The sequence below is a fragment of the Cibotium barometz genome, chromosome 2 (genome assembly GCF_041138505.1).
Source record: "Cibotium barometz isolate CiBa-2024 chromosome 2, ASM4113850v1, whole genome shotgun sequence".
Taxonomy (NCBI): Eukaryota; Viridiplantae; Streptophyta; class Polypodiopsida; order Cyatheales; family Cibotiaceae; genus Cibotium; species Cibotium barometz.
In genome coordinates this window covers 70604392-70676480 of record NC_141047.1, presented here as the reverse complement: position 1 = coordinate 70676480, position 72089 = coordinate 70604392, and the positions used below count along the sequence as shown (strand labels likewise).

At 43.8% G+C, this 72089-nt stretch overlaps 1 protein-coding gene across 1 annotated transcript; it reads right to left on the bottom strand.

Moving 5' to 3' along the window:
• Nucleotides 1-29864: 29864 nt before the first annotated feature.
• Nucleotides 29865-69518, bottom strand: LOC147641420 (proton pump-interactor 1-like). The gene is made up of 7 exons (XM_086821225.1): nucleotides 68645-69518; nucleotides 67291-67476; nucleotides 66991-67170; nucleotides 66711-66905; nucleotides 31295-31393; nucleotides 30503-31099; nucleotides 29865-30375 (listed from the first exon to the last, which is right to left on the bottom strand). The coding sequence occupies exons 1-7, from the start codon at nucleotides 69344-69346 to the stop codon at nucleotides 30064-30066; spliced, it is 2271 nt and encodes a 756-aa protein (XP_086677351.1). The 5' UTR covers nucleotides 69347-69518; the 3' UTR covers nucleotides 29865-30063.
• Nucleotides 69519-72089: the final 2571 nt, after the last annotated feature.

Genomic DNA, 72089 nt, shown 5'->3' with positions numbered 1-72089 from the left:
ATCTCACCAACCATGCCAGTGGTGTAGATACGGAAGCTATCACCTAGGCAGGTCATCAATGTCTGCCTCCCGTAGCACTAGTTGAGCTCAATATCTCAACACTCCCCTCAAACTCAACTCCGCACACTACACTCCAAGTAAGCTCCTAAACCTGTGGAGCTTCTCTATGCTGCCCAATGCTTTCATGAAGATGTCAGCCACCCGATATTGTGCTGACATATACCAGATCTACATCTCTTACTCTAGAACTTTCTCCCTCACATAGTGATAATGCACCTCAATGTGCTTTGTTCTAGCATGATATATTGGGTTATTGACCAACTGTATGCTGCTCATGTTGTCACAATATATGACAAATGCCCTATCCATGAGCTCTCCCATGTCACCAAGTAGCTTTTAAAACCAAGGTACCTCACAAGCTGCCATAGCAACACCCCTGTACTCTACCTCTATACTCGACAAGGAAATTGTTGGCTGCTTCTTACTGCTCCAACTCACAGCGGCACTCCCAAATGATAACATAAAACCACGGGTAGATCTGTTGTCTACAATACTACTAGCCCAATCAACATTTGTGTACCCATGTAATTGTATCTCTGTGCCATCCTCATAGAAAGGCCATAATCAACTGTGGACTTTATGTACCTAAGGATCCGTCTAGCCGCATTCAAGTGTGGCTTCCTAGGGGCTTGTATGAATTGACTCACAAGTCCAACATCACAGCTCAAATCTGGCCTTGTAATGGTCATATAGATCAAACTACCCACTATGCGCCTGTATGTAGTGGGGCCCTCCAAATGCTCCAGTGGAAAGCTTTGTATTTTGCTCCAATGGCACTGAAATAGGCTTACAACCTATCATACCATACTTGGACAACATGTCCAAGCCATATTGCCTCTGCAATAGCAAAATGTCATGAGGTGATCTCACCCAAATCCTTCATCTCAAACTTCTACTTCAAAAGCATCCTGACATCATGTATGTCTGCATCACTATCACTAGTGATAATCAAGTCATCCACATAGATGACTAATAGCATAATCCCTCTGTCTGTCTTTTTCACATATAGTGAAAAATCTACATTGGATATCTGAAATCCAATGGTAACAAGATACTCTCCGATCCTGTTTGACCATGCTCTCGATGCCTACTTCAAGCCATACAAGGCTTTGCGTAACCTACACACAAAATCCGGATGTGCATCACCCTCATAACCTGGTGGCTACATCATGTACACTTCTTCTTGCAAATCACGATGCAAGAAAGCATTCTTTACATCCATTTGATGTAAAGACCAACCCTTTGCCCCTGCAGCCATAGCAATGACAACTCTCATGGTTTCCATTCTTATTGTAACCGGGCTGAATGTCTCCTCATAGTCTATGCCATAGGTCTGCGCATAGCCCTTGGCAACCAATCTTGCCTTACCTGCTCACTGAACCATCAGCATTGTCCTTGACTTTATACACCCACTTACATCCAATTGCCTTCTTTTCCTTAGGCAAAGGCACTAACTCCCATGTTGCATTTGCATCCAATGCTACCATCTCCTTATCCATGGCATCTTCCCATTTCTTATTTCCAATTCCTTGCTCAAAAGCAAGTGGGATCAACCTCCTATATTTCTTTTACCCTGTAATCATAATGATGGGCTATATATCCATCATATCATCTCAACTTGTCAACAGGGTATCTAACCCTCGTAGACCTGCGTACACCGCGATCACTTCTTCCAGGTGTCCTCAAAACAACCCTGGTTCTCCTTACACTAGGAGTAACCATAGACATAATGCCAAGCTCCTCATCAAGGCTCTGCTCAGAGCCACTAGAGTCACCATCCACACATATGAGTGACCTGCTGATAGATCAGGCACAAAAGGTTGATCTACTTTTTCTTCCCTTCTGTGATACATGTGTACCTGCATCATTCCTCAACCTACCTGACCATGGGCTAACATTGGATCCACTGCTCAAGGACTCCCCAACTCCACTTAGCACCTGTGATTGCTGCTCTACATGTGGTGCAACATCAACACTTCTTACATCTGCATCTTTGTATAAGGGTGCAGAAAAGTGTCATTCACAGTGTCGTGAAAGTTGTCATCACAAGTGTCGTCAGAGTTGTCATTAGATTTGTTGTCAGAGTTATCATCAGATTTGTCGTCAGAGTTGTCATCAGATTTGTCGTCAAAGTTGTCAGGAGAAGTGTCGTCAATGATGTCATTTTAGTTGTCAGAAGTGTCATAAGGTTCAGATTTGAAGAGTTATTTAGGGTCATAGGAACGGTCACATAAAGACTATAAAATGCAAGCAGTTGTAATCGTGTGATATGGGAAGTTGAATAATCAGTTTCAGTTTTCAGTTTCTCTCTCTCTCTCTCTCAATCTCTGTGTGTATTTTGAGAGTCGTGTGTGTGCATTTTCCCTGTTGGGGGCTGTGGCCCTCAACAATCTTCTATTACCTTCACTCTACTGATGCATACCAGCTACTCATCTCATCGAAGACAACATCTCTGCTTACTCGCATCTCACAAGTGGTAGGGTTATAGCATCTATAACCTTTTTGCTCCATAGCATAACCAATTAAGATGCATTTCTTTGCCTTTGGATCCAACTTTGTTCTCACTTCATCAGGAACATGTACATATGCAATACACCCAAACACTTTCAAGTGAGACACATCCGGTCTTATGCCTGTAAACTTCTATTCAGGAGTCATACCATGAACAACTGTAGTGAGTGTCCTGTTCATAATGTATACAACATTTGCTCTACTGCTTCTGCACAAAAGTAATGTGGTATATTCTTTTCAGTCCCATCAAGGAATGTGCCACTTTTGCAATGTGCCTATTTTTCCTTTCTGCAGCACCATTCTGTAGAGCAGAGTGTACCTGCACGTAAACTACCTCCTGATTTCTTGCTTTCTTAGAAAATCGCTGTGTGGACAAAAACAGAGACTGATGATGTGTACATACTGTGCAGAGTACTAAGAGTTTCAGGAAATATGTAATCGGTTTGGATCACTTTTGAGTTTTGGTTGAGATTAAATCTACTTAGAGGCATAACCATCAGGCCTTGCATCCTCATGATGTGGTGATCTTGTTGCTTTTATTGGCGAGCCTTCGGGTGTGTGTGTGTGTGTCAGTGCCTGCATGAGTGCTGACCATTTGCATTTGGGCATGCCCTTTGTAAATATATGGCATGGATGTAGGTGGCGTGTGACCTAAGTCCAATGAGGAGGCAAAAAGGGTGGTGCTAATGGCATGTGAGCAAAGGATGCAAGGCTTAAGTGGTATGGGGATGTGGTTTAAGGGGCTGCGCAATATGAACAGCCTTAAACAATAAAAAACTAATAAGAAAATGGAAGCTTCAAGCTTCCAGAAAGTGAGGGTGGCGGCTGCCAACGGAATCTTGGCATATTGACCTTCACCGCATGCGCAAAAGGATGGAAGTGGCCACATGGCAAGAGAAGGTGAGCTTGCTGTATAGGGAGTAGGGAATCCTTAAGAAGAGCCAAAAGAGAGTCGCCAAGGGAGAGCGCATCAACATTAGAGGAGAGGACGGTGGCGTCAACTATAGCGAAGCCGGAAAAAGAAGACGGTGTCGTCAACTACAGAGAACCTGAGAAGGAAAGCTAGTGGACACTCGTGTGTCATAACATCTAGCCCAATCTGAATCACTGAAAGCATGCAGTTGTGACTCACTTGACTGTTGCTTTTGGAGAGCTCTTGGTCGCTACTGCAAGTTGGGAGATCCGTAGGAGAAGAGACCAGGAGAGCTGGGGTGGACTGGAAGTGATGGGTGTGGGAGTTTCTGAGAGCAGTTGATGAAGACTATGAGGATCGCGACTGCATGGTTCTGGAGGGAAGCGGGGATTATACGTGAACAAGAAGAGGCCATGGCGGATGCGGATGCGGATGCGGGTGCTCGGTGAATAGGAAGGCTACGGAAGGTGAGCTTGGCTCGTTCGATAGAAGTTTGTGGTGTGGGTTTAGTTGGCAGAGCCAACGACTTTAAGGTGAGGTATATGGGGATTGTTACGGCGGGGAGCTACAGCCTGGGTGCTTCAGAAATCAAGCTGCAGACCACTAAGAGAGAAAGCAAAGGCCTCTTGGCCATTGATGAGTGTAACGTGACAGTACTCTATTGTTGAGTTTTAGTTTGTTGTTGGTGTACTATGGTGTTGCTTGGGTGGGGATTGGGGCTGTTGAGATTCATTGCCTTGCAAAGCCGAGTGCTAGTGGCAGTTGTGTGGTAGTGTGCAAGCAACTTTCAGGTGAACAGGGTATTGTTTTCAAAGCTTGAAGGAGGCCGACCCTGTGTAGGCCTCTCTTGGGAAGAAAACCTGGCATTAGTGGGGGATTTAGGGGCATCGATTGTGGCGGCCCATTTTGAAAATTTGAAGACTGAGGTTTGAAGAGGATTGAGGGCTGATTTGTAGCTCACTTTTGGGCTGTTTTGGAGCTGAATTGTATACATGAATATAATCTCCTGTGTGGAAAGCATACTAGATGGGTGTTCTGGGAAGATTTGTATAAAGGGTCTAAGTTGGAACTGAGCTCTTGTATGCATGCTTGTAATAGTTGGAACTGAGCTCTTGTATGCATGCTTGTAATAGTTGCTGTCCTAAAAATACAGTCTTGTAAACCTGAAGAAAAGTTTTGAGGATAGTCCACCTCAGACATGTATCTTGTCCTAGAGTTTGGTCCGGATATTGAGGAGCCGTACTTTGAAGATGGTTCTATGTTTGAAGTTGTTTATTCTGAGAGTGATGCAGGGTATTGGTCAGTCATAGTTCATATCGATGAAGGGGAGTGGACTGATTGTGAATGGGTGCTAGATGAAGATGGTTCTGAGGATATAATGGATGTCCAACTTTGTAAAGACGAAAACTTGTATTGAAATAAAGTTTTGTTCATACTCTTGGGTCTGGTGTTCTGGGTGTGTTTGTATCAGTGTGTGGAAGTGTCACTCTATAAAGGCATATATAGCTATACCGCTTCCGTGTCATCACTTTTTGGTGCCTCCACAGAGGAAGAAATTTCCTTCAGTTTGTGAAAGAAGTGTTGGAATTAGGGTTGCAGGAATGCACACACAACTTCAAGAAGATGAGGAAGCTTGGGCACAACACTGTAGTGTATTATGAGTGCCAAAAATGAAAGATAACCAGCCCTAGAAGATAATGGGCGTATATACAATGCACGGGGGAAAAAACCTCCTAGTGAGGGAAAAAGTGCCCCGGCGGTCCTAAGTGTGTTCACACACATCACTACTATAATATGGTAACAAATCCCCCCTGGAGTGATGCGGTGAACAAGAGCTAGCACTCATGTATAGGGAAGTGTCTAGCTATGTGGACGAATCCACAAAAGGGAGTAAGCCCAAAGCTTTGCGAAAAGCTTCGAACTTCTCACGAGGCAGAGCCTTTGTGAAAAGGTCTGCAAGGTTATCCTGTGTTGGCACATAAGCCAAACTGATCTCTCCTGCAGAGAGTCTCTCCCTGACATAATGGTAGTGCACCTCAATGTGCTTCGTACGAGCATGGAACACTGGGTTCCGCGCAACTGCCAATGCGCTCTGACTGTCAGTGAAGAGGGTGGTGGCAGATGGCTGCCCAACACCCAAATCAGCCATAAGGCGTCTGAGCCACACACACTCAACCGTAGCTGTGAAAGCTGCCCTGTACTCAGCTTCACAACTAAAAGTGGCCACAGTAGGCTGCTTCTTGCTCAACCATGATATGCATGAGCTTCCAAGCATGAAGCAAAAACCACTCGTGGACACGCGTGTGTCATATCAACCAGCCCAGTCAGAATCTGAAAAAGCATGTAAATCTGGCGACAATGATCCCCCCTTGGGATAAAACAACCCAAGATGCCGAGTACCACTCAAATAGCGAAAGATACGCTTCACTGCCTGCCAATGCTTAATGCCTGGGCTATGCATAAATCTGCTCACCTGTGAGACTGCAAACTGAATGTCTGGCCTCGTAATGCATACATAAATGAGGCAACCAATAGCTGTCTGATAGAGTGTGACATCAAAGTGATCTCCAGCATCATGAAGACTCAACTTCAAACCTGTCTCCATTGGAGTAGCAATAGGCTTGCAGTCTTCAAGGCCAAATCTCCGCAACAATGTTTCAATATACTTTGTCTGACACAAAGCAATACCTCCATCACACTGCTTAAATTGTATCCCCAAATAATGATGCAAATGCCCCAAATCTGACATCTCAAAAGAGGCATTCAAATCAGCCTTAAAATCAGCAATATGACTCTCATTTGGTCCTGTGAGCAGCATGTCATCGACATAGAGAGCAATGATTAGATGTACACCATCCACACGTTTAACATACAAAGTGCTTTCTGTTGGACTATTCTGAAACCCATGTGCAGTCAAATATGCATGTATTTTTTCATACCAAGCTCGTGGAGCTTGCTTTAAACCATATAAAGCCTTTTTTAACCTGCACACTTTGTTTTCCTGCTTTCTTTGAACAAAACCACGAGGCTGCGATACATACACCTCCTCATGCAAATCTCCATTTAAGAACGCAATCTTTATGTCCAGCTGATGTACATTCCAACCATTATGAGCTGCTAATGCACAGATGCTACGAACAGTGGTCATACGACATGTGGGAGCAAAAGTCTCATCAAAATCAATGCCCTTCTCTTGAGCATAACCTTTTGCAACAAGCCTAGCCTTATGGCGATCCACTGTGCCATCAGGCTTACGCTTCAATTTGTATACCCACTTAGTGCCAATGGCCTTCTTGCCAGGGGGCAAGTCACATAAAGACCATGTACCATTCTTCATAATAGCATCGTATTCTGCTTGCATAGCAGCCATCCAATTTTCTGAACTTTGTGCCTCATCAAATGAAACAGGCTCACTTTCATCGCACATACTAGAAACAGCCAATGCATAACAATCTGACGCATAAGAGGCACCATGAGAGCCAGAACGAGTGCGACTAGACAAAGGGGCATCCAACTTGCTGTCACGCAAAGTCTGCACCAGCCATCTAGGCATATTCCTAGAGCCCTCAATCTCTTGTCTCTCATCCTCAAGTGCATCATGCACATCTGCATCAGATATAGGCTGATCTGTGCCATCATTTAAAACCTGCATAGGCTGAAAAACTGCCTCATGAGGTATTGCACTTGACTGTGCACCACTGAAAAGAGGCAACAATGTATCATAGACATCACGTGAGCTGATATCTGTCTCCTTAGTACATGAAACCAAGGGCTGAACTGCATCTTCCACAAATACAACATCACGGCTAACCAAAATGCGCTTTGTCTGTGGATGATACAAACGATAGCCTTTGCTCTCAGCACTATATCCAACAAAAATACATTTGACAGCTTTGTCATCCAATTTTCTGCGATGTTGCACAGGCACTAATGCATATGCCAGGCAACCAAAAACACGTAAATGGCCAACAGATGGCTTGCGGCCATGCCAAGCCTCATATGGAGTGACAACCTGTAATGCTTTGGTGGGACACCTGTTTAGTACATAAGTGGCACACATGACAGCCTCAAGCCAAAAACCATGTGGTAGACTTTGACTCTTAACCATACATCTTGCCATTTCCATGAGAGACCTGTTTTTTCTCTCAGCCACACCATTTTGCTGTGGTGTATACGGCACTGTACATTGGTGTTTTATCCCACGCTCAGCCAGAAATGCATTAAATTCTGAAGACATATACTCCCCCCCTCGATCTGAACGGAGGGTGCCCATCTTACTTTCTGACACATTTTCAGCCATAACCAAAAACTGTTTGAAGCACAAAAACACTTCGGACTTTGCCTTCAAAGGATATACCCATGCATGCCTGGTAAAATCATCAATGAAAGTCACGAAGTAAAGGTAGTTTCCAAATGATGGAGTTTGCATGGGACCACAAACATCACTGTGAACAAGCTGCAATCTGCGTTCAGCTCTCACTGATCCATCTTTGGGAAAGGAAGCACGCTGCATTTTACCCAATATGCAGCCCTCACAAACATGCTTGACAGGTGCCTCAAGCTTAGGCAAAGAAGACACCATTTCAGATTTCTGCAGGCGCAGCAAACTTGCAAAATTCAGATGACCAAAACGTGCATGCCACAGTTTTGCATTTGAAATAGCCTGCGTATCCATAATAGCACATGCTGAATCCTCTACACATTTGCCATCCATATTGAGCTTATACAGCCCTCGACATAGTGAACCAGATGCTACAATGATGTCACCACAAGAGAGATCATGAACAGTACATCTGTCATCCACAAATTTACAACCAAACCTGTTTTGGCAAATGCGGAGACTGACAGCAGATTCTTTTTGATCCCTGGCACATACAATGCATCAAAAAGTGTAAAGGTGTTGCCATTTGCAACATTCAGCACAATCTGTCCAACTCCTTTAATGGGATAAGAGGAGTTATTGGCACAAGTGACAGTATTCCCTGTGGGAGCAGACTCAAGGAAAGTGAATAAACTGCGCTGCGAGGTGATATGCTTAGTGGCACCACTGTCAAAGTACCATACATCTGAATCTACTGCAGACATACATGTGTCATGCAAAGATGGGTCATAACTGCACTGCGCATTGAATGCCCATTCTGTATCTAGCACAACATTAGCAGATTCATTGTTAGAAGGAGAGGCATCTGCAACAGCCATACCAGCCTCTTTCTTCTTAGCCTCTTTCGCAGCCAGCTTAGGACACGCTTTGATGACATGATCATTTCCCTTACAGTACTTGCAAAATGTCTTCTGTTTGTCACCCTTCTTCTCATCTTTGTCTTCCTTCTTTGGTTGCGCAGCATTTGCAGATTTCTGCTTACTAGAAGAAAAGCCAGCTTTACCTTTTTCGCTTCTCTGACTAGCAACGAAAGCTTGATCTGCGACACGCATAATATTCCTGTTTTGCCTTGACTGGTCTTCTTGCAGCAAAACAGAAACTAACTCCTCAAATGATAAGGCATTGGGATTGCCTTTCATCATCAAGCGAAGAGTGGAAGCAAAACCCTGATAAGAATCTGGTAGACCATTCAAAACAGTCTGCACAAGTGAACTGTCTGACAGGATTTCATCTGCAGAAATGAGCTGCTCTTTGAAATCCTTGATCTTTGTCAAAAAGCTATCCATAGAATCACCTTCGTTCATATGCTCACTCTCCAACTGTTTTCGGAGATAAGCAACACGAGCCTCATTTCTTGCCTGATACAATGTGGCAAGTACATCCCAAGCATCCTTAGAAGTCCTGCAGGAGCGAATATGTGGGATAATGGTACGTTTGACAGACAGCGCAATCAAGGCATGAGCCTGCGCATCTCTACCATCCCAACGAATCTGCTCTGCTGAAAGTGGTGGTTCTCGAACAGCTGCAACAGCACTTGTGCCTGCACCATCATCAACAGTACCTGTTTCTGATGTGTTTGCAGCATTCCCAGCCACAATAGGACGTGCATCAATACCCTGCACAATGTTCCATAACCCCTTTGCTACCAATACATGTCGCATCATATATGCCCACAATGGATAGTTGGTGCCATCCAACTTATCCTCAGCAGCCAACATGCGGAATACATCATTGTTGTCAGCCATGGCCAATGACTGTACTACTAGATGTAAATGCTGTCTGTAAGAGGTAAACCTGTATAAAATCGACCTGTGCTATGTAGCACAGCCCAAAATAGACGAATGGGCACCTGTCCTGCAGATTTTAATCTTGACAGAAAATCTGCACAGTAGGACGATTTTGCCTGCGCAGTACTTGGAATGCAAAAACGGAGGGCGAAATGACTTCAGATCAAAATTCTGAAACGAACAAGCCCTACGGGCTCTCCCACGGCATATACTAACCTGCGGACGCTCGTGAAACCTCGTTGCAATCGGAGGAGATGAAGCGGCAGGTGCCGGTGATGCTACCCGGGAGGAGGAAGCCTGCTCTGATACCAATTGTTGGAATTAGGGTTGCAGGAATGCACACACAACTTCAAGAAGATGAGGAAGCTTGGGCACAACACTGTAGTGTATTATGAGTGCCAAAAATGAAAGATAACCAGCCCTAGAAGATAATGGGCGTATATACAATGCACGGGGGAAAAAACCTCCTAGTGAGGGAAAAAGTGCCCCGGCGGTCCTAAGTGTGTTCACACACATCACTACTATAATATGGTAACAAGAAGACAAGGGCTTGTGTGAAGAAAGATTGAAGAGATGGCTCAGGACTTTCCAGAGTGTTGGGGATTACCGCATGAAAGTGCATTTAGGTTTCTGGAAAAGATGGAATTTACAGCTTTGATGAAAGACAGGGCAACCCCGAAATCCTCTCTCAGATTTTGACTTATTGCTTTACAAGGTGATGCAAAAGCATGGCTGCAGATGATTGTGTGACTAAACACAGGAATGCTCATCAACAGGACGCTAAGTACCATGTAGCCAGAGCTGCATTTTTGGCACAGTTTGCCCGTGTAAGAAGTCCGAATGATGTGTGGAAAGAGTTGTGTAAAATTCAGCAGAAGGATGGACATGATGTGGATGAGTATTTGATTGAGTTTGGTAGGCTGTGGAGTCTATGGTGTGAGGCTTTGATTCCTGAAGTACCCCCGCAGATGACAAAGAGAGACCGGTTTGTGGCTGGTCTGGAGCCAACCCTCTGTCTGAAGGTGGAGCCGAAGAATCTGGATAGCTTTGAGGAAGCTGTCAGAGTTGCTCGAGAGAAGGAGTGGAAGGTGAAGCGTATGAGGCAGATGGGAATACAGGAAGAGCCGAAGAAGTTTGTGAAGATGCCAGAGACTGAGAGTATGCATCCTGAAAGAGAAGCTGTTGTTGTTCCTGAACATGAGGATACTTTAAAGAGAGACATTCATGATGCAGTGGAACTCATGAAGTCTTTAAGTTTGAATTGGATGGAAGCAAGTGGAAGGGGAAGAAGCCGAGGTGATCCAAATAATAGAAGGGATATTATGCCAACAGGTGAAGGAAATATGGGGGGGATCAGGGAGAGAATGAGGCTATTATTTAAGTAATGTCAAATGTTGGAATTGCGGGGAGCGGGGACATATCAACCCTCAATGTGATAAACCACCCAAGGCAAGTGGTGGAATGTATCCCGTGATGCAAAGAACTAATGATAGATCAAGAGATCACAGTATTAAAGTAAAAGATCCAAATCAGCCCTCTACCAGTGGAGTTAAATGGGAAGATAAAGGAAAAGGACCGGCTCTTAGCCTGATAGGAGTGGAGACCATCCCAGAGATCATGCCCGTGGCCAAGAGGACAAAAAGTACAATGGCGAAAGCTGAACTGTCTTCTAAGAAAGGAAAACATGTCCAATTTGACATAACCCCTCAACCAGAGAAGAAGAAAAGGAAGCCAAGAAGACGCTACAAAACTTCAGATTTGCGTATTGGTCAAGGTCAAGAAGAATATACCCTGATGGGAGATTTAAAGGGAAGGGCAGCCAATATAACTTTCACCCAATTGCTTGGATTGTGTTCGAAGCTCAAGAGAGAGTGGAAGAGGTTCGCAAATCCAAGGAAAGCAAATGAGCAGGAGCCCACACAAGGTGAAATGGAGTTGATGTCTGTGGAAGACCTTCCTGATATCTGTCCATCGGTTGATGCTTGTGTGGAGGTGTGAGTGTTGGAGAAGCATATGTGGATGGCGGTGCACAAATCAGCATAATGACTCAGTCCTGCATGGAGAGATTGGGGTTAAAGCTGAATGCTAATTCAGATTTTAGACTCCGATTAGCAAATCATGCAAAAGTGAAGTGTCTGGGTATATGTATAGGAGTACCAGTGACTGCTTTTGGTGTGATTTGCAACATAAATTGCCATATTATGCCGCCTGGTTTGGGAGTTTATCCACTGATTTTAGGCAAGCCTTGGCTCAAACAGGTGGGTGCCATCCAAAATTGGAGTAGGGGGACTATAACTGTGCATAATAAGAGAGGAAGAGCCAGGAAGTTCAATATGAGTAGCAAGCTAGAAATGAAGAGTGAGCCTGAAGAAACAAGTGCTGATGAGTATACAGATAGTGAAACTAAGGAAGAAAGTTCTACTTCTGATGATGAAGGTCAGGTATCATTTCTAGTGAAGGAAGAAGATGAGCATGTAATGCAAGCTGAAGAGATGTTAAAGGAGGAAGAAGAGAGTAGACTTGATTGAAGGTATGGACAGTCTGATGCATCCTCCATCACCCAGTGCAGAGAAAGAGAAGCTGTTACAGGGTATACTGAATCCCAGATTATAGCCAGTGGAAAAAAAGGAGTATATGAAGGTAATACATAAATTTCCAGATTTATTAATTACCTCATATGAAGAGATCCGAGGATTCAAATGTGAACCAATGCCTATAGTATTGAAAGAGGGTATGAAGCCAGTGTTTTAGAAGCTGAGAAGAATAAATAGAGAGCTATTGCCTGTATTGAGAGAGGAGTTAAGTAAGTTATTGAAGGCAGGATTAATTTATCCAGTAGATCACTCAGATTGGGCAAATCCAGTGGTCATTACTCCAAAGCACACACAGGTGGGTGGAGAGTCTGTATTGATTACAAGCCTCTAAATGCTGCAACAAAAAGCAATCACTATCCTCTGCCATTCATTGATGACATTTTAGATAGGGTGGCTGGGTATGAGAGGTATAGTGTATGCGATGGCTTCTCTGGGTATTTTTAGATCTCAATTGCTGAGAAGGACCAAGCTAAAACCACTATCAATACGCCGTGGGGTTGCTTTTGTTATCGAGTAGTACCATTTCGTTTGAAAAATGCACCCTCATGGTATCAGAGAAATGCTGATAGAGTACTTGCACCTCTTACAGATGATTTTGTGAGAGCTTTTTTGGATGATATATGTGTATATAGTTCTCAAAAGGAGCATGGTGATAAATTGGAGCAAGTATTTTCTAAAATGGATGATGTAGGTGGACAGTTGAATCCTAAAAAGTGTCATTTAGGATGTTCAAAAGTGAAGCTGTTGGGTCATATGATATCTCAAAATGGAATTGAACCTGATCCAGAGAAAATAAAAGCTCTTATCTTATTATCTGCACCATCAACATCCAGGCAGCCGTGCAGACTTTCGTCCAGAAGGAGGCCGACCCTGTGTAGGCCTCTCTTGGGAAGAAAACCTGGCATTAGTGGGGGATTTAGGGGCATCGGTTGTGGCAGCCCATTTTGAAAATTTGAAGACTGAGGTTTGAAGAGGATTGAGGGCTGATTTGTAGCTCACTGTTGGGCTGTTTTGGAGCTGAATTGTATACATGAATATAATCTCCTGTGTGGAAAGCATACTGGATGGGTGTTCTGGGAAGATTTGTATAAAGCGTCTAAGTTGGAACTGAGCTCTTGTATGCATGCTTGTAATAGTTGCTATCCTGAAAATACAGTCTTGTAAACTTGAAGAAAAGTTTTGAGGATAGTCCACCTCAGACATGTATCTTGTCCTAGAGTTTGGTCCGGATATTGAGGAGCTGTACTTTGAAGATGGTTCTATGTTTGAAGTTGTTTATTCTGAGAGTGATGCAGGGTATTGGTCAGTCATAGTTCATATCGATGAAGGGGAGTGGGCTGATTGTGAATGGGTGCTAGATGAAGATGGTTCTGAGGATGTAATGAATGTCCAACTTTGTAAAGACGAAAACTTGTATTGAAATAAAGTTTTGTTCATACTCTTGGGTCTGGTGTTCTGGGTGTGTTTGTATCAGTGTGTGGAAGTGTGACACTCTATAAAGGCATATATAGCTATACTGCTTCCGTGTCATCATCGCTAAACTTATTGGAGAAATATTCTCCCCCACCATCTGATCTTAGGCATTTTATTTGCATGCCTTTTTCCTTCTCAACCAAGACTTTAAATTTTTGAAAGTGAGCAAACACCTCACTTTTCTCCTTCATGAAATAAACCCACACTTTCCTAATGTGGTCATCAATAAATGTAACATAGTACTTGCAACCTACAATTGTTGCAGTCTTGGACGGTCCCCATACTCTGAATGTATGACATCCAATGGCCTTGCACTGACACGATTTTCATGTGGGAAAGCATATTTGTCCTCCTTACCAAGTTGGCATGCTTCACATACCTTATGCATACCGTCAACCTTAAACTTTGACAAACTTGCAACAACAATATTTTGGGCCTGCATAGACTTCAATCATTGTACATTCACATGACCAATGCGCTTGTGCCATATGTCAATGACACCTGTTCCATGAGCAAACATAGCTGCCTTTATCTTAGGCATGTTCACATCCAAAGTAAACATCCTGCCATTTCTGTTACCCTTTGCAACCAAGCGACACTTATTTTTCAAGTTTTCCACAAAACATCCTTGAGGATTAAACCTCACTTGCAGACCTTGCTCAACCATCTGTCTAACAGAAACCAAGTTCTTTGTAATATTCAGAACATGAAGTACATCAGACAAGTAGTTCATTTTGTCATCCTATAGACAATGGCACTTTACCAACATGCGCAATGGGATGCGCAGTATCATCACATGTTTCTACATAACTTGGTTTTTCCATTTTCTACATATCTCTAAACCACTCAGCATGACTGGTCATGTGGTTAGAGACGCTAGAATCCACATACCATATATCTTGAGATCCTCACACATCCCCCCCTGTTATGGAACTAAGCATGTGCTACATCACAAACGGCTGCTCACTTCTGTCATCACCTCCATGTTTTGCTAGATGATGCATGGTTGCCTTGCTGCAACTTTCCACTTTTAATGTCATTCTGCTTTTTGTAGCAATCCTTTGCCATGTGTCCTGGTTTGCCATAGTAATAGCAATCTATGCTATTTGCATTTTGATTTCTTTGCCAACCACCTCGGCCTCTTTGGCTTCCCGTGCCTCTAGACTGGCCTCTTCCACCTGTGTATGATTGCTGTTGTGAATAATTGGACTGTTGTTGTCCAGAATTTTGATTTTCTTGTCGGCCACCACCTTGGCCTCGACCACGGCCTCTACCTCTGCCTCTACACCTGAATTAGAGTAGAAGGCTTGTTTCGATGTGTTCTTGCTTTATGAGAAGAATCCTCACCTAAAGTCTTTTCTTCTATGATCAGCATAGATATCAAATCCCAAAAGTTGAAAATATTCCCCCCAACTGCAATGGTGGTCTTGAATGGCTTGTACTCTTTGCCAAGCCCATTTAGGCACACTTACCAAATCATCATCCTCCACTGATACATTGATAGACCAAAGGGATTCAACAATGCCCATAATATTTAAGGCATATTCATTGATGGTGGACATGCTTTTCTTTTCCACAGTATACAACTCTTGCTTTAACTGTAACTTCCTTGCCTTTGCGTTAGTCTGGAGCATCTGAACCAGATTCTGCCATGCAACTGCTAGAGTGTTTGTATCCTGTATGTGGCCTATCATAGTGTTTGTGACACTAATTAAAAGCCAGTACATGACTTTTCTTGCATCCTGATTCCAATCCTTGAATGCCTTTATATCTCCAGGAGTGGCATTCTCCTTAGATAACTCTGGAGGCTCCTCATTGTCTCCTTCTACATAATCCCAAAATCCTTTACCCATTAGGAAATTGGTCATTTTGAACTTCCACGAATGGAAGTTATTCTTATCCAGCTTCTCACTAACAATTTGATTAATTCCATTAGACATGTTTTCCTACAACAAATCAAATAACCTAAAAATAGGTAACTTCTGTATACAACCTGTATTAGTACAACAGTGTCTCCTGTAATTGCTGCAACAGCGGTACTTCAGCACAACTTGTGTGTCACCAAATGTGACCAAAGTACATGTACATACACCCACTATCAACAATACATATGTAAACCCTGTCTGCACTTCCAAAATGCACTGTTGCACTGCAATAACCAGATTTCGAACAAAAACATTTCTCTACCAGAACTTCCAGAAAACTGTCGAAATACCATGCAGTGACAAAACGGGGTCCGTAACGCGCCTGAAACGCGAATTTGGTTGAAAAAACTCCATCCAATAAGACAATATACCTTCCCTTTGTGGCTCCGCTCCCACGAAGATAGTTCCTCAATCGGGGATGTGTAGCTCCCAGAGCTACTAAGGGGGTGCTGTACCTAAACCAAGAAGGGGAAAGAGATGATGGTGCTCTTACCCGTGTAGTACCGCTTCCTTCCTTGCTTGTTCTTGCATGTTTCTTGTCTCCTTAGCAGTCACACAAACCAGACTTTGATACCATAAAGAGAATGTGGGGGAGAGGGAGAGCTTCAAACCCTAGCAACAAGCAAACACACACACACACACACACACGAGAGAGAGAGCAAGACACAAGAGAGATATGGATAGTTGAATTTTCTTCTATCTTCTTCTTCTCTACTCAACCAACATAACATAAAGATAAGAGTACACACTATATGGGTTAGTACTCAACTACTACAACATACAAGGGTCAGTCCATAATGTGAACCCGACTAAATGAGCTCGCGCTATAACTATGCTAGTCTCTAGTAATCCAAAATAGCTATCACACAGCCTGTCATCCCACTGGCTGCATATCACCCATAATCTCACCAACCATGCCAGTGGTGTAGATGTGGAAGCTATCACCTAGGTAGGTCATCAATGTTCGTCGTAGCACTAGTTGAGCTCGATATCTTAACAAAAGTAGCCCGAATATGGCTTGTTGTTATTTTCGCATTGTTTTTTTGTGATTTTTCATGGTTTTTGGACTGTTCTTTATCTCGATTTTTGGGTCAAGTTTTGAGACTGCTGGTTGGAGGCCAAAATGATTAGTTTTGACTTTGAACGGCCAATGTCCAAACTCGAAGAGTTGGATGTCAGCGTTTCGATGAGCCCTAAAGCGCCTTCATCGGATATACGGTTTAGGAGATACGGCCCCTAAAACAGGGGTGTTTTCTAGAGTCTTTTTTTTGGGCCGATGAACACCTTTTCACGACGACGACTTCACGGGTTTTATAAATTTTGATTTATATATATATATATATATATATATATATATATATATATTTGCATGGTTCCTGAGGATGTGAACCTTTTGGGCGTGAACTCTAGTTCGATGAAGTTGCAGAAAATGGTTCGCCGCATGAATCAGACTTCACGGAATATTAAATTCGAATCTATTTATTTATTTATTTTTTGGGTGCGGTTCACGAGGACGTGAACCTTTTGGACGTGAACTCTAGTTCCGTGAAGTTACAAAAAATGGTTCACGTTGTGAATCGGACTTCACGGAATATTAAATTCTTTTTTTTTTACGCGGTTCCCGGAGGACGTGAACCCTTAGTTCCGTGAAGTTGTAGAAAATGGTTCACGTCATGAACCGAACTTCACGGAACTATTAAATTAATTTTTTTTGGAGTGTAGTGAGAAATACAAATTTTTCTTTTTGGAAGGGATGTTTTTTTATTTTAAAATTAATGTGATATGGGTATTTTTTCAAAAAGGTAAGTGAGAATCAAAAAAGTCAACCTTTTAATGACACCCCTTACACCCCTCATAAATGACTCTCAAAATGAGCAAATTGACAACTCATGAGCATCTACTCATTGAATTCTCATTAGTAATGTGATTAAAAATTAATCTAAAATTAATTCTTTCACTAATCTTTTTCTTTTTTACACTAATCAAAAACTCTAATTAATTACTAATCTCTAATTAATTCACACAATTGAGCACATCATTGAATAGAGTAAGAGAATGCTAATCTTTTTGCATCAACAAATGTGTAAATTAATCTAAAACAAGAGATTAATTAAACTCTTAATGATGATTTCTTATTTTAAGACAAAATTAAGCAGAGTCAAATTTCTCCAATTGATGAAAAAATTGATGTGATTAGGTGTTTGTTGAATAAATGTAATCCCAACTCCTTAGTCCAATTTAATATGTGGTTGTTAGGCTAGTGATCAGTGGTGTGTAAAGCCTACAAATGGTTGGTGCATGTTGTTCATGCAACTCATGCAACTAAAAATAGGTTAGAGGAGTCTCTAAATAAGGTACAAGTCGTGATCAAGTGATTATGTAAGTTTGGTTCATGTCTAATCATAATTAGTGTCTTCTTGTGTTAATCTCATATCAATTTTCTGCATATACCAGTTTTTGTCTCTCATATTCATGATGTTTTGTACAATCTTTGATCCACCTTGAGTATATTTTGATCAATCTTCTTAGTTGAATTATCATATCCAACATTTAGTATCAGAGCTTGACCCAATAAGGTTTAGTTTATTAGCAAAAATCCTAATCAATTTCTTAATCACCATAGCCAATTTTTCTCTGTTTGAACCACATGCTTTAGTTTGCTTCCGTGCTTGCACCTGAGGTGATGCTACCTTGAAATTATGATATAGCCTTCTTGCCTTGGTCCCACGCATCCCCTACAACGAAGTTCACACGCCAATTTCATCACAGTTCAACAAATTCGCCATCGCCATCAGCGCAGGTCGTTTTCTGCTAATTTGAACAATTCGTCATCGTCGCTACAAATTGGTCTAATTCCTCTGAGGTGATTCAATTCCATCAAGTAAGGATTCAGCGTATCAAATCTTGTGATATTTGGTACACCGTAGCTGCTGTACGAAGACGTTTTCGAGTCGCCTATTTTCTGCAGTTCTTGTTCCAACAACATGGTGATACTTATCTTGATTTATATTGATGATATTTTTATTATTTGGGCTTACATCATCTATATGAGCAAGATTTCCAAATAAAGTATCATATTTCATCATCATGAGTTCCAAATTCTCTGACAAATTCAATGGAACTGAGGATGCATAGTTGTTTTGCTGCAATTTCTCATTTTGCATGTCAGCCTGCTTCTTATAACAATCTGCCTGCACATGTCCAAGCTTACCACAATAAAAGCATCCACGTGTATCATTATACTGCCTTTGCCAATTTCCACGACCTCTTTGACTCCCCTTGCCTCTGAATTGGCCTCTTCCACCTGCGTGTTGTTGTTGTTGTGAATTCTAAGACTGTTGTTGCCGCTGCTGGCCATAATTCTGATTACCTGTTCGGCCACCTCCTTGACCGCGTCCACGGCCTCGTCTACCTCGTCCTCTTCCTGAACTTGTGTAGAAGGCCTGTTGCTCTGAACTGTTTTTGTTTTGTGAAGACTGTTGGTCTTCACCCCCAAGCTCTTCTCTTCTATAATCAGCATAGACACCAAATCTGTAAAATTGAAAATGTTTTCCTGAGTCTAAATAGACGTCTTGAACGCCTTGTATTGTGGCCCGAGACCACGTAGACAGACTTCCACCTTATCATCATCATCTACTGAAACACTAATAGATGCAAGGGATTCCACAATATCCTTTATCTTCAATGCATAGTCATTCACAGACATACTCTTTTTCTCCACAGTATGAAGTTCATTCTTCAACTGTATCTTTCGTGCCTTGGTATTCGTTTCATAAAGTTTTACCAAGGTGTCCCACGCCTCCTTGGGGGACTTGGCATCTTGTATGTGCCCAATCATGGTGTCCTGTATACTGATAGAGAGCCAATACATAACTTTTCTGGCTTGATCTAAGGCTTGTAAGGCACCCAGCCGAACGCTCGCATGATGTGGAGGCTTGGTTTTACAAATTAGGACTGATTTGACGTCTGTAAAGGCCCCCAGCCCCAAAGGCTAGCGTATGGAGGCTTGGATTTACATTTCCCTTAGGCCGCCCAGATCTATGCACACATCAAATTTCGTAGCATTCTAACAAAGTTGGTCTGTCAGCATATTTTGATGCCTGTTCCCAGGGCCAAACAAAATTTTGGGAGTGGAAGTCTCATTTTTGCATAAATATATTATAATGGTCACATATGCCATGTTTCAATAATATCTCAATATTCTTGTGTCAAGATTTTGAAAAAAAAAACAATATCATGATGAAATGTGATAATAATATCGATATTTGCATTGAAATGTTGTCTTTACTATACGTAGCTTAATTGCACTTAAGTGTTATCCAAATTGCTTCACAGACTCGATATAAAAAATAATTATTATCACATAAAAATCATGTGCATGAGACAAGTTAAAATTACCATAATTAAAGTACAAGGTACAAATTTCATAGAACAAAGTACTTAGTTAAAATCTGAGTACAAGGTACGAGGGACAAACTAAATACCAAAAAGTGCTTTAAAAAGTAAGGAGTACAAAGCTTGATTTAGTGTGCATAATGTTCCTCACACTAAAATATCTCCTAGCATACATGTCCTCACATCATGTTGGGGCTGAAATTGAAGGCATCACTATTGTTGTGCGGATCCTACAAACCAACCGTAAATGCTTATCTTTGACGGTGACACACTTGGCATGGATAGCCGCCAATTGACCATCATGCAATAAATCAACCCAATAATGTTCAGCATATTTAAATTTCCATCAATGCTTGGGCTAACCAGTGATCACCGGAGCTACTGTAATATTATGCATAGTACCTCCTTGTAGATATCTTTTCAAGACCTTACATCACTTCCCTAACCAGCCTTGCGAAAGGGGCCTTTGGTATAAGCAAGTTTGTTGCCTTTTGATACTTCCTTATCTCTTAGAGGGTAATAGTGCCTAGACTCCTTCACTTTCTATGAGACATGGAGCACCCATTAGAGCTGGAGCTGGAGGAGCTCTTGCATTTGCAGAACATGTTGGTGGTAGAGCAACAGCACCATTGTCAGATAGTGTACGTTCACTATCAGTTTCGTTGTTAGGGTTAGGAGACGGTTGTGGTCATACCTTAACTCGGGTTTTATGAGTAGACTTCTTCGTGTGTGCCATATACTACGTCTTGAGAGTGAAGTGAAGTCTATTCACAAGTTTGATAAGAGATACTAAGGACAATATATATACATATATGTGTGTGAGTGTATATATATATATATACACACACACATATATGTATGTGTATACACACACACACACACACACACACACACACACACACACAAACATATTAAAAATAAGGTATCATCCTCAAAATTTAATATGACTCCTAATATTAGCATTATTGATTTTTTAATCAATCATTGCACCAACAAAGTTATACATTTACTAAAGACTACCATCATTAGACTGTTCTCTACATTGATTACCAATCCTTTCCTGAGACCTCAACTAGTTTGCATGGTGTTCTCTCATTGTTGAGTTCTCATAGCGTGCTTTTTTTATTAGACGTCTCGCTCTATAGATCGCTCCTCACTCAGTAGGTATGGACTTTAACATCTTCTCCGCATACCTTATATCTATCCTCCTATACCACCATTCAAGCAATTGTCTCATGGGATTAGCGTCATGTATTCCACCTCCATGAGTCATTGCCTTTTGAAATTTGCATCAGGCTTGCCAATGTGATTACTCCATGCCTTGTGTATACCATATTGCCAAACTTCCTTCGTTGGACGATGAGCCTTCAAGATATGTTGCATTCCCAATCAACATATGCATGCTCAAAACACTAAAAACAAAATGTATATACATTTTAAAACAAAATGACTCTTACCATGTAATGTGTGATGCTACTTGAAGTCCAAGCTTCTACCATCCATTGAGTTGTAAAATGTAGTGATAGGTGATGTAAATTCTTCTACATCATCCGATGTGAAGGTCATCTTTTGCATCAAAGGTGCTAATTTGTCGAGTGCAATCCACAAATTTATCTTTTCTAATCGTGTCATTCCTCCATTACTCTGATCAAGAACAGCCATATGCAACTTCTTCCATCCATCAGACTTCTCTAGTTGTCTCACTAACACTTCTTGCACTGCGGGTAAGTTTCGATTCTCCGCAAAACTCTGTTTTTTTGGATCTGCAAGAAGGGTGATTAGTTGTGCAGACACTGTGTGTGCTGCACAAAGAGGTCTTAAAGTTGCCACCATTGGGTGTATGTATGCAAAGTAAGGTCATTGGTTGTGACAGTTTGGGTGCAGTTTAGTACCACCTACATAGAATACAGCAGTCTGTGGAGGTCAAACAAGAGTGTTGTTTTTTGGTAAATTTATGTTACAAAAAAGATGTTAAATGATGGAATAAACCAAATTGTTACAAAGAACCTTGACAAGAACAACTTCCATGCTTGGAGATTTAGATTGACAAATTTCCTGATGGGAAAAGAGTACTGGGACTACATTGAAGGTGAACATGAGGAGACACCAGAGATACCGGAGATTAATCCAATTGCTGTGCTGATATCAAGAAATTCAAGGATTGGAATCAAGGAGCAAGGAAAGTTATGTATTGGCTTTCTATTAATATACAAGACACCATGATTAGGCATATACAAGATGCCAAGGGAGGCATGGGACACCTTGGTGAAGCTGTATGAAACCAACACCAAGGCACGAAAGATTCAATTGAAGCATGAGCTTCATACTGTGGAGAAGAAAAATATGTCTGTAAATGATTATGCCTTGAAGATCAAGGGCATTATGGAATCCCTTGCATCAATTGGTGTTTCTGTTGATGATGATGATAAGGTGGAAGTGTGTCTATATGGTCTCGGGGCCACAATACAACGCATTCAAGACGTCTATTCAGACTCGGGAGAACATTCTCAACTTCATAAATTTGGTGTCAATACTAATCATTGAAGAGAAGAACTTGGGTGAAGATCAACAGTCTTCACAAAACAAAAACAGTTCAGAGCAGCGGGCCTTCTATACACAAGTGAAGGTAAAGAATGAGGTAGAGGTCGTGGACGTAGCCAAGGTGGTGGCCGAACAGGTAATCAAAATTATGGTTAGCAACAGCAACATTCCCAGGATACACAACAAGAATAACAACACAGGTGTGGAAGAGGCCAGTTTAGAGGCATGGGGAGTCAAAGAGGTCATGGTAATTGGCAAAGGCAGCATAATGATACACGAGGGTATTTTTACTGGTAAGCCTGGACATGTACACGCAAATTGCTATAAGAAGCAGAGTGACATGCAAAATGAAAAAGTGCAGCAAAAAAACTATACATCCTCTAGTAGAAATAATAAGGATAATGAGAGATTGTTTCTTATGCAACATGTAGTTAATGTTGTGTCTAGAAATGATGTAGCAACATGTAAGAATGATGTATTGTATGTTAATTCAGGTGCTTCAAACCACATGACAAGTCATGGTGAGGGGTTCAAGGAAATGAAGAGTCTTGAAAGACCAGGTTTTGTTGAAACAAGGGATGACACTACTCATCCAATTGCTCATGTTGGAGATGTGCCATTGTCTATGTAGGATGGTAAGGTGAAGTACCTTACAGATGTACTTCATGTTCCGAACATTACAAAGAATCTGGTTTCTGTTGGCCAGATGATTGAACAGGGTTTGCAGGTCCGGTTTAACGTTGATGAATGTTATGTAAGTAGAAGACTTTAAAGATAAGTGCAGGTTGGTTGCAAAAGGCAACAGAGTGGCCAGAATGTTCACATTGAATGTAAATATGCCTGAAGTAAGTGCTGCAATGTTTGCAAATGGTTCAGGAGTTGTTGCAGATATAGACATTTGACATAAGAGAATTGGGCATGTAAATGTGCAAAGAATGAAGTCTATGCAGACTAAAGAAATTATGACAAGGCTGTCTAAGTTTAAAGTTAAAGGTATGCAGAAAGTTTGTGAAGCATATTAATTTGAAAAGCAAACATGTATTTCCACATGACAGAAATGTCAGCAGGAATGTGCTAGATGTTATGCATTCAAATGTATGGGGTCTTGCGAAGACTATGTCTATGGGTGGCTACAGGTACTACGTAACATTTATGGATGACCACACGAGGAAAGTTTAGGTGTACTTCATGAAGGAGAAGAGTGAAGTGTTCACTCATTTTCAAAATTTTAGAGTAATGGTGGCTGAAAAACAGACAGGGAATAATGTGAAATGCCTAAGGTTAGATGGAAGGAGAGAATACTCTAATGAAAGGAGAGAATACTATGTCTATGGGTGGCTACAGGTACTACGTAACATTTATGGATGACCACACGAGGAAAGTTTAGGTGTACTTCATGAAGGAGAAGAGTGAAGTGTTCACTCATTTTCAAAATTTTAGAGTGATGGTGGCTGAAAAACAGACAGGGAATAATGTGAAATGCCTAAGGTTAGATGGAAGGAGAGAATACTACTCTAAATAGTTCTCTGAATTCTTGCGAAAGAATGGCATTCAGAGATAATTTACATGTAGATACACTCCACAGCAAAATGGTTATACTGAGCGAAAAAACAGGCACATTGCAGAGATAGCATGAGCATTGAGGGTAGAGAAGAATATGCCGCATAGCTATTGGGCTGAGGTTATGTCTACATCAGTTTATATCATGAACATGACTCCTACTGCAGCCATATATGATGTAACGACAAGAAATCTATTGGCTGTAAGTGGGTGTATAAGGTGAAACATAACAGTGATGGTAGCATAAGTAGGTACAAGGCTATATTGGTAGCCAAAGGATATGCGCAGACACATGGGATTGATTATGAGAAGACATTTTTCCCAGTTGCAAAGATGGCAACTGTGAGAGCAGTGATTGCGATGGTTGTAGCTAAAGGCTGGTTTTCACATCGTAAAAAATGTGTTCTTGCATGGTGACTTGTATAACAAGAAGAGGTGTATATGGATCAGCCCCACCAGGTTTTAAGGATACAAGTCACCCAGAGTAGGTATGTAAGCTTTGTAAGAGTTTGTATGGGCTGAAGCAAGCTCCACAAGCATGGCATGACAAGATTGTTGAGTATCTTGTCACTATTGGTTTTCATATGATGGCAGATGCAGACCACTCTTTGTATGTGCGCAAGAGTGATAAGAGTATTGTGATCATCACCACATATGTAAATAATCTTATTGTTGGGGGTGACAACTTGGATGAGATTGAGCATGTGAAAAGTCAAGGAAGTTTGAGATAAAGGATTTGGGAGATCTGCGTTACTTTTTGGGAATTGAGGTCATTCGCACACTTGAGGGTATTTGGGTGTCACAGAGACAGTATGTATTGGACATGTTGTCCAAGTATGGGATAGCCAATTGTAAGTCAATCTCGGTGCCATTAGATCAAAATGGCAAGCTTAGTGCGGATGCACATTATGTGTTGGAGGATCCCACTATGTACAGGAAGATTGTGGGGAGTTTGATCTATGTCACGATCAACAGGCCAGATTTGAGTTACACTGTTGTCTTAGAGAGCAAGTTTTTGCAGGTTCTGCGCAAACCACACCTTGATAGTGTGCGACACACACTTCGGTAGGCCACTATTGATTATGCATTGTTTTATGCAACAGGTGTACCATTGGAGCTATATGGGTACACAGATGCAAATTGTGCAGGTAGGAGATCTACCAGTGGATTTATATTTTCATTAGAGAGTGTTGTTTTATGACATGGAGCAGCAAGAAGCAGCCCACAGTTGCCTTGTCGAGTACAGAGACAGAGTACAGAGGAGCTGCGACGGTGGTAGCATGTGAGGTAGCTTGGTTACGCAAGCTACTTGCTGATTTGGGGTTGCATGTGGAGAGAAGGTTGTTACATATTGTGATAATCTTATCAGTATACACTTGGCCAAGAATCCAGTTTTCCATGCACAAACGAAACACATTGAGGTACATTACCACTTCATCAGGGAGACAGTCTTGGCAGGCGTCATCGACTTGGCCTAAGTCAGCACATAGGATCAAGTCGCTGACATCTTCACAAAGGCCTTGGGAGCTAAGAAGCTCCGCAGATTTCGAGATATGCTTGGAGTTCATGAGCTAGAGTTGAGCTTGGGGGGAAGTGTTGAGATGTCAAGCTCAACATGAGCTAACACTCACGAGACGCCTGCATGACCGTTCAATATTTACATCACTGGCGAGTTTGGTAGCTAGCACTGACATATCTTCGCCAGAGATTCTATAGCTGGACTACACTGACTTGTCCACATCTACCCACTTCTCTTAGCGTATTCACATTATGGACCGCTTGTATATACTCTATTATGTGTGTTAGTCACTTTATCTTCTTTGTAGACCTCTTTTGTTGTGTGAAGAAAGAAGAAGAATTTTGATCCTCTCACCTTGTGTGTTCTCTTCTAGGGTTTGTATCAGTGTGTGTGTGCTTGCAAGAGCTTAAGCTCTCTTATCTCCTGCATCTTTTCATAGAAGGCTAGCATCTCTATGGTTAAGTTTATAAGCTCATGTCTCTAAACTCACGCCCCTAGACTCACGACTATAGGCTCGCGCCTTTTTTGTATGAAATAGGATTATGCAAATTGTTGAGAAATATGGTGTCAACTCATGTTTATGGGACACGTGTGTTTGTCAAGCAATGAGTATGTATTTGGATGCGTGTAAACCTTTGGTTATGGTCTAGCAAAGGTTAGAATGAGCAGTCAATGAAAATGGTGAAGAAGACTCAAGAATGTGGTCAAAAAGGGGAATATCTGGTGATGTAAGCAATATGATGTATGAGGGCAAGTGGATGGCAGCTAGCATGTGGCTACAAATTGATGTACCAAGCTCATTTTCAGCAATGTAAGTCGTGAGTTTGTGATTAGCCTTGATTCATATCTTGATTATATTCATTAGTGTTAATTCTATGCTCTAATTATATCTTCTTCAATCTTTCACCCACCATAGCCTTCACTTCTCATGTTCATGGGCAACCAATACTCTCATCAAATTCACTTCTTTCAACATGGTATCTAGAGCTAGGCACTGTATTTCATCTCCCAATACTCATCATCAAGTAGATTAGTGGCTTTATTAACACTAATTAAGCCATAACCTCAACCTTATCTTTTTCACCACAACTTGTGGGATAAAACCACCTTGTGGGGTAAAGAGATTCCCATTGCCTATTCTCCTCGCCATTGGCCAAACCCTCGTAGAGGAAGAAGAGCACATCACGACGTCCGTGCAACTCAGAGAAATTGGGCTAATTCAGCACAGATCAATGGAAATAGACGCAAAAGCCAGCGCTAAGAATTTTGGGAAAAAATAGTCATGCACTTTGCTCCAGTCAAGATGGTCTAATTCAAGCTAGGGTTGGGGATTTTTGAACATTCTCTACAAGCTCATAAAGTGAGAAATTATTTGGTGAAGTGTGGTGAGAGATCCATACCTGCTACTTGGTGAGACTTTCATTAAGTTTTCTTAATCCAAAGTTATTGCTTCTAACCTCAATTAACAAAGACCTAATCTCACCCTCTCCTATTGCTATTTCATTGCCCAAATGTGCTCGGTTCAATTGTATGCATAACCTCTTCAACTGCTTGCTCAAAATCTACTTTCATTATTTTGGAGATTCACATGGGATTAGTGCAATTAATCAATTATTAGTGACCAAGCTAAGCCAAATCTTTTCTATGCAATTAATCAATTATTACTGACCAAGTTGAGCCAAATCTCTTCTCTAATCTTTTGTATGGGAGTAGACACTACCCAAGAAAGTGTATAATCTTGTGGTAGGACCCTCCTCGTTAAGCCATGGATACTCAAATCTTAGTGGATAAATTTAGTGGTGAATGATTTCATACATGGTAAACAAAAGTCATGTATTTACTCATGTAAAAGGAGCTTTAGGGGGTTACGCCCATCATGTCTTATTCAAGTAGCATTGTTAAAAGGGAGCTTGAAGATCCCCCACTCCCTTTAGGATGCTTTCAACAATGCTCTTAAGACTTTGACATCCTTTCCAAGTTGTCTATTGTATTCCATCCACATCCTTGGCAAGGAGGCGAAAACTCTTATTTATCACATGAGAAGGTTGTAACCCATTCCTACTTTTCTAGCTTTAATTTATCTAACGAGAATGTAGCGTTGAGTGTATCTGATGGCCCTCTTGCTTAGGCTCTGCACTTGAGGGGATTTGTTTTCTATATCTAGTTTGATTGGCTTGAGGTCAAGGTCTTGGAAACATTCTAAACTATTTGAAGGGCTTGAGAAGCAATTCCCTCGTAAGCTCTCAAATCTCTCTACCGACATTAGAAATAAACCTTCCACATGACCGTTATTAGCAAGGAATGTGATGTGAACCAAAGAATTAACAAACTAAGCAAGATAGATGTGGGTTGTTTAAGGGAGAACGCCAAGAACACAGAAGTCTTTGAGTTCAATCCACACCCACCACACCCACATGGTGCAAGCCTAAAATGGCATTTCTTTTAGATAGGGATTGGACTTTGTAGGATCATGTAAACCAAATGTTGTGGTAACATATTTTGCAACCCCAGCAGCTCTAAAGATAGGGATTGGACTTTGTAGGATCATGTAAACCATGTTGTGGTAACATATTTTGTAACCGAGCTCCGAGCACTCACTCTTGGGTGGGTATGTGGGTATATGGGTGGTACGCGAGTTCGAAAGTAGAGGCAAGGTAGGTGGAAACGTCTTTTTTAGATAAAATCTCCACCCCTACAAGCCCTGTTGGTGCTAGTGAGATGCAGCTCTAAAATAAAGAAATATCGACGACAAATCCAATCGTCATCTCTTTGATCCCTTATACAGTTCGACTCTTTAGCTAAAAGCCAAGATGATCAGAGTTGAGAAGCTCAAAAGGACAAGGGCCCGGAAGTCAACCAACTCTACCTCAAAGTAGATGGAATCGCACAAGATAACACCTCAGAAGAGGGGTAGGAAGGAAACAACTGACTAGAAACCAGAAGCCAACCAGGATTGGCAGATGTGGTAGCAAACACATGTTGGTGAGCCCAAGAACACCTAGCAAGGTGAGCTTGGGAGCAGCAGACGTGAAGCTGAGAAAAATAATGTAACTGCAAAAGGAGAAGCTGATCAAAACAATCAGTGTACAAACAACTTTTTCAAGGACGGATATGACTGTTTGAATGCAATGAAACGTGGCTTTTCTTTGTCTTTTCCATGCAAGAGGTTTCTCGTGATGCCTTTGCTAAGGCTTGTGCTTTTTTGCAAGAAAACATGGCACGCAATTTCTTGATGCACAAAGAGACATCACATTTTCATTTTCATCTCTTCATGGGTATCACAGCAATCATAAGAAGGCAGAAAAAGCATCTATTGTGAACCTTGCGTCCCATGACGTAGGCCACAAGCAATTATTACGTCACTTGCGTCCCATGACGTAGGCCACAAGCAATTATTACGTCACTTTTTCCCATGGGCAAGTAATGCAGCGTTCAAGGTTGATCGCTGAATGCAGCTACTGAGATACTTGATTTCTCACCCATTTGTAGTCTACAGGCTGCTTTTATGGCTGGCAGCTTTGGAAAAAAAAAAATTTCAAGAAATGTCCTCGTCAATTAATATATGAAAGAATGGACTGTCCCAAAGCACCACAGCTTTGGCAGATGATTCTTTCACCTATACACGTCGGTGTGGTCCCATGCCGCGTACTATCACATGGGGGGAAGTTGCTTGGGTGATTAGCCCCGCTCTCTCCTAGGAGAAGAAAGCAGGCAGGCAGGCCCTCCAGCTCGCTCACTGCAAGATTGATACACTTCCCACCCACGACAGTTCAACAGAGCTCTGGTCTCCAGAGCACCAGCCCGAGATGGGAAATCATCAGCAGCGCATATCTGCTTGCAGCAAGCCCATCAAGGGTACTCTCATCCCTCCAGCTGAGTCCATCCGCTCTTTTTGGACCGACATCATTCATACCCTCCGTAGCCAGTGGGGGAAGCTGCAGGGCGGGTCGGATCACATGCATAGACGGCGAGTGGCCTTCCTACACATGTGGCGCACGGGTCCCTTTTCTCACTGATCAGGCGGGCAAGATTACTTGGCATTATAGGCCACCGGTTTGTCCCCTTTCCCTTTCCCTTTATGAGGTAGTTTCCCTCCGAGAGAGCGACCAGCCATGGAGGGAAACACCCCTCCCCCGTCTGTATTTTGCCCTTTCGAGGGTGCTGAGCGTGAACATCTAAGCCCACGGGCTGCCAATAGAAGGATCTTTTCTCAGGAAAAAAGTAATGAATGTTTTGGAAAAACAGCAATATTGATATGTACATCGTGAGCTCTTGGCATTTGAGATCGGAAATTGAACTAGTTGTAAGTCCGCTAAACCATTAGGGCAGGTTGCTCCTCGTATAGAAAAACCTGCCTCATCTTCCTCGCATTGTCCTGAGCAACCCCAAGTATAAGGGCTCTTTCTAGAATATTGCCAAAAATGCTAAAACAAGACCTACTACTATCATGGCAAGAACAACCCAAACCCAGATAGGAGGAACTGGCCACATCTTCTTCTTAGGTAGAGGACTGATGAGTGAAAGCCCTGGGGATTTTGACTTCTTTCCCACAGGCTTCCTCCGTTGTGAAGGTAATCCTTTCACAGCCACTGAAGAATCCTTAAGAGGCACCTCCGACACTAGTTCTGTTTCTCTCTCTTCTTGAGAGGGGGCGTCTGCAGGCTCCAAATCTTCAGTATTAAATGCAGCCTTCTTTCGTGCTTTCTTCTCCCTCTCCTATACATCACAGTCAAAATGTAGCCATTGTTTTTCTAAAGATTGCAAGAGTCTAACCAACTGACCAGTGCACCTACATATAAAAAGAATCCTAGATATTTAAATCTTTTTTTAAAAAAAATTTTACCTTCTCTCTGCGTTCTACTTCTTTCTGTGCTCTAACCAGTGCTTTCATTTGTGCTCGCTCAGCTTGCCTCTTCTTTCTCTCAGCAGCCTCCCTGGCTTTTGCCATTTCCTCTTGTCTTCGCTTTTCTTTAAGCTCCGCAGCTTGGGCCTCCGTTGTTGCAGCATCTTCCACCTCATCTGGAGTCGGTCTAATGGTGGCTTCAATTGAAGAAGAGGGTTTGCGGACTTTCAAGTTTTCAGTGATCTTCCCTTTAGACTTTCTCGAGTCTGACACTGCATTAGTTACAGCTACACTGTCCGGGGCACCCTCCACCACCTTGGCTACTGGCAGCTTAGCCTTATCAGAAGCTCCAGTAGGGATCTTTGCCTCCACTTCCACATTTTTCTGGTTGCTCACTTCAGAAGCAGATTCGTGAGCCCTCAGCAGGGTATCAGCTGCAGAATCCATATCACTCGTTAACAGAGGAGGTTCCTCATCAGGACCCAATGACCTGCCATCTAAAGTCTCCAAGCGCCTCAGCGTGCTATGTTCATTGTTTTTTACGTATCTCTCTCTGAAGCTTGCATCATTGTTCCAGCGTGTCAACATGCCTTCAACCTGATTAAAAAAATTGAAGTTAGCAGCCATCTTGGGACCAATCCACTGGACACTTTGGACTACATTGACTTCACTAGATGTCTGGTCATAACAACACTCTCCTACATTCAATCTAGACTGCAACTTTAATACTTCAGTCATAAAGCTGAAATTTTAGCGAAACGATGAGTACGAAGACTGGCTTAAAACAGAGACCTGTTGATGGCACAGCGTCTCCAATTCATCTAATTTCTTGATAGAAGCCAACTCTTTGGCTTTTCTGACATCCTCCCTGCTCTTGTAAAACTCAGAATTCTGCATGTTGAAACCAACACAGGATAACACCAAAAATTAAATTAAAACCAGCACTCTCAAATACAGCAGATACATACAACAAAATGTCACAACATGTCAACAAAAATGCTTTTTTTTTAAGACAGTAGCCATATCATAAGTTCATCATGAAACATTTAAACATTGGCACTCCCGGCTACCGAGGAAAAAAGAAAAGCAAGCATTTTGTAGGCCAGAGAGAGAGTACAAGAACACACAACTGACAGACTTTTTTTCCAAGAGAAGACCTAGTACAAAACAGAGCGTCCACTCACAAGCCGACCACAAAATGTACAATGTAGAAAGAAGAGGACGGGCGGGGAGGGGGGGGGAGGGGGGTAAGACTCCTAGTTCTGTGGAAGTGCCAACACAGAGAGAGGTGCAGCAGAAGACTTGCAAAAACAATTTCAGACAGGAATCCTAACCTAATGAAAGAATGAGGAGCTAATTATCTCAAGTACAAAGAATCAAACACCAGATCTCAGCCCAAGTTGCAAGAACACGCTGCTGTCCGGATGAAACGCTAGCTGCCAAATCATTCTCTTTGCTCCTTCAATCACTTGTAGACTTGCATGCTTACAGTACTAGAAGATTGAAATGGGAGCTGGAGGCACCTATTTATCAGCGAATTCCTATTCAACTAGCACAAATCAGCAGTGTCATAAAAGTCGTTTAACTCCCAACATTCTGTCCTGGCCTTGTCAGCACCAACACTCGCAAACAAAACTCCCAACAATGCACACAAGGCTGCTGTCTGGATGAAACGCTGGCTGTAACATGCAACTGGTATGATCGTGTAATGCATAGAAAGACCACCTTATTATTTTCATGTAGTGAGCATGATATTTGCATATACACATACATATAAGCATACATATATATATATATATATACAAACAGAATCTTTTCACAAACACAATATATATGCTTGTACGTATGCATTTATGTATATACATACATGTAAGCATACACATATACATATGTAAGCACTTTCTATAAAAGGAAGGTAAAGGGCTATTGGAACTCACCACCATCGTGTGAAAAAAATTTGATAACCATAAACACCTTCTATAAAGGAAGGTAAAGGGCCATTGGAACTCGCCGCCACAATTGTGTGGGAAAAAATTGATAACCTCCGGTACCCGTTATGTTTTTTTTTTTAGATCTTATAGTTTATGAATAACTGATTTGTGATTGCTAACTATTTGACATGCTGCAAATGGAAATGCATATGAATAATGTACCTGATCCTGAGTTATGGAGATACAAGGGTGGGAATTTGTGAGTAAGAGAGAACATTTTATAATCATCAATGCCAAGATGCTTTAGGAAAAATTTACCCAAGCATAAGTAGGAAGCAAAGGTTATAGACATGCAAGGCAATGACGTAAAAGTCATTCCGGAAAAGAAAGAAAGAAAAGATATATTAACGTCTACGGAAGGCTAGATTGGCCTATGAGACAAATCTGTATACAACAAGTCCATGTCCTGAGTATCATGGAAAGAAAAACTGAAATGAAAAGCTGATCCTAGTCATATGCAGCTCACTATGCAGTCACTGTCTAGCATGCTATAGATGTACAATCATGATAGGTGGTATACTACTAATTCCACCCAGTGGAGATGGTGGGGTGTAGTACGTCATACATGGGACATGGGGCAAGGAGGACTCTCACATCTGTTGTGCCCTGGTGTAGCCTTTGGACTCTCTCCTCCATAGCTCTGCAGTATCGTGCTTGGATCTGGGCAAACTGGGCCTGATGGAGTAGTGGTCTGTGTCCGGGTAGTCGCGGTCTCCTGGCAGCTCTAATCTCCGAGGCTCTCTGTAGTGTGAGCCGTCCTCAGGAGGTAGATGATACAGGGGGAGGGGGATGTGGCTCGCTGATAGGCCTCAAGAAGTTGGTGATCTGTGGTTGGGATCTCTTGCTCTGCACCTGTAGAAGCCTCTCTCTATGTCGGTGTAGCTCAAGGAGGAAAAGGCCTAAGCATCTCTGATTAGGATACTCCCATCACCCGGCTAAGTGGGCCAAAACCCTCTGTAAACAAGCAGTGGTATCTCCCTCTGATCTCAAGGTGCAAGGTGCTCCTCAAGTGAGAAGGAAAATATGGTAGCACTTGCAATTTATATTGTCACAGAGGTCGCAATGTCTGTTGGGTATTTCAGAGTCTCTTGGGTCTTGTATGTCCACCGTGTACCTGTCAGTATGTGTGTAACCATCTATATGTGTTTGTATAGGTATGAACATCCATTTACATGTGAACACTATTTGCCAGTCGGCCAGCTCATCTGCTGTTGGCCAGCTACCAACCTGTAAAATCAGCATTAAATGCTGTTGTCCCCACACGTGTGGACCTGAACTGATGCTGGCTGAACTCCTGCTTACGCCTTTGGTTCCTGGGTGCTGGTCTAAACCCTAAATGGCTCCTAAACTGTCTGCTCTGCTGCCTCCACCCTTGGTTAGTTAGCCATGTACATGTGTCCACATGACAGTTCTATCCTCCATAGCATGTAGCTTAGGCCTGTAACCCTAAGGCTAAGACCAATAATTGGTATCAGAGCACTGGTCCTTGTCTACTTCGCGCCCCCTACCGCCGCTGTGGTGTTCGCCTGCTGGTCGTCCCACTGGTTCCGCTGCTTCGAGCTCAGGCGCTGCCACTCTGTCGCCATCTCTGCCAGTTTCTGCTGCCCAAGTGGCGGACCCCATGATAGGGTGCCGACAGGGCTGAGTGGAGCGCCACCACTCAGCGGGCTAGGCGGACAAGGGGGGCAAAGACCTGGGCAGAGTCGCCTGTCTCTCAGGCCACAGTAGCCCTGCCAGGCCATTGCTGAGCCAGCCCCTATTTTTCGCCTCCCGGCATACCTTCCGCGGTTTGGCATCACGCTTCCACCCTCGCCTTCCTGCATTCCCGCATTCTGCTCTCGCATGCTGTTCCCACATTCCACTGCGCCGTGATGCCCTCAGCTGCTCGCCTCTGCTCATCCACACACGATGTGCTCTCCACGCCTCTACTCTCGTGGTGGCTTACCTACCAACAATGCTCACTCACAAGCCTCTTCTATGCAACCCTGACAGCCAAGTCTAACCTGTAATACATTGCTTATGCCTCATCTCTACTAATGCTCATCCACTCTTCACAGCATACGTATATCTATTGATAAGTCTACATTTAGAGCTAAAGCAAAAGCTCACTCATCATGGCCCACCTAGATCAGCCATCACCTTCAAGAAATTCTCTGGAGTAAATTTTCCAACATGGCAAACCAAACCGATGCTTATACTTATGAGAGATGGTTTATGGAACATTGTAAAAGGGACAGATGAGAAGCCCGAGGGAGTTGCCACCTCTCCAGAAGTCAAGGCATGGGCGGACCACAATGACAAAGCACTTGCCCATATTGGCCTGGGTCTTGTAGATAGTTTAACACATCACATCGACTTCGACAAAACTGCCGGGGAGGTATAGAACAAGGTGGAAAATCTATTTGGCAATAAGATTAGTAATTCAAAAGTGTTCTTGAAACAAAAATACTATACATTGAAAATGAAGGAGCGAACACTTGTTCTTTATTACAACCCTCGCTGCCAACATTGATGAAGACAACAAAAAGGTTGTCCTCTTCTGTAGTCTCAAGGACATAGACACGTTCAAGAAAGTCCTCTCTACACTCTAGAGAGATGACTTATGGCAGCATTAAAGCAGTCCTCCTTGACGAGGACAGGAGGTTACAGACCCAACACACAGTGGTCCTCAAATTCAGCGTTTTGACTAGGACCTGGCAAAACCAATTCACAAACAGTCAATTCTGGGAAGGACCCACCTCGAATAGCGAGTTCCCATCTTCTGTCCAATAATTTAGTTTGGACGCATACATTAGGGTCGGGGATGCAGCAACATCCACAGTGCGCATGCACGCGCGCACACAGCCATGGCAGTGGAGAGAAGCATGAGAGGGAAGAGAGCACACAACTCGTTCTAGATTGTGATAATGAAATGTGTACCAAGTACAAAAGATAAGTACACCCTAAAATGTGGATAAGACGGTGTTCACACGGTCAAGAGAAAAAACCTTCTAAAGAGGAAAAAAGAGCCCTAGCTTGGTCCGAGATGAGTTCACATATCACTACCATGACATACAATCTACAAATCCCCACTTAAGTGACGATGTGAACACGTATAGGAATTTGGCTGATCAATCCCAAAAAGGCCACAAGACCAAAGCTTTGCGCTCCCCGTTGAGTGGATAGAGCGCTCCCCATGGAGGGTAGCCCCGGGTATAGATGGGTTTGCTTTGTAGGTACATCGCCCGAATAGTCCAATAGAGTCTACAAGTGAGGTTTAATCCTCAAGAATGTTTTGTGGAAGACTTCAAAAAGTAATGTACTTAGTTGCAAAGAGTAACAAAAATGACAGGATGTTGAACATGCCTGAGGTAAAGACAGCCATGTTTGTGCATGGAACAAGTGTCATTGCAGATATTGACATATGGCACAAACACAGTGGTCATATAAATATACAGCGACTAAAGTCTATGCAGCCCAATATATTGTTGCAAGTTTGCCAAAGTTTAAAGTTGATGGTATGCATAAAGTATGTGAAGCATGCCAGCTTGGTATGTAGGCCAAACATGCTTTTCCACATGAAAAGCATGTCAATGCAAGCCCATTAGATGTTATATTCAGATGTACGGGGACCTGTAAAGCTTTTATAGCTTTATTAACATGATTAAGACTTAATTAACAAACATAAGACAAATGCTGATAGAAAGATTGAGATTGTTTGCATTGAGACAGGGGCCTTTCTTAAATAGAGGCCGAAAGGTTACAAGTGAAGAGACACATCCCTGGGAAGGGGTGTGACTCTTGAGTCAACGGTTATGTCCTTTGGACTTAGGGGTGTGCCTTTTAATGAATAGACATGTCCTTTGATAGTGACCCATGTGTAAGGGTGTGACCCTTCACAGGTGTCCTTTCAGTTAATAAGGGATTAATAAATAATTAAGGAGAGATTAAGAGAGTTAGTCACAATCGTGACATTCCCTCCCACTTAAAATAAGACTCCGGCTGAGAAGAGATGGTTGTCTTTGAAAGAATTCCCGAAGAAGTTCTGGATATTCCTGTAAGTCTTCATCACTTTGCCAAGTAGAGTCAGAATCATCAAGATCTCTCCATTTAACCAAAAATTCTGTAGTGAGTTTATGTCTTGTTTCTTTCTGTCTGACATCAAGAATTATCTCTGGAATTAAGAGTATGTGTTCATCTTCAATTTCTGGAACATAATCCAAATGATCTAAAACTGGAGAATCACCGTCCACAAACTTCTTAAGCCAAGAAATGTGGAAAGTTGGATGAATTCTACCCCAAGAAGGTGGTAACTCCAACTTATAACTGAGAGATGAGTTCTTCTTAATAATACGAAAGGGTCCATAATATCTTGGACGAAGCTTTGGGAAAACTGATTTCACTGTCTTGTATCGATGAGGGGCAATATATAATAATACCAAGTCTCCTTCTTGAAATTCAATGTGTCGACGACGCTTATTAGCTGTGCGTTGATATTGCTCTTGGACGTTGATCATCTTATCCTTAATCTGTAATAGAATATCTTGCATTTCTTGAATGAGGTGATCTGCTAAAGCTACTTTATGTTGAAGAACGAAATTGGCAGGAATAAGGGGAGTATGGCCATAAGCTGCTTGAAAAGGTGTCATTCCAATAGCTGAATGATAAGAATTGTTATAAGCAAATTCTACCAACGGTAAATATTCTTCCCATGAAGCTAACTGAGACTGAACATAATGTCGCAGCATTTCTTCCAGAATCTGATTAACTCGTTCCGTTTGGCCATCTGTCTGAGGATGATAAGCAGAGCTAAAGAGTAAATTTGTACCAAGAGACTTGAATATCGAAGTCCAAAAATGTCCTGTAAACTTTGGATCTCGATCTGAAACTATAGATTTTGGCAATCCGTGAAGTTTAAAGATATATTGTATAAACAATACTGCAATATCTAAAGCTTGAGCTGCTTTCTTGCACGGGATGAAATGTGCCATTTTAGAAAATCTATCAACCACCACAAGAATCTGTGTATTGCCTTTAGAAGAACGTGGCAATGAAGTGATAAAATCCATACTAACACTTTCCCAGCGTTCATTTGAAACTGGAAGTGATTGAAGAAGACCAACTGGAACTTGTCTGCTAGCTTTCATACGTTGGCACGAGAGACACGCTGTAACAAACTTAATAACATCTTGCTTCATTTGAGGCCAATAGTATGTAGCTGTCAAAAGACGATAAGTCTTGTTGATGCCTGGGTGTGCAGCATAAGTGACCTCGTGATGTTCTTTCACCAATACTCTTCGAACATGAGTATCATGAGGTACACAAATACGGTCTTGATAATATAATAAATCATCCACTATTGTGTATGCGCCATAAATCTTTAAGTCGGAAGGAGTTGCATTCTGAGAATTGAGAATTCGAAATGCATTTCCAAAATCACGATCTGTTGAATAACGGTCCTTGAAACTTTGAGGTATATCCATTTCAACTGTAGAAATAGCCAAGACCGAAGCTGACAGCATACGACTGAGGACATCCACAACCACATTGGTAAGACCAGGAACATACTCAATTGTCATATGAAAATTGGCTAAGAATTCGACCCAACGTGCTTGCCTAGCATTCATAACTGGCTGCGTGAAGATATATTTCAAAGAATGATGATCTGTTTTCACCACTGAATCTGCACCAAGGAGATAATGTTTCCATGCTCGATAGGCATGAACAATAGCTAAAAATTCCTTGTCATATACCGGGTATCTTCCTTGAATTGCAGAGTGCTTATGACTGTCAAACACAATAGCACGTCCTTGTTGCATTAAGACGGCACCAGTGGCAATATCAGAAGCATCCGTGTAAACATCAAAGGGGAGAGTAGGGTCTGGAATAGCCATGACAGGAGTTGTTGTCAAAGCTGTCTTTAAATTTTCAAAAGCTTCTGTTGCGGCTTCAGTCCATTGGAATGCAGGAGCGGACTTTAAAAGTTCAGTGAGAGGAGCAGCTATTTCGGAAAATCGATGAACCTTTGTGTGATAGAAGTTGGCAAGTCCCAAAAAAGAACGAACATCATGGATGTTTGTGGGAGTTGGCCAATTGACAATAACCTGTATTTTCTTTGGATCCACGGAAATTCCGTCTGCTGAAACAACATGTCCAAGGTATTCCAAGGATGTCTTGAAAAAATCACTTTTGCCTGGATTAATATAAAGAGCATTGTCTTGAAGCACCTGGAAAACGATCTTAAGATGTGCCTTGTGTTCTTCCATATTGCGACTAAACACCAGGATGTCGTCAAGATAAATAATGACGAACTTGTCCAAAAAAGGAGGAAAAAGATCATTCATCAGACTCATAAATGTTGCAGGGACATTGGTTAACCCGAATGGCATGACCAGGTACTCGTAATGACCATATTTTGTGCGAAAAGCTGTCTTATATTCATCACCTTCGCGAATGCGAATTTGATGATATCCAGACTTAAGATCAACTTTGGAGAAGACCTTTGCATGGAGCAATTGATCAAACAATTCATCAATGCGTGGAAGAGGATACTTATTCTTGATAGTTAACTTATTAAGGACACGATAGTCGATGCGAAGGCGCATAGACTTATCCTTCTTTTTCACCAAAAGCACTGGAGCTCCAAAAGGGCTTTTACTTGGTCGAATGTGTCCTTTCTCCAAAAGCTCAGTAAGTTGTCGCTGTATCTCCTGAGATTCCGTAAAAGAAACTCGATATGGAGCACGAGTAGGTGGAGCACTACCTGGAAGAATATCAATAGCATGGTCGACTGGTCGACGAGGTGGGAGGACCGCAGGAAGCTCCTGAGGAAAAAGATCCAAGTATGGAGCAAAGAAAGGTTGCCTGAGATACATCACCTTTGTATCTATATCCTCGGGAGGGTCGTTTGCTGAATAGACCATTAAAAGTGCTGAGGAACAACCACTCTTGCAGACCCACCGTTTCACTTGAAGAGCTCAAAAGGTTGGTGTAGAAGGTTGGTCTCTGATTCCTTCGAGAGCCACAAGCATATCATTTTGAGCAAATTGTATAGAATGGTTCCGGAAACTGATCAGGGGATCATATTGATACAACCATTCTTGACCAAGAATCATATCATAATGTGCCAAATTCATGACTTGGAAATCCAATTTGTCACGATAGTGCTGAATTCGAAAGGAGAGGTGTTTGACAATGGTGTTACACGAGGTTGTAGAACCATCGGCAAGCTCTACTTCATAAATAACATTACTTAGAGAAGTCCGAATCTTCAATCTCTGAGTCAAGGTGGTTCCCACAAAATTATGAGAACACCCACTGTCAATGAGCACCTAAATAGGGTGACTAGAAATAGAACCTTGAAGAACCAAAACTTGAGTAGACCGCTGAGGCAACGGTGAAGAGACAGGTTGTGGTGTAGCAGTAGCGGTGATTACTGAAGCATGTGCAATAGCATGGTGATTAATTGCACGCTTTCCTTTGTCAGCAACTAGGGGTTTCTCCGCAGAAATGGGAGGTTCAGCATTAGAATTCTGTCGATGAGTTGGTCTTTTGGGGCACTCAAACCAACGATGAGGTCCATTACAAATTGTGCATAATCCTGTCTTTTGTTGATCTCGTCCAGAAGGAACAGTAGAAGGACGAGGATTGCGAGATTGGTCACGTCTTTGGTCCTGTCCACGATCCGAACTACGTGGTTGGAAGGAGTTAGGACGTCGGAACCGAAAAGAGGACGATCCTTCTGATCGGTGAGGTTGTTGAGAATTATTCCATTGAGGATTAGGTCGGGAGTTAGAAGAGCCAGATGACTCTCTGCGACTGTCTCGGCTCATACGAGATCCACTGGCTTTCTGAAAGTCATTAGTTCGACCGAAAGAGGTTGAATTTCGAGAATTAATGTCTGCAACACGCTCGGCATATCGTATGGCATCGGCAAGATCGGCAGGGTTATATTTCTGGACATCGGCACGCAGTGTGGGGTTAAGCCCTTCAACGAAGGCATGAAGTTCGTCCGCTGGGGACAAAGAATCAATCTCCACTATCAAGTTAGTGAACTGGGAGATATAAGAGGCCAAGGAACCAGTTTGGTCCAAATGGCGTAAGCGAGTACGGGCTTGGAAATCCGCATTGGCAGGTATGAACTGCTTACGGAGGACCCGCTCGAATTTTTCCCACGTTGTAACCGTTTTTCCAGAGTGCTGTCGTCGTTGCCACCATAATAAAGCAGTGTCTTTGAGGAGGGATACCGCAAAAGTCACCTTTTTGGAATCAGAAAGGGTCATGGATTCAAAATATAACTGCAGTTTGTAGAGCCATTGGTCTAAGATGCGCTTATTGCGCTGACCACCATAAGAGTCAGGGGGTTTAATTTCCAATTTCTTTATTTTACTGGCTTGTAAAAGACGATAAAGAGTTTTAAGATCGTCACCTTCTACCTCGGAAGGAATGACGTCTTCGTCTGCTGGTACTGTTGCTGAAACATCTGCTGCTGGCACAGAACTTGTGTTGGATTGGCGATCCGTGTGAAGCTGCTGGATCTGAGAGGCCAAGGATGCCATAGACTCCTGGAGTTGCTGTTGGAACTGTTGTTGGAGTTGCTGTAACGCTGACTGCCATTCCGGAGGGGCTGGTATATCAACAGGTTCTGCCATGAGAGGAGATGTGGATGTAGAGGCTTCCAGATGATGAGGCTCAGGGGGTTTTTGTTGCTGATCACGCCGCTGGGCTCTAGTAAGAACCATCGGCTGGAGGGTGCGGCATCTGTAAATCCCGAGAAGGAAGGCTACGTACTGGTGAAGCGGCTATAGACCATCCAGTATAGTAAGGACGATCCTCTGGTACTGGGCTCTCACGAGAGTCTGCAACTGGAGAAGAAGGTACAGGAGTAGGGACAGCTACAGGTGTCAAGGGTGTATACTCCGGTGTAGAGGGACGCACCGTGAATGAAGATGGATAAATGTCTTCAGAATAAGTGCAATATTCATGAAAGATGATGCTACACTCGGGTAGAATCGCACCCAGATAAGGATGACGCCTAAGCATAAAACAATAGTGATCCAGATCTTGTGCAGAAGTACGAACACGTATCACCCACACGTCGAATTCTCGGAGGTGAGAAGTCGGTGTGGCTATCTGTATTCGGTAATGAGTGGGCTGGACATAAGGGGGCGCACTCACTGGAACAGGGGCTGGGACTGGTGGAGAAACACGGGTAGGAGAGGGCACTATGGACTGAGAGGGTGTATCCTGTAAATAACTGAAGTCATAGGTTTCCTCTGCCATAAGCCGTTCGGAGAAGAGGGTAGTGTGTGTCCACGTGATCCCTTTAAAAAAAAGGTATTGGCCCCGGAAGAGTGGAGAGCCCAAAAAGAATAAATGGCAGGTTGCTGATATGTTAATACTCCACTTGAGGTGAAATATGTATACCAAGAAGATGGAAAGATCACACCTGAAGTAGGTTGCCATAGTATTGTTGGAGAAGAAGCACCAAGGTAGCCGTCACACTGCGGAGAACACCATCATAGACCGCAGGTGGGTTTTTTTTTTTTTTTTGAAAATGTGCTGATTGCTGGCCGTGAGGTGCTCCTTTGATTTTTTTTTTTAATAATCGCTGGCCGGCGGCTTCACGTCAGGTTCTCCCATTCTTTTCTTTTCTTTTCTTTTGTATGCGCTGGTCGGCGGTTGGGTTTCCTTGCGCTGGCAGCTTCCTTGCGCTAGCGCTGGCCGTTAGGTGCTGGCTGCTTTACGTGGCTGGTAAAGCCACGTGTAATAAGGCTTAGTAATAGCCTTAAATCATAAGGCTATTGGTTTTATTGTTTTTTTTATTGTGAAACGTTACGTTTTTTAAAAAAAACAAAACGTGAAGAGGTAAGATCGAAGGGTGGCGACCCTACGTGGAGAGAAATGCAGCCCGAAAAGATGCGATGAGGCCTCCAGTAGAACACAGGCATACTACAAGCACTTTGATGTGAATTTCTGCTTCTCTGCTTCCCATCGTTTTTTTTTTTATAGAAAATTGGGAAAATGCTTAATCAAGCAAAATTGGCAAAATTGGGTAGAATTAAATGGGGCATTCTCTCCTGCTCTTCCATTCAACACTTGCTACACCCAATTTTAGGGTTTGGGCAGGCTGATTTTAGGGTTAGGGTTTGGACTGATTTTAGGGTAAGGGTTTGGGCATCTCACAGGGCGGAAAAAAGTTTGCTCTGATATCACTGTAAAGCTTTTATAGCTTTATTAACATGATTAAGACTTAATTAACAAACATAAGACAAATGCTGATAGAAAGATTGAGATTGTTTGCATTGAGACGGGAGCCTTTCTTAAATAGAGGCCGAAAGGTTACAAGTGAAGAGACACATCCCTGGGAAGGGGTGTGACTCTTGAGTCAACGGTTATGTCCTTTGGACTTAGGGGTGTGCCTTTTAATGAATAGACATGTCCTTTGATAGTGACCCATGTGTAAGGGTGTGACCCTTCACAGGTGTCCTTTCAGTTAATAAGGGATTAATGAATAATTAAGGAGAGATTAAGAGAGTTAGTCACAATCGTGACAAGACCGACTTACAGGTTGCAAATACTATGTTACATTCATTGATGACCACACTAGGAAAGTGTGGATTTACTTCATGAAGGAAAAAAGTGAGGTGTTTGCTCACTTTCAGAGATTTAAAGCCTTGGTCGAGAAGAAAATAAGCATGCAAAGTCACGCGGGTTGAGGATAGATGTAGGTACACATGTATCACGCAAAGGGAAGGAAAAGGTAGACCAACCTTTTGTGTCTAGTCTGTCAACAGGTCACTCATATGTGGATGGTGATTCTAGCGGCTCTGAGCAGAGCCTTGATGAGGAGCTTAGCATTCCATTTGTGGTTACTCCTGGTGTAAGAAGAACCACAGCTCTTTTGAGGACACTTGGCAGTGATCAAGTGTACGCAGGTCTACGTGGATTAGGTACCACGCTGACAGGTTGAGATATGATGGATATACAACCCATCATTATGCTTACATAGTTGAAGCAATACAGGAGTTGAAGCCCACTTGTTTTGTGCAGACACTTGGAATAAGAAATAGGAAGATGCTATGAATGAGGAGACGGCAACATTGGATACAAATGTAACATGGGAGTTAGTGCCTTTGCCTAAGAAGACATTCAGTCCGGTTACAAGAATGGCAACCATGAGAGCTGTCATTGGTATGGCTCTGCAACATGGTCTTTACATCAAGTGGATGTAAAGAATACCTTCTTGCATGGTGATTTGTAAGAAGAAGTATACATGCTGCAGCCACCAAGTTATTAGAATGATGCATACCCATATTTTGTGTGCACATTACGCAAAGGCTTGTATGGCTTAAAGCAAGCACCCAGAGCATGGTCAAACAAGATCGAGGAGTATTTTGTCACCATTGGATTTCAAATATCCACTGCAAATTTTTCACTTTATGTGAAAAAGATAGATAAAGAGATCATGATATTAGTCATCTATGCATATGACTTAATTATCACTGATGAAAGTGATACTAATAAACATAATGTCAGGAGGCTTTTGAAGCAGAAGTTTTAAGATGAAGGATTTGGGTAAACTACGGTATTTCTTGAGCATAGAGATGGTGAGATCACCTCATGGCATTTTGTTATTGCAGAGGCAATATGGCTTAGACATGTTGTTCAAGTATGGTATGATAGGTTGTAAGCCTATTTCAGTGCCATTGAAGCAGAACACAACTTTCTACAAATACAGGTGAGCTTTTGGAAAACCCCAATACGTGCAGACGCATAGTGAGTAGCTTGATCTACATGACCATTATTACGCCAAACTTGAGCTATGTTGTTGGACTTGTGAGTCAGTTTATACAGGCCCCTAGAAAGCCACACTTGGATGTGCCAAACTTGAGCTATGTTGTTGGACTTGTGAGTCAGTTTATACAGGCCCCTAGGAAGCCACACTTGGATGTGGCTAAATGGATTCTCAAGTACATAAAGTCCACAGTTGATTATGAACTTTTCTATGAGGCTGGTATAGAGATACAGCTACATGGGTACACAGATGCTGATTGGACTAAGTAGTGTTGTAAACAGGAGATCTACCAGTGGTTTATGTTCTCATTTGAAAGTGCTATTGTGAGTTGGAGCGGTAAGAAGCAACCAACAGTTGCCTTGTCGAGTACAAAGACAAAGTACAAGGATGCTGCTATCGCAGCTTATGAGGTAGCTTGGTTTCAAAAGCTACTTAGTGATATGGATGAGCCCATGGATAGAACAGTTATCATTTATTGTGACAACATGAGTAGCATACAGTTGGCCAGTAACCCAATATACCATGCTAGAACGAAGCACATTGAGGTGCACTATCACTTTGTGAAGGAGAAAGGTTCTAGCAAGTGATGTAGATCTGGTATATGTCAGTACAAAGGATCAGGTGACTGACATCTTCACGAAGGCATTGGGCACAAAGAAGCTCCACAAGTTTAGAAGTTTACTTAGAGTACAATGTGTCGAATTGAGCTCGAGAGAGAGTGTTGAGATATCAAGCTCAACTAGTGCTACATCGGGCATTGATGACCCTCTTGGGTGATAGCTTCCACACTTATGCCACTGGTATGGTTGGTGAGATTATGATTGGTATAGCGCCAGTGTGGATGACAAGCTGTGTTAGGGATAGACTAACGGGCGGGCACCCAAGTATGGACGGACGGGCGCCCAATTGTGGACGCCCGATGACCGGCCAAGAGCCTATAAAAGGGTGGCCAAGGTCAGTCATTAGGGATATAGAGTCTCGCGAGATTTATGAGAGCTCTATGGTCTTGGAGTCCGGATCTAGTGCAGACGTGCACATGCCTTACGCAGCCGAGGCCGGCAACAATCTCGAGGCCCACGAGGGTAGCTTCGTGGCAGTATGGGTCGTCGCGAGGAGGAGATTGGTCGGTATGTCAACCTAGTTAGCTCAGCTCGTGGCTCGGTCGGGACACAGCCAAGACTGTGGGCTTGTCCACGGCTGTCATGGTTGGGAGGTAAGTCAGGCCTGCATCCCCTTGTTGTTTGTTTGTTTGCAAGATTCGAGTCTCATACCAAGAGCGTTCTACAAGGAGATCTATGGGGTTTTGACATCTACCCACTACACTCAACCTCTAGGTTGATGCAGAAGCCCGGCCGAGAGGAGTGACACTAGATAGCGCCATAGAGCTATGCAGAGCCCGATGCCCTTGGGGCTTGACCCCGTGGCCCCCATCCACGCTCACGTCACCACTAGAGGATTAGAGCCATAATTTCCCACCACCACATGACTTTCTCCTGCCAGTTCATCTTTACTACATCGCCCTATGCAAGATATTTTAGGGTGATGTGAGAGCTTGACGCTCCTTGTATTGGGATCAATTTTGGCATTTCAGCGCTTGTTCCTTTCTTTTATTTTTAGTACCCATGATGATGTATTCCATGGACATGATATGTCCATGTCACGTGCATCCTGCACTTGGATGCCACGTGGACATATCTGGACAAGGTGCAAGACCTAGAGTGGAAAATGGTCCCATATGAGCCCAGTCTGAGACCAGTCAGCAAGGGTTCCGCTCTACGCGTCCAAGGTCAGGTGTGCATTGTCCTACACATGAAGGAGTGACAGTCCATACTGTGAGTCTCCCTCTGGAATGATGTCACATGATCTGAGTGTTGGGTTTGCAACCGGACACCAGGCGTTTGTAGAAGCATAAAGGATTGCATGTAGAAGGGCTTAGGGCTACCCCATAAGGGAATGTTATATTCTTGATTTGGGCTTTGGGTAGCCTCTAGGCCACCCAAGAAGGGCCAGGAGGAGCCAAGGCTTTGCCCACCAGCCATAGGAGGGCTGGGCAGGCTGTTGGCCAGCCCAAGGGGCTTGGCAAAGCAGCCGACAAGCTCTTGGGGCCAGCCCAGCCAGGCAGCCAGTGCCTAGGGGCTGCCCTGCAGCGAGCAGGACAGAAGCCCACAGGGCAGCCAGGACAGATCAGCAAGGCGGCCAACCGGTGTCCAGCATGAAAGCGCCGATTTAAAGCATTAAAAAGGCTTGGACCTGGTCATGGGAATTTCAGAACAGGCCGACCCCCTGTTTGGGCAAGCCGACCAGCATATTTAGGACCTATATATAGGTAGAGCAAATTTCCATTCAGGCAATTCACCAAGGGCTTGTGTATTCCAAGGGCCAGGACAGCCAAGGGGCAGGTCAAGAACCAGTCTTTATTTGCAAATTAACATCATTCTAATAAAGCAAATACACCATTCGTGGTAGGGGCCCTACAGAGGGTGTTCGGGACCCAATATTGTGTCCACTTCCCCAATATGAGAGAGAGAGAGAGAGAGAGAGTTATATTAACGTCTACGGAAGCCCCCCTTTTCCCAAGGGCCTATGTGAGAGAGAGAAATGAAATGAAATGATATATTAACGTCTTCAGAAGGCCAAAATGACCTATGAGACCAAAAAGGTTACAACAATTGGTGGATCTGATACAATGTCTGTGAAAGAAAAGCTAAAAACAACTAAACAACTAACTGAAATTGAAACAACTATGAGGAAAAGTACGGTACTAGGATCTCCTAATGGATAACATCTGGGAGGAAAATTCCAGCAACAAAGGTAAGCATCATACACATCACTATCCAAAGATGTCTCTCATCGGTGGATGGCGGATATCCTCAATGTCCTCCATGGTGAGTACTCTGACTGGACGTCTCCCATGCCGTGCTAGTATGGTCCGGATCCTTTGTTGTAGTCTCCGTCGGTGTCGAGATGGGCCTCTCATCTTGGGGCGCCTGGACCGCCCCAGCTCTATAGCCCGATCAATAAGTGTACCTCTGGTGCGGCTATACTCTGGGGCTATCTGCAATGCATGCTGGCCTGACTGCTCAATCTCTGGTCGAAAGAAGTCTGTAATCTGCCTCTGTAGGTGTCTCTCCCTCTCTGATCCCCTCCCTCTCAAGAGACCCTCTCTATGTCTACGAAGCTCCAGCAAGTATAATCCGAGGCATCTCTGATCCTGGTATCTCATGACTCTAGAAAGTGGTACGAAACCCTCTCTAAACAGGCAGTGAAAACAGCCTCGTATCTCATAATATACTGGACAGTGACATATGTAATGTAACTCTGTCTCTGGCTCCATCTGGCATAGCTGACAAATCCTGGCCTCAGCTGCTGGTACTCCTCTGAATCTGCCAGTCTCAATCTCTAGCTGGTGTGAGGATGTGCGCATCTGACCAATAGCACACCGTACCCCATGAGAAAGATGAGTATCCATGTAGCTGGGTCTAATCACAAACCCATCCTCCGTGAGCTGGAGAAGATGATCTCTATAGAAAGCCATCTTCGTACCAAGCTCGTGTGTCGGCTGTATCCATGTCCTCCTAGTGTCCAGCTGATTCAAGTCCTGCCTAATAAGTCTGGTAATCTCTGCCCGTGTGAGAGAGAGGGAGGGTGCATCTAGGGAGTACTGAAATGGAGGTAGCCTGTCCATACTAAAGCCATGCAGCTGGAACCAAGCTGTCATCTGTGCATACCAACATGATCCGTCCCCTATGATGCCAACTGTCATGAAGACTCCAGGGCTAAGCGAGCATATATGTCTCTAGGGAGAGCCCAAGTGCTATGTATAAAGGAGACTGATCGAGTGAGTGCCTCTACTACCAATGGGGGGGCAGCCATCTCTGCACGGATACTATCATGTGGTACGGAGGCCTTGGCCGTAATCATCCAGGAAATCATAGAAACCAAGGGTCTCTCCATACGTCTCCATCCATCAGTGCTACCAGCTCGGCTGTGGTGATCCACTGAGGGTCCCCATATCTCCACTCCATACAGCATGGCTGAAGTGACCAAAGTGTCAAAGAGCCAGAGCTTTCTTCGAGGTTCCTGAAACTGAACCTGCGAACACATCCTCTCTAGGCTCCCCAATGCTGCATAAGCTCTGGTCAATCTGGTCTCCGCTGCTCTCCTCAAGGAAAATAGTGGGCCACTAAAAACCACAACAAGGTAAGTATATGCATCTGTATACTCCACTGTCTCCTGACCATATGTAAAGGTGGGTACTAACCTCCTAACCCACTGTGTTGTGGTGTTAAACACCATCACCTTGGTTTTACCAAGGTTAACAGACAATCCACTGTCCTCTGCAAACGTGTGCAATGCATCCAAATGACGCTGCATCCCCTCTGGAGAATCTGAGATCAGCACAATATCATCGGCATCCAATAACAACGGAATCCATGTCCCTGCTAGCTCTGCTCCTCTGTCACCCTCCTGCTCTACATAGTCCGAAACCTCATCCACATGCATCCCAAATAAGGTGGGAGAAAGGGGGCAGCCCTGTTTCACCCCAATAGTGGAGTGAACCATCTCAGATATACCCTGAGTAGTACGTACCTGCCCCACAACTGTCCTGTATAAAGCCATGATTCCCCAAATCAGCTCTGTGGGCACTCCCATCTCCTGTAGTCTGCGCATCAGTCTGGCTCTCGGTACTGTGTCAAAAGCTTTGCGGAAATCCACAAAGCAACAATAAATCCTCCTGCCATATAATCTGCCCTCCTCAATAATAGTTCTGAGTGTCAAGATATGATCAAGAGTGGAGAAACCTCTCCTGAACCCTGCCTGCCCTGATGCACGTATGCCCTCTCTCTCTGCCCATCTACTCAACTCCTGCTCAAGAATAGATGCATATAATCTAGCCAATGTGTGACCAATCATGATGGTACGATAATTCCCAGGAAGCATGGGATCCCCTGACTTGAAGATAGGCACAATCGTGGACATATTCCAAGTCTCAGGAAAACCCTCACACATGGCTCGGTTAATCATCATAGCAATAAGCTCTGCAAGCATATGCCTGGCATGAATAAAGTACTCTGCTACCAAACCATCATGATCATATGCTCTCCCAGTCGTCATCCTGTCAATAGCTTTCCTTACCATCTCAGCAGTAAAGAAAGCACATGTCTCTGGGCATGGCTCCGATGGGTCTGGCAAGGCGGCTGTCCTGGTGCTGTGTACAGGGATGCTGCATACTCACCCCAAATCTCTGTGGAGGTAATGGCTGGTGATGGTGAATGCTCATGGAATAGTCTCCATGCCTCGCCTGAGTCTTGACTCATAAATAACTGATACAAATCCCTCTCTAACTGAGCAAGATAAGCCCTCTTCTTCCGTCGCACTAGGTGCCGCAAGGTAATCCGTGACTGTCTGTGAGTGGTAACTACTAACACCCATGAGCACCTCTCTCTGTAATCTGATCCTCATCTCTCTACACTCCTCAAACTGTTCTGGGGCATGTTCCCTGATCGTCTCCGTGTAGGCTAACTATGGGGATATGCCTCTGATGCTGCAGCATGAAGCGTCTCTATCAATATCTGAGTGAGCTCATCTAATGGCCGTCCCGGCTCCTCGGCACATAAGCGTCTATATATCTCATCCATGTACACGGTGTCTGTCTCCCTCGTAAAGGTATAACGAGTGTGTGTGGAGACCTGTCCTAATGGAGCGGTGCTGAACTGAAATGTGAGAGTGAAGGACAAGATAACATGATCCACTGCTATTCCAACCGGCCTAGTGCCTACCATAAATTCCTGAAAAGAGGGAATGAGGCTGGGCTGAGCCATAACATAGTCCAATGTACTAGCACCATGCCTATGTGGAAAGCTAGTGAAACCGCCCGATGTCGGGAATCTCTGTAGGCCATTCAGGATGGCCAATCCATGTGCAGTCCCCATGTCTATCAAATACCGCCCATACACTGTATGTTCCGCATCCTGTGAGAGTCTAGATAGGCCCATATCCCTGACATCAAGCTCCCTCAACATCTCCTCTGAGGTATCATAAAATACTGTCTGGTTATGGGCGGTCCTGGCATTGAAGTCCCCCAACAGAATGATGTCACCATCCCTGGAGAACTCCCAAATGTCATCATCCAAAATAGAAAAGGGAGACTGCCCGCTAGGTGATGCATACACTGATGTACTAGGAGCAAAATAGCATATAGCAATGTAGAGATATGTGCCCGTCTCTGCCCTCAGTCTAACCCACATGTACCTAGCATGCTCATCTCTGCGGACTATATGTATCAGTGGCTGTAGCTTCTCTTTAAACAATACTGCCACTCCTCCTGAGCCCCGTTCTCTATGCTCTGAACGAGTCTCCTGTCTACAAGCTGTCTCCCATCGGTATCCACTAACATGTGGCATGGACTGTCCAGGAGCTTGATGCGTCTCACAATAGAAGATGATGTCCCTCCCAATGAAACTATCCTCAAAAGCCCCTACATCAAGGCGTAGAGATCCATTACAATTCCTAGTAGCAACTTTGAGTGTAGTCCCATAGGTCTCGCGCCGACGTGAAGAGCGCCTCTCCATAATCACCACTCTACCATCTCTATAGAAGGCCACTTTCCCTTTCTCTCGGGCTGCCCTTATCTCGGGCATAACTTCTTTCATGTGGGCAAGTTGCGAGAGTGTGAGGTCATCTCCAAGAAATATTCCCGTCTTCTTGAGTGTAGGACGTCTCTTCAAGAAGTCCTTCTTCGCTTCCATGGAGGGGAAACGAATGATAAGTGCTCTCTCCTTAGAAGATTCGCCACTACCTTCTCTCTTCTTTCCCACTCTCCATGCCTTTGTGTGCGTGGCTTCAATGCCCATCATAAAGAAGAGCTCCTTGGTTTCCCCTTCCGCATCATCACGGTCTTTTAGACCGGACACTCGTACATGTAAGGCCCGGGTCTTCCTCCTTTGCTCCTCTTCAAGGGTCATGTTGATGATGGTGGGAGTGGGGATGGGTGGCGATTCTTTACCTTTCCCTTTCTTGGCGACCTCGATCCATTTCTCCGCCTCGTCCATCTTCTTTTGTGTCTTTGTGATCACCTCCACCCATGAAGATGTCTTCTCTTTATGTTGCTCCTCCTCCTCTCGAATGATCCTCATTTGTTCCTTGATGGTATTCAGCTCTTCAATAAAGGAAGGCTGAAATTTTCCATCCTCAAGCTGGCTTTTTGAAGTGGCTTCCAACTCCTTTTTGAGGGCTGAGATTTCAGCCGCTTGACTTTTAGCATGCAATTTGGCCTCCACTAGTTCCTCCTTTAAGGCTGAAATCTCAGCCTCTTGCTTGGAAGATCTCTCTTCGAGCTCTTGGATTTTGTCAAATCCCTTCTCGAGCCTGGAGAGGCGGTTTATGATTGCGGTAACAAAAGAGTCGACCATCTTCTTGTTTTCTTTGATAATTGTGCCGAGCTTGTCCTCCACCTTCACGAGCTCCTCTTTAAACCCGGTCCTGGCCATGACTTTTTGCAGAACTTCCCACAGCCAATGGACTAAAAATTAATCCATGACACCAGCGCGAAACAGCAGGAACAAGGAGGGGGGGTTTCAAGTCATGTAGGAGAAAGGGAAAGAGAGGAGATTTAGCAGAGAGAGAGAGAGTTATGTTGTTGCCTTGGGGGCCTGAGGAAGGGTGGGTGGGAAGAGTGAGGACGAGGAGGCGAAGGCAAGGAGCGGGAGAGAGAGCGAAGGGGGGGAAGGGCAAGCAGCGAAGGGGGGGGCGCAAGCAGACAGGCAGCGAAAGGGGCGAAGGGCAGGCAGCGAAGGGGGGGGGGGGCGCAGGCAAGCAGCGGGAGAGAGGCAAGGGGGGGCGCAGGCAGACAAGCAGCGAAAGGGGCGAAAGGAGCAAAGGGCAGGCAGCCGGAGAGAGAGCGAGGGGGGGGGCGCAGGTAGACAGGCAGCGAAGGGGGGGGGGGGGCGCAGGCAGGCAGCGGGAGAGAAAGCGAAGGGGGTGAAGGGCAGGCAGCGAAGGGGGGGCGCAGGTAGGCAGCAGGAGAGAGAGAGTACCTGCGCAGGCAGGCAGCGGGAGAGAGAGCGAAGGGGGGGCGCAGGCAGGGGAGAGAGAGAGAGAGATATTAACGTCTACGGAAGCCCCCCTTTTCCAAACCACCTTAACATCTACGGAAGCGCCCCTTTTCCCACAGACCCTTTCTCAGGCCCCCAAGGCAGCAACATCACTCTCTCTCTCTCTGCCGAATCTCCTCTCTTTCCCTTTCTCCTACATGACTTGAAACCCCCCCTCCCTGTTCCAGCTGTTTCGCGCTGGTGTCATGGATTAATTTTTAGTCCATTGGCTGTGGGAAGTTCTGCAAAAAGTCATGGCCAGGACCGGGTTTAAAGAGGAGCTCGTGAAGGTGGAGGACAAGCCCGGCACAATTATCAAAGAAAACAAGAAGATGGTCGACTCTTTTGTTACCGCAATCATAAACCGCCTCTCCAGGCTCGAGAAGGGATTTGACAAAATCCAAGAGCTCGAAGAGAGATCTTCCAAGCAAGAGGCTGAGATTTCAGCCTTAAAGGAGGAACTAGTGGAGGCCAAATTGCATGCTAAAAGTCAAGCGGCTGAAATCTCAGCCCTCAAAAAGGAGTTGGAAGCCACTTCAAAAAGCCAGCTTGAGGATGGAAAATTTCAGCCTTCCTTTATTGAAGAGCTGAATACCATCAAGGAACAAATGAGGATCATTCGAGAGGAGGAGGAGCAACATAAAGAGAAGACATCTTCATGGGTGGAGGTGATCACAAAGACACAAAAGAAGATGGACGAGGCGGAGAAATGGATCGAGGTCGCCAAGAAAGGGAAAGGTAAAGAATCGCCACCCATCCCCACTCCCACCATCATCAACATGACCCTTGAAGAGGAGCAAAGGAGGAAGACCCGGGCCTTACATGTACGAGTGTCCGATCTAAAAGACCGTGATGATGCGGAAGGGGAAACCAAGGAGCTCTTCTCTATGATGGGCATTGAAGCCACGCACACAAAGGCATGGAGAGTGGGAAAGAAGAGAGAAGGTAGTGGCGAATCTTCTAAGGAGAGAGCACTTATCATTCGTTTCCCCTCCATGGAAGCGAAGAAGGACTTCTTGAAGAGACGTCCCTCAAGAAGACGGGAATATTTCTTGGAGATGACCTCACACTCTCACAACTTGCCCACATTAAAGAAGTTATGCCCGAGATAAGGGCAGCCCGAGAGAAAGGGAAAGTGGCCTTCTATAGAGATGGTAGAGTGGTGATTATGGAGAGGCGCTCTTCATGACGGCGCGAGACCTATGGGACTACACTCAAAGTTGCTACTAGGAATTGTAATGGATCTCTACGCCTTGATGTAGGGGCTTTTGAGGATAGTTTCACTGGGAGGGACATCATCTTCTATTGTGAGACGCATCAGGCTCCTGGACAGTCCATGCCACATGTTAGTGGATACCGATGGGAGACAGCTTGTAGACAGGAGACTCGTTCAGAGCATAGAGGACGGGGCTCAGGAGGAGTGGCAGTATTGTTTAGAGAGGAGCTACAGCCACTCATACATATAGTCCGCAGAGATGAGCAGGCCAGGTACATGTGGGTTAGACTGAGGGCAGAGACGGGCACATATCTCTACATTGCTATATGCTATTTTGCTCCTAGTACATCAGTGTATGCATCACCTAGCGGGCAATCTCCCTTTTCTATTTTGGATGATGACATTTGGGAGTTCTCCAGGGATGGTGACATCATTCTCCTGGGGGACTTCAATGCCAGGATCGCCCATAACCGGACAGTATTTTATGATACCTCAGAGGAGACGTTGAGGGAGCTTGATGTTAGGGATATGGGCCTATCTAGACTCTCACAGGATGCGGAACATACAGTGTATGGGCGGTATTTGATAGACATGGGGACTGCACATGGATTGGCCATCCTGAATGGCCCGCATAGATTCCCGACATCGGGCGGTTTCACTAGCTTTCCACATAGGCATGGTGCTAGTACAGTGGACTATGTTAAGGCTCAGCCCAGTCTCATTCCCTCTTTTCAGGATTTTATGGTAGACACTAGGCCGGTTGGAATAGCAGTGGATCATGCTATCTTGTCCTTCACTCTCACATTTCAGTTCAGCACAGCTCCATTGGGACAGGTCTCCACACATACTCGTTATACCTTTACGAGGGAGACTGACACCGTGTACACGGATGAGATATACAGACGCTTATGTGCCGAGGAGCCGGGACGGCCATTAGATGAGCTCACTCAGATATTGATAGAGACGCTTCATGCTGCAGCATCAGAGGCATATCCCCATAGTCAGCCTGCACGGAGACGATCTGGGAACATGCCCCAGAACAGTTGGTATGATGAGGAGTGTAGAGAGATGAGGATCAGATTACAGAGAGAGGTGCTCATGGGTGTTAGTAGTTACCACTCACAGACAGTCACGGATTACCTTGCGGCACCTAGTGCGACGGAAGAAGAGGGCTTATCTTGCTCAGTTAGAGAGGGATTTGTATCAGTTATTTATGAGTCAAGACTCAGGCGAGGCATGGAGACTATTCCATGAGCATTCACCATCACCAGCCATTACCTCCACAGAGATTTGGGGTGAGTATGCAGCATCCCTGTACACAGCACCAGGACAGCCGCCTTGCCAGACCCATCGGAGCCATGCCCAGAGACATGTGCTTTCTTTACTGCTGAGATGGTAAGGAAAGCTATTGACAGGATGACGACTGGGGGAGCATATGATCATGATGGTTTGGTAGCAGAGTACTTTATTCATGCCAGACATATGCTTGCAGAGCTTATTGCTATGATGATTAACCGAGCCATGTGTGAGGGTTTTCCTGAGACTTGGAATATGTCCACGATTGTGCCTATCTTCAAGTCAGGGGATCCCATGCTTCCTGGGAATTATCGTACCATCATGACTGGTCACACATTGGCTAGATTATATGCATCTATTCTTGAGCAGGAGTTGAGTAGATGGGCAGAGAGAGAGGGCATACGTGCATCAGGGCAGGCAGGGTTCAGGAGAGGTTTCTCCACTCTTGATCATATCTTGACACTCAGAGCTATTATTGAGGAGGGCAGATTATATGGTAGGAGGATTTATTGTTGCTTTGTGGATTTCCGCAAAGCTTTTGACACAGTACCGAGAGCTAGACTGATGCGCAGACTACAGGAGATGGGAGTGCCCACAGAGCTGATTTGGGGAATCATGGCTTTATACAGGACAGTTGTGGGGCAGGTACGTACTACTCAGGGTATATCTGAGATGGTTCACTCCACTATTGGGGTGAAACACGGCTGCCCCCTTTCTCCCACCTTATTTGGGATGTACGTGGATGAGGTTTCAGACTATGTAGAGCGGGAGGGTGACAGGGGAGCACAGCTAGCAGGGACATGGATTCCGCTGTTTATGTATGCTGATGATATTGTGCTGGTCTCAGATTCTCCAGAGGGGATGCAGTGTCATTTGGATGCATTGCACACGTTTGCACAGGACAGTGGATTGTCTGTTAACCTTGGTAAAACCAAGGTGATAGTGTTTAACACCACAGCACAGTGGGTTAGGAGGTCAGTACCAACCTTTATATATGGTCAGGAGACAGTGGAGTATACAGATGCATATACTTACCTTGGTGTGGTTTTTAGTGGCCCACTATTTTCCTTGAGGAGAGCAACGGAGACCAGATTGACCAGAGCATTGGGGAGACTAGAGAGGATGTGTTCGCAGGTTCAGTTTCAGGAACCTCGAACAAAGCTCCGGCTCTTTGACACTTTGGTCACTTCAGCCATGCTGTATGGAGTGGAGATATGGGGACCCTCAGTGGATCACCACAGCCGAGCTGGTAGCACTGATGGATGGAGACGTATGGAGAGGCCCTTGGTTTCTATGATTTCCCGGATGATTAGGGCGGCCAAGGCCTCCATACCACATGATATTATCCGTGCAGAGATGGCTGCCCCCCCATTGGTAGTAGAGGCACTCACTCGATCAGTCTCCTTTATACATAGCACTTGGGCTCTCCCTAGAGACAGATATGCTCGCTTAGCCCTGGAGTCTTCACGACAGTTGGCATCATAGGGAGACGGATCATGTTGGTATGCACAGATGACAGCTTGGTTCCAGCTGCATGGCTTTAGTATGGACAGGCTACCTCCATTTCAGTACTCCCTGGATGCACCCTCCCTCTCTCTCACACGGGCAGAGATTACCAGACTTATTAGGCAGGACTTGAATCAGCTAGACACTAGGACGACATGGATACAGCCGACACACGAGCTTGGTACGAAGATGGCTTTCTATAGAGATCATCTTCTCCAACTCACGGAGGATGGGTTTGTGATTAGACCCAGCTACATGGATACTCATCTTTCTCATGGGGTACGGTGTGCTACTGGTCAGATGCGCACATCCTCACACCAGCTAGAGATTGAGACTGGCAGATTCAGAGGAGTACCAGCTGAGGCCAAGATTCGTCAACTGTGCCAGATGGAGCCAGAGACACAGGTACATTACATATGTCACTGTCCAGTATATTATGAGATACGAAACCGTTTTCACTGCCTGTTTAGAGAGGGTTTCGGACCACTTTCTAGAGTCATGAGATACCAGGATCAGAGATGCCTCGGATTATACTTGCTAGAGCTTAGTAGACATAGAGAGGGTCTCTTGAGAGGGAGGGGATCAGAGAGGGAGAGACACCTACAGAGGCAGATTACAGACTTCTTTCGACCAGAGATTGAGCAGTCAGGCCAGCAGGCATTGCAGCTAGCCCCAGAGTATAGCCGCACCAGAGGTACACTTATTGATCGGGCTATAGAGCTGGGGCGGTCCAGGCGCCCCAAGATGAGAGGCCCATCTCGACACCGACGGAGACTACAACAAAGGATCAGGACCATACTAGCACGGCATGGGAGACGTCCAGTCAGAGTACTCACCATGGAGGACATTGAGGATATCCGCCATCCACCGATGAGAGACATCTTTGGATAGTGATGTGTATGATGCTTACCTTTGTTGCTGGAATTTTCCTCCCAGATGTTATCCATTCGGAGATCCTAGTACCGTACTTTTCCTCATAGTTGTTTCAATTTCAGTTAGTTGTTTAGTTGTTTTTAGCTTTTCTTTCACAGACATTGTATCAGATCCACCAATTGTTGTAACCTTTTTGGTCTCATAGGTCATTTTGGCCTTTTGAAGACGTTAATATATCATTTCATTTTATTTCTCTCTCTCTCTCTCTCTCTCTCTCTCTCTCTCTCTCTCTCTCTCTCTCTCTCTACACATCTGTTATCTTCGTCACGAACAATTGTTGATTTCTGAACATTGAAGTTACCGATTCTTCCACCAAGCTTCCGCATGTTACAGTCCACAGCAGGCTGGATCATGGAGGAGTTCAACTATTCCCTCGAGTCCCTTGCCCTGGCTTTCAAGCCAAAAAGGAATGTAGTATGTACCTAGAAGTACTGCAAGCACCATCTCGAAGTATCTGCTCCTTGCAAGTACACGTCTCCTCAACTTCTAGTCCTTTTTTATTTTGTAGTCATGGTTTTTATGCCCGGGATGTCCCCCAAAATCTGATTATTTTGTAGCCATTGGTTCTCTGCCCGGGATGTGCCCCCACCCCACCCCCCCGCCCAAAAGTTTGATTATTTCTTTTTGTAATGCTCCTTCATTCCCTCTTTACCGTGCTTAGAGCAAGGGGGGTTTGCTTTGGTATGCTGATGTAGGCTGTGTTTGTCTCTCAAGGCGAGACCTGACCTCTGAATCTTTCACAAAGACCATGCTTGTTAAGCCTATGAGTTATGCTTGTTGAGCCTCTCAGCCTTTTGAGCCACGCTCATTGGCCTCTGAGCCATGCTTACTACCATTTGAATTTGAAGCAGAGGCCATGGCTTGTTTCTTTGCGTGTATAGGGACTATTGAAAGCTATCTAGGCATCCCTCCATCACTCCGAAGGGGTTTGTTGGGTATTTCGGAGTCTGGTTTTGTATCCTTAGTGGTGTGAGCACCCTCTTATTAAGAGAAATAAGATGAGGCTTGATGCCTATAAAAGAATTGTACATAATGGAAGTATTATCATAATACAATCATTCTTGTGTGGTGCAACTCCTCTCAATTGTGTGTTATCATCTCTCTCTCTACACAGGAGTTCTTAGCGAGAGAGCTCAATCTATTCTGCGAGCCACATATGATCATATCCCCGACCCAGAGCATCAAGTCCCTCCACCACACAGACAGATTCGTCAGGTTCTCCGCCGACATGACATGCTCCCCTCACAGAGGCCTGACATTCACTCCACCATCTAATCAGTTCTGGCCGAGGCGGGTATCGTCAGTAGCTGATCACAGCATATCTCACTCTACACTGGGTGTCACATACGTACACGAGACCAAGAGTATTTCCCTCCATGTCAATGATGTGAAGAACATTGTAGATTGGCTCAAGGCCTTTCACCAAAGCCTCAGCTCCTTGCCACCAACTTTCTCACATCGCAATCCATGCAAAAGCAACTGCTTTTAGGTGTTCATGGTCATCCCAACTCATGTAATCCCGAGAGACCAAAGTGCACATGAGTCCTTGGTGGCTCTCACTACCCTCTCAACCACAATGAACATATGTGCAAACCTAGATAGTGAAGGGTTCAGCAGCTGAAGGTCAATGTTGGTGTGATATATTGCCAAGACCTTGGGCCTCTTGGTAACAAACTTCACTATGCGACAAGAGTGTTGAAGACATCAGCAACCCGCCCAATTGTTGCACCATCTTCAATGAGCGAGTCTAGGCTATGGGATGCACACGGAGTCCATACAATCTATGGGTACTTATCCTCTAGCATCCGTTCCATAGAGACTCACTTGTTGCCATTGTCAGTGACCACATGTTTTGTGGGCCTATCTCAATGACAGCCTCATGCATGTGTTTCCATATAAACTCTCTTGTCACCACTATCCCACACATAGATGTATCAATGGCACACAAAAACATAATGCCCTTGCATGAGGATGCCAAAATGTTACACACGTTCCTCTTGCATACATATGTCCACACATCACATAACAACGTGCAAACATACTTGGTCAAAGTGGATTTAAGTGGCTCCACCTACACCATACCTGCACGTTCCATTTTTTGAGCTCTATATTGTGCAAGCTAGCATAGAAGGGTCCCTCCCACAATGTGGCTCATTACCTTCAGGGCCTTTCTCCATCGCACAGTACGCACAATGTTAAAAGACAAAGTGCATTGGGTGAACAACCTTGTCAATTCCCTGATTGTGCCTAACTTATTGCTTGCTTTTGCATGCTTGCTTGAATGCTTTCTCCCTTGAGTGAGCCTCTAGGTCCTACAAACAAAGATCCTGCTTGGCTCTATGCATCTGACTTTGAGCCCAATCCCGTTCTCTTGGATACATCACCTATATCCTCACTAGCATCAAAATCGCAAACCTGTATACCCAACCAATGTTTTTTCCATTCTTACAAGCCAACTTTAATTTGTGCAGGCACCAACTGGCAAGGACCAATGCCTTCTACCTGAGAAATAGGACTTAACGCGCGTTACACTACCACCCAAACAAACCTAGCAAAACTTCCATTTCCACTTTGAAGTGCCAGAACCATCGTATTTTGCCATAGGAGTGACGTGGCATCCTTGGTGCAAGCCATTGTGACAAACACAAGGCAAGATTGGTACCCTAGCAAGAAAAATCCCCAATTTCACAATCTAATTTTTTGGGCAAAATCAACCAAAATCGAGTAAACCAACTTGAGAAATGGTAGGCACGCGAGCCAAGAAGAGCGGGAGAGGCTGATTTGGCCATGATTTGTGGACGTGCAGGTTGCTAGTGCTGAGATCCCAAGTGCAAGAGAATGTTTTTTTGAAAAACGTGAGGTCTCTATTCGATTTGATATTAAAAAAAACACCCTTTTTCAATTGGATAGGCTTGGGCAGGTATGAAACGTGTTTCATACCTACAAAACGTTTCATACTATATGAAATGCACTTTGTAACAACTATGTTCACATGGTCAAGAAAAAGCCTCCTGAAGGAGGAAAAAAGTTGCCCTGGCCTGGTCCTAGATGAGTTCACATATCACTACCATGACATACACTCTACAGCATAGGCCAGAACTCAGCAAGGAAAGGAAGGAGGCATCAAAAGATAAGGTCAACGATAAGTATTTTACATATCTCAATTCCATGATATAAGCAAATACAACGAGAAAGGTGGGGGACTTGAGTGCGTTTTGGAACCCAATCTCAAGTCTAGTGTATCTCAATAACTCCCAAGCTCAACAAGGCCAATGTCTACAGGTGTTTCACATGTGAAACTAGTATCACAATAAAGATTTCTCTATGAAGTAGTCCAAAGCCTAAGGCAGCTATGCGCAAAGATGGGCTCAAGGCTGCATTCGTCTTAGGTGGTTCTGAAATAAGATATGTTCAGATGCATGGAACTTGTGGGGTAGGATCAAAGCATCAGGTACATCTTAAGACATATAAGAGCATCGCAAGACCGATGTCCATAGTAGAACAATGGCTCTTTCTAAAGTGTCACATGCACTCTGCATTGTAGTGCATGGTGACAAGCTGGCTCATCATCATCAGTGCAACATTGTAACAATATTAGTACCTTTCAGGATTATATTTGTCGTACGCCATGACCTCATTGTAAACCTCAGTCCAGGATAAGTCAAGCACGAGCTACGTAGGTCATTCTCAGCCATAGCAAGTGTGAGGATTACTGTTATTACTTAGTATTTCATCCACTATCTGTGTATTTAAGACTGAAACTGAAAGTAGACTTGAACACAGATGTTTGATTGATTGATTGAAATTGTGATACAACAGGCTCCTTATATAGGAGTTCAAGAGACACGAATGAAAAGACACATCCCATGACCAATAGTCATGACTCTAGGCGAAGAGACACATCCGGACGAATAGCTGCAACCATTGGGTGAAGAGTTGCAACCCTAGAGCGAAGGGGTGTGACCAGTCGTCGAAGGAGTGTGGCTCTTGATGAAGAGGCATGTCTCTAGAGCGAATAGTCGTGACCATCCAAGTGTAGGGGTCCTCTGTAATCATGTCACTTCAGTATCTGTAATCATAAGGAGACTGTGTATAATGAACTAAGTCACAATCGTGACATTCCCTCCCATTTAAAATAAAATCCAGGGGTAGTTGTTGAGACTCTAGAAGAAGGGAAATGATTGAATTGCTTCTGCATCCAAAGCTCTAGCTGCTAGATCCCATGTCATGGCATTATTGTTGACCATAACAATCTTGTATATACCAAACTGAATATTAACTGCATCTGCAACTTGTCTCATCTTTACCAAAAGCATGAGAATCATATCTATAACTTGAGTAGAACTTTTGTTAACATCATTGGTAACTTCGAGCTTTGTCCAAGAAAAGATTGAATCTTTATCTGCTTCAAGTGAAACTATTGGTAAATTATCTGATTGTGTCACCACGCTTTCCTGCTCAGAGGCGACAACCACCTGTTGGATGTCTGAAAGGGATTCCGCTGATTTTTCTAGAACACAAAAGTCTTCGAGTGTTGTCATAGGTTGAGAAGAAATATCTTCCATATGGTTTTCTTTGCTTAGAAAGTTGTTCTCGGAACAAGTTATGTCCAAAGATTTATTTGTAACGACTGAAGTCATGCTGCAAGAGTCTGCGTCTGATTTATCCTTTGCACCACTGAAGGTAAGGACTGGAGTCTTCATTTTTGAAGAAGAAACATCATTCACCACGGCGTCAGGTAGCTGGTCAGAGACAAAGACTCCATTTTGCACAAGCGGTGACGAGGCTATTGCTTCTGCCTGGGTCACGACAAGAAAAGGAGTTGTGGACATTGTATTTGTCACACATGTACAAGAATCTTCTGAATCTTCAGCTTTCTCAGCAGGTATTAAGGCTTCCAATGTAGAAGGGAGAGGTTGAGATTGTTTGCGCCTCTTAGACCTCTCAAGGATCCTCTTGCACAACATGAGAATGAGTAAGTCTTCAACACTGCCACCAAGAGCTTGTAAGGACTTGAATGTAGGGCATTGCTCGCGAGGGGAAACTTGTCCAACGTCGCGGCGCTCACGACCGAGTACTCGACTAGGGTCGGACACACGTGCCACTAAGTAAGCCCATCTTGATATGGCTGATTTCTTTCCAAGATGTGATCCTTTGGAAGCTTCATATTGCTGCTTTGGCTTCTGCTGATATTGATTCAAAGATGGATCTTTCTCATAACTGTTGTAATGCTGAGAATGTTTGCGACGAGCATGCAGAGGCTCAAACGAAGGTATTTCATGTCTGGTGGTCTCTACAGAACTGTGCTGAGGACTAGAAACCTGTTGTGGGTGTTGTACGCCGAGAAGTTGCTTGTCGGGAGCTTGAGGAGGCTTTGGCTCACCATGGATCAAGTGTGACGAAAAAGTAGCCAAAGAAGGCTTCAAGAGTAGTTGAAATGCCTTCATTTCATGCCCGAGAAGGAAAATCGGTGAAGAAAATGAGGATTTGAGGCCGCTTTCAACACTTTATGCTTGTTGTAATTTCTGGACAGCAACAAAATTCTGCACTGCAGGGTTTGGTGGAAGCCCTACATGCCAAGAAAGTCATTGCCAAGACAAGAGGGGCATACATTAAGAGGGCTGCATCCGGGAGGTTGGGGGTGCCGGTTCACATTAGCGTACGCCCGTTGGTTTTTTTTTTTTTAAATACGCTGGTCGGGGGCTGGTTTCCTTGCTGAGGAAGGCGAGCAAGAAGAAGGCGGCATCCTGGCGGGGGGGGGGGTGGTGGTTTCCGAATCGCCCAAGGCGGCAGTTCACACCAGCGAATCCCAACGGACGCCCAGCGCAAGCCCGGTGGGTTACTCACGCCTGTTGGGTGTTTTTGGTTTTTTTATTTTTTTTGAAGATCCACGTGGCAACAGTGCGCATGATGGATTATTTTGTTTGTTGTTTTCTTTGATGTAAAGGTGACGGCCTGGAACACGTCACCGAATGAAAAAGGATGCGCCGCTTCAAGGCCTGGACGCGTCGCGTGCTGACTGAATGGATGCGCCGCTTCGAAGGGGTGCTGCCAGCAAAGCGAAGAGGCGGGCAGCAGGCGCTAGTTGGCGGTGAGGAATTCAAGGTCGGCAACTGCAAGGATTAACGAGGCTCACAGCCTGCAGCACACGAAGCGAGGGAGTGTTCCATATTTGGCAGGGAGATGCCATGCTACGAACGCCCAACTCACTGGTCAGCGAGGAGGGAGGGTAGTCCAGGTATGCAGCAAGGGTTCCCTCTCTGCAATACACACCATGCGTGTGTATTGGTGTGAAACCTTTTGTTCTTGTTTACATTACTTTAAGCAAGGATTCACTCCAAGTCCACCATCGCTCTGCTTCTTCCATACAACACCGAGAGGAGAGTAGAGCGGAGAGGGTGAGAGGCTCACAACCGTAGGCCCGGGAAAAAATTTTGCTCTGATACCACTGTGAGGATTACTGTTATTACTTAGTATTTCATCCACTATCTGTGTATTTAAGACTGAAACTGAAAGTAGACTTGAACACAGATGTTTGATTGATTGATTGAAATTGTGATACAAAAGGCTCCTTATATAGGAGTTCAAGAGACACGAATGAAAAGACACATCCCATGACCAATAGTCATGACTCTAGGCGAAGAGACACATCCTTTGGACGAATAGCTGCAACCATTGGGTGAAGAGTTGCAACCCTAGAGCGAAGGGGTGTGACCAGTCGTCGAAGGAGTGTGGCTCTTGATGAAGAGGCATGTCTCTAGAGCGAATAGTCGTGACCATCCAAGTGTAGGGGTCCTCTGTAATCATGTCACTTCAGTATCTGTAATCATAAGGAGACTGTGTATAATGAACTAAGTCACAATCGTGACAGCAAGTCAGTCAGTCAGTCCAAGTCCCTTAACCCACTTGAAGAGACGCATTCATGTATGTAAAGTCAGTAGAAACCTTAGGGCTTGCATTAGAAAGCATTCTGCATATTGCATATCATTCATTCATTGCATCTAGACCATTGCAGAAACCCCAGATATCATCTAGTATTTATCAGAATATTTACTATGAATTTTTTGGTATTTTTTCCACAAATTCTAGCATTTTATACATCATTTATATATTTTATGTGGACATGAGCACTCGGCCAACCCTATAGCCAGCCGACTAGCTCCTCTGACCCATATAAATAGCCCAGCATGGTATTCATCCATTCATTCATCATATTCAGCAGTAGAGCATTGAAGCGCTTGGCATCTTCAGCACAAGGAGCATAAGCGATTGCAATCTCCAGCCATCATACCTCATGGTTTTCCTCCTACAGCACTAGGCGCCTCAACATGTGAGCATTCAGCCCCCTACATCAGCAAAACGCATCAGTTTCAGCATTCAGCCAGCAGTCCACCTTGCGTTTTCTACATCCATACAGTTTTCAGCATTCATCTACTCATCGTTTTGCTCCAGCCACTTGGTGAAGGTAAAACGCAACATTCATATTCATTTACAGCATTCATACACAGTCTAGAACAGTCCCAAACAACCCCTCTCTCAACCTCAGCTTTGCATCCCTCCCTCATTCCATTGGGAAGAGTGCATACGCTCGAGTGCCACTGACAAGTTCTTCTAGCATTCCCTGCAGCCGACAAGTAATGCACCATGTGAAACTGAGCCCGTGTCAGCAAATGTGCCTTCTACATCATGTTCATCAGAGAAACCAAGACGTTTCTCAATACCAACCACAACATTCCATAGCCCTTTGGCTACCAATAAATGCCGCATCATATAGGACAATCACAAGTAGTTGATCCCGTCAAGCTTATCCTCGGCGGATAACGTTCGAAATATATCATTGTCTTCCATTTTTTATAATACCAGGGCAAGTAATCACGCAACCTACAAAGTGTTAGAGTACTCTTTGATGCAACCAAGGTGGCTACTAATAAGGTCCCTACACAACAGATAACGTTCAAAATACATCACTGTCTTCCATTTCTGATAATGTATCCGCACACCCATCTGTAGTAGATCTGACAAAACTACTCCAAAATCTGATGAAGAATAGTGCAAATCTGGTCCCCGAAGATATCTGGAGAAAACCAAAACCGTGCGAATGGCCTCCGAAACACGCTCGGAACGAAAATCCAACCGAAAAACTTCAATACAAGTCCCAAGTACTTCACACTCCATTGTCCTCTTTCTTCTCCCAAAAGAGCTCCTTGATCCGATTCAAGAAGACAAGCAACTTGAGGTGAGGTATAGGCAACAGCACAAGGTCGAGGAGCGTATGCTCTAACACCAAATGTTGGAAATAGGGTTGCAAGAATGCGCGCGCGCACACATACACACAGAGGAGAAGCTCAAGAGAGCACACAATGAGATGATAGATAGATAATGAATGTGTGTTGTACAAAGAAGATAAGTATACCCCAAGATGGGTGTATACTAGCATGGGGAAAAAACCTCCTAAAGAGGGAAAAAGTGCCTCGGCTGGTCCTAGTGTGTTCACACACCTCTCTACCAAATATGGCTACATTTGTGATGTACACTTTGCCCCATTGTGAACACTTATCCAAGAACATATCACATCAGTTGCCATCAAGGTAGACTTGGGTAGGTCCAGATTGTTTTCCATGCGTGAACATCCGAGTAGACATCAAGGTAGATCATACAAGAGGAAGAATGCCCAAGTCAGCAGTAATTGGGCCCGTTGGTCAGGCCATACAAGCCCCGACAGAAGCCAGGCAGGTCAAGCAGCAAATCAGGCAGGCTGGGCTCCTAGTATGGTCTTCAAGCAAGGATCTGCTTGCCAACCACAGACAGGCAAAGAGCATCAGCAGAGGCATCCAGGAAGGCATCAAAGACCAAGACAACAGCACTTCACTTCAGCAGTCGGTGTTTTGCTTAGGCCTAGCAAAAAAGGTATTCTACAGACCCAGTTCAGGAGAGGATCCACTCCAGCAAGAACCCACTCAGAACGGCAAAGTCCCATCATCTGTCCTATAGTCCATCCTAAATGCACAGGCTGGAACTTGACGAGGTAAGGAAGGAGACATCAAAAGGTCAAGACCAGGGATCTATCATGGATATATCCCATTTCCATAACATAAAAAAATGTGCCGAAAGGTGGGGGCCCATCAGTGGGTTTTGGGACCCAATCGAGTGTCTTGTGTCTCTCTCTCAGTGTTTGCACCACAGAAATTGCACAGTTAACAGTAATCTAGGAAAAAGACTACTGCATGTGAGCATGCTTACCAAAAAACACTCTCCCACACATTTTGACTCTTGAGACTAGCATGCACAACACATATTCTGGGTCAACTTGACTGGATGCTTCTGCAGACACCAAGTTAAGGTTTTCACCAGTAAAAGACCTAACAGCTGCTATATAAGAAACTAGATGAGTGATCACCTGTTCACCCAGTGATCTCTTCAGCTCTTTACATGCAGAAAGAGCCTCACGCTGAGAACACTTGGCATTTTCCAATTGGTCCACAAATTCGTCTATTTTCACATTCAGATCCTGCAGGTCTTTTTCGATTGGCTCGCATTCAGCCCGGGCCTGGAATTGCTCGTTTCTCAACATATCCAATTCCTGATAAAGTATCTGAAACAAAAACATTTTTGTTATCCCAAAAGCTGCATCCTGCTAGACCAGCAAAAATGTCAAGGTTTGGAAAATACGTGCTCACCGAACAATGATCCTGGATATCCTGCTTTGGACCAAGACTCTCCAGTAGCTGTGCATGTGCAGCTACATTTGCACAAACTTGACTTCGATGAGACTCTAGCTGCTTAATTTCCCTTATCAACTGTTTCTCCTCTTTCAGAGGAATGCTCTCATGCTGGATTCTATGCTGTAAGTACGCAATCTATAGCATGCAGTACAATTACTCTACCAAACATGCATAAATCGACTGAAGAAACAAATAAAAGCACATATTTGCCAGTCAGAATAGAGATTTGGAAACTAAGGAAGGTGAGATGCTTGCCCTGTCATTCAAATCTTCCTCTGAAGAGATCTCATCGTCTCTAAACATATTCTCTGCGACTTTGAATTTGTTCAATGCAGCCTGAAGTGGTTCTATTTCCAAGCGCTTCTTTTGAGTTGCATCTTTGCATGCCCTCTCTTTATCGCGTACAACCTTCAGCTTGTCAAGAAGTCGAATCTTACTGGCCTTCAAAAACCCATGACACATCCATATTGCCAATCAAATCTCTAAAAAACCAAAGATTCAAAAGAATATATATACCTAGATGAATCCACGAACATGCCCAAATTCAGCTTCTAAGAAAGTGCAATTTATAACCTCATGGTAGTTATCCACAAGACAATAAACCATCAACTCCATCATGCCTAGTATGGACTAGATACTACGTCATCCCCACTAACGCCATCAGTGCCCAATAGTGGGTGTAGAACTTGGTATCAATATATGCTCCCACACACACACCCCCCACGCACGCATGCACACACACACACACATAAGGTCTGGTGTGCTGAGTTTCTATCAGAGCTCCGGAGATACAAGGCAGACTCAACCAGCCATAATGAAGCCTAGCACTAAGGATCATAACAAATAGAAAGAATTATTACAACAAAAAGGTAGTTGATAGAGCATACGCACCAAAGTCTAAATATAGAAAGAATTAACACAATATCAACTGGCTGCATGATCACACACACACACACACACACATATATATATATATATATCAACTGGCTGCATGAGGACTCCTAAAGATAGAAAGAATACTCTGCATGATGACTCCTAACCCTTGTAACTATTGGAGAGCACCTGAGGCGTTTGATCAGATGTACCCTAAACCAAGATCAGACTGTAGCCCTTGTAGATACTGGAGAGCACCCAAAGTTTGAGGAGATAGTTACCCTAAGCCAAGTCTCAAGATCAGAGTGCAGCCAGGCACATCCTTATTAGAGAGCACCCAAGGGTTTGATGAGATGTATTTTAAATCAGGATGCAGCCAGGTACAGACGTGGTCAAGGGAGGGACTAACAACTAATCCTAGCCTTACACATGAACGTGATCAAACTCACAACAAACGAAAGGTTTAATGTATGTTTTGGCCACAAATTGAAAACACTAGAACCAAGCCAGCTCAATTACGACCCTAATGGATCTTCCATGCCTCACTAGAAAATGTATCAAGTTTTGTAATGACATGGATTGCAGAATATCACTTAAGAAGAAGGGATCTTTCACATGAGCTTGATTACAAGCCTTGATTAAAAGAAATCTTACACGCCGAGATGGAAATTTATCAAGTTTTGGAACGCCCTGCATTGCAGAAAAAATGGCTCTATACAGGTCAAAGAAACCTCACCCTTCTAAGCTGTAAAGCTGCACGGATGACGTCCCTGTTCTTGGAGGCCTCCTCTAGCTGCAGCTCGGCCAGTTTGATCTTGCTCTTTAGCTGGCTATCAGCGGTTCTTGGCATTCTGACCATGAAAAAGGTTCTGCGTCTGGACAGGGGCACTACTCTTTCAGAAACATTTGCAGCAGATGTATGGCTTCCTGAAGAGATCCATCTTGCTATATGGCCTTCTGCGTCCATGCCATTCTTCCATCCAGCATCAGAGGTTTCTGCAAGTTTCCCGAGATCAGAACTTTCAAGGCCTTCTCTCGCCACAGATTCATGGCCCTCTCTCTCTACAGATTCATGGACTTCTGAAATCGGTCCTTCAGAGACCGATGTCTCCCCTTGCAATGTATCTGCAGACGTTTCTCCCGCTTTGACAGCACCATTTTCTGCAGAGTTTTCGTTCGGATTCTCAAGCACAGAAGCTTCCAGAGCTTCTGCGCTGAGTTGCGCGTAGCTCTCCTCCACAAGTAGAGGCTCTTCGATCTCGTCCAACACCATCGCACCGTGCTCTGCAGGAACCTCCGCTTGCAGCGACCCGTTGCAGGAAGTAGAATTTTCTAGCTTGAATGAGCTCTCTACAGAACTGCCATTGGAAGATTCGGACTGGAAAGAGGGATCTTGAGAAGCTGCGAGGAAGACCGCACTATCAGATCCGAGCTCCATGGCTGGAAAGGAGGGGCAAGGCGTGGTGGATCTATAGCAATGGCGATGGGGTTCACACGGATCTAAATTATAATAAATATAGAGCGCAGTGTGGGTGGTCTATAAGTGTAAGGGTTTGAACGTTAGACTTTGAATCAAAAGACGGTGGTGAGCACAAAAACTCATGTATTACGCAAGGTAACGTGTACCCCAATATGTATTATGTATGTACGTTGGAGGTGACTTGTCTGGCCCGCTACATTAAGGTAGGACGAGCACCGCTGATCATGCATTTCATAAAATTGTTGTTTTTGCACAGGGGAAGATTGCGAAGTTCCAAGGTCCATACCCACTTTTTGAGACTTACATGGCATTCCATTCAAGGCCCTATGGTTCATGACAACCAAGAAGGCCCGAAGCTCTTTGCACATTACTTTGAGCTACACCTTGCTTTTAGGCTAGGAGGCCTTTGATCTTTTTACTTAAAACAAGGCACCATCTCCTGTCTCGCAATGCTATTGTTAGGAGGCTTGTGCACATTTCATTTGCAACACACATTTGTCACACTCTAACCATGCCATGGTTGAGATGAGTTTAAGTATCCTCTCTTTGGAACCAACATGTTCTACCATTGTACAAAGCAAGCATCCATGTCTATAATGAAGCCAACTTACAACCTACCTACTAAAAGGGTGATGGTGACATTTGTTTCCTCTCCTTTCTTTTACCATAATGTTCTCTTCAAGTGTGGCAGAAAAGCTCACAACCTACTTATTAAAGGGTGATGTTATCGGTTTCCTACTACTTTACGGCCTCATCTCCATCGTGTTTCTTAAGAGTGATGGATTCGGACCTCACATGCTTTATGTGCTCATGAGAGGTATGACTCTTACCTCACCTTCGAATAGTTTTTGTGTAGTTTCAGTTCACACTGAGAATCCTCTTTCACTTATGTTTGTCAAGACAAGGGTATGCATACATGTTTTCATCATGTACGTGTAAACCCACCTCCCTTTTGTGAAAATTTTTACATCTATTGGTGGTTGGTATGTTTCTCTAACTTTCCTCTACTCACCTCTTTGAGTCACACATGCTTTCATGATTTCATAACTCAATATTTTTTGTTGCCTTTAGTATTCCCCTCATAAAAAGGTATTACAGGAGAGCAAAAAAATATTGGATTTTGAACATAAGTCAATGTAACTTTTTTTAAGTAGCTTTAACACTCATGAGGATCGCACTTCCCTAGTCGACTTTGCACTGCCATAGGGCTAAAGCCCATACCAATGTGTCCCCTTCAATCTTGGAAGACTTTGCAAGCCCATTCTTCATTAAGACATTGTGACTCCCATTATCTAATGGAAAGCCTTTAAAAAGTACATTCTCTAGTAGAGGCCCCATCTAGATCCAATACATGAGGCTCTAGCTCAAGGAGACATGCCTTTAAGGGCATAATGTGTCTTGAAAGAAATTCTAAGTTGCCATGGTTTAGTTTACAAATTCAAACTTATGGTGAAAAAATAATACTTTTGGATAAGTTATTAACTATTTCTAATTAAAGCATTTAGACTTTTGTTTTCTTCCCTCTTTAAGATGTCTTCTAACACAATAATAAATTAAGATGATGATTCATTTTGCACCAAGGTATTGGTCTTATCTTGCATATCAGGTATTATGTGTGAAAACATGTCTCTGAATAAAGCCATATGAAGGTAGCACGAAGTGAAAGAAATTGATTGTAGTGTAAATTCAAGAATCTTGTAATGTAACTCTTTGAAAGTTGATTATTGTGGAACTTTCCTCCTTGCATCACTTATATATCTTATGACATGAAAATAAAGATTTATTGTGAGTGACCTTTAATTAACTTTCTAAGAAGGAAAGTAAGAGGAGCTTTAATGGTTCTCGAAGAAGTGTGAGAGCAACTTCAATGATTTTTAAATAAGTTTGAATTAGAAAATTTTATAATTTTTGTTATTTAAAATCTAACTATGTTTCATTTTACATTCTTGGTTAGGAATTTGGACTCTTCTTGCTTAAGCAACATTATCCGAATTTTGTCCCTCTCTATTTGTAAATAAGTTTTAAGGCTTAATATACCATTTATCTTCAAAGATGTATATACCAGAGCCTATTTGTTATTGCTTAGTTAGTTTATTTATTATTATTTTGTAAATTATTAACTTATTTCTAAACAAGGTGTGGACTATGAAAGAGGAAACAACATGTGGTCTATATAAAAGAATATCCACAAGAAGTATGATCTTTCACAACATAAAATTTTAGAACTCAAATCGCACAATAACAAAGATAGAGAAGAATATTGTATTATTAATTATGTGATGGCAAATCACCACACCTATGTGCACTCTTGTGAAAGGGAGCTTCAATAGCTAATCCCAAACTACTGAGATGTATTCTCTATATGCTAGTAGAAGCTAGGGAGTAAATAGTGATGACTAATGAACTGAGTGGAGAAGGGAATGGCTGTATATAGGCATGTATACATGGGGCAGCTATGATATTATTACATAGGGTCATAATCGATGCCATTGTTCACGATGTAGAATCACCCCATATGATGATGTTAATCCTACTAGACAGTTTCCCCCATTGTAGGGATTATAATCGGTGTCATTGTCCATGATGTAAATGCGACTATGTAGTTTCCCCACTGTAGGGTTATAATCAATGCCACTGTTTGCGATGCAGACTCAGCCCCCCATAATGATATACTAGACATTACTATGTAGTTTCCCACCTC

What these genes read in the sequence shown, in the direction of transcription:
- LOC147641420 (XM_086821225.1), bottom strand. Translation starts at nt 69,346, where the DNA reads ATGGAGCTCGGATCTGATAGTGCGGTCTTCCTCGCAGCTTCTCAAGAT. An exon ending in AGGAAGATTTGAATGACAGG is followed by an intron (nt 67,171 to 67,290) that starts GCAAGCATCTCA and finishes TGCATGCTATAG; the next exon opens with ATTGCGTACTTACAGCATAG. An exon ending in ATATCCAGGATCATTGTTCG is followed by an intron (nt 66,906 to 66,990) that starts GTGAGCACGTAT and finishes TTTTTGTTTCAG; the next exon opens with ATACTTTATCAGGAATTGGA.